The sequence below is a fragment of the Leopardus geoffroyi genome, chromosome B3 (genome assembly GCF_018350155.1).
Source record: "Leopardus geoffroyi isolate Oge1 chromosome B3, O.geoffroyi_Oge1_pat1.0, whole genome shotgun sequence".
Lineage (NCBI taxonomy): Eukaryota > Metazoa > Chordata > Mammalia > Carnivora > Felidae > Leopardus > Leopardus geoffroyi.
Genome location: NC_059337.1, coordinates 85,707,766 through 85,779,854, shown reverse-complemented (window position 1 = coordinate 85,779,854; position 72,089 = coordinate 85,707,766). Strand labels below are relative to the sequence as shown.

Sequence of the window (72,089 nt, the reverse complement as noted above, 5' to 3'; positions counted from 1 at the left end):
TCTCTCTCTCTTTCAAAAATAAATAAACATTAAAATAAAAAAATATATAACATTTTATAAAAATAAGCATTACTTGATATAGTTTTCCTTTTTTCTCTAATTGTGTTCACCTTCTATTTTTGAAATGTTGCACTGTTGTTCTTTTTTATTGATTTGTATGGCCTCTTTATATATTAGGGGAAATTAGTCCCTTAGTATTATATGTCTTACAAATATTTTCCCCTTAATTTGTAATTATTCTTTTTTTTTAAGTTTATTTGTTTGAGAGAGAGAGAGAGACTGGGAGAGGGGCAGAGAGAGGGGGAGAGAATCCCAAGAAGGTTGTACACTGTCAGCGTGGAGCCTGATATGGGACTTGAACCCATAAACTGTGAGATCATGATCTGAGCCAAAATCAAGGCATATGCTAAACTGACTGAGCCACCCAAGTAACCCTGTGATAATTCTTCTGATATTGTCCATGGTAATTTTTTTTAAGTTTATTTATTTTGAGAGAGGGAGCCTGCATGAGTGGAAGAGGGGCAGAGAGAGAGGGAGAGAGAATCCCAAGCAGCCTCCTCACTGTCAGTGCAGAGCTCGAGGCAGGGTTTGAAACCATGAACCATTAGATCATGATCTGAGCCAAAATCAAGAGTCAGACACTCAACTGACAGCCACCCAGGTGTCCCTTTTGCTTTTTATTTTATTTTATTATTTTATTAATATTTATTCATTTTTGAGAGAGAGAGCACAAGTGGGGGAGGTGCAGAGGGAAAAGGAGGTAGAGAATCCAAAACATGCTCCGCGATGACAGCAGTGAGCCCAATGCAGGACTTGAACTCACAAACCTGTGAGATCATGACCTAAGACAAACTCAGACACTCAACTGACTGAGCCACCCAGGCACCTGTGGTTTTTATTTTTGAAAACTGTTTTAGGGGCACCTGGGTGGCTCAGTCAGTTGAGCGTCCGGCTTCGGCTCAGGTCATGATCTCACGGTCAGTGAGTTCGAGCACCACAGTTGGGCTCTATGCTGACAGCTCGGAGCCTGGAGGCTGCTTCTTCTTCTGTGTCTCCCTCTCTTTGCCCCTCCCCTGCTCATGCTCTGCCTCTCTCTCTCTCTCTCTCAAAAATAAATATACATTAAAAAAAATTTCAGAAATTTTCAAACATATATAAAAATAGAATAGATTAACAAATTTCTATGGACTAAATACCCAGCATTATCAATACACAGACAAACCTAATTCATTTATTACCAAGCCTCCCTGTATTACCTCTCTTCCTCTGCCCTGCTGGGTTATATTAAAATAAAATATATCATTTTACATTATTTTTTTAATCTATGATAATTATAGTCCTGCAGTGACTTTAATTTTTGTGTAGTCAAACTTACTAGAATTTCATTTTGTGGTTCTGTTATTTAGATCACCATTAACTCCCTGAGAATAGAGTCACAACAAATTTTTGAGGTGACTAATTTTTAAGATGAGCAAAACAGGGCCACAGAGAAGTCAGGGTACCTTGCCTAAGGGGATATAGTTTCTAAATGGAAGGAGTTGGGACCAAATCCTGGCAACTTAATCCAGGGTTCCGTCTCCTGACCATCACACCATATCCCTGCCCAGTGAGTCTGTAATGGCCATGCTGAACAAGACAGAGACCTCGTGTTGGCATTCCTGTTCATTCATGGCCGAACATACATGACAACCACACATGAGCGGTCTGTTCCACATTGGCTGCTGCCACATGAGCTTTCTAAGGTGCTGCACTTTGGAGGGAAAGTGGGTGTCACAGATTTCTTTTATGAGAATCTCATAAAAGAAAGTTCCAGGACCCTGGTCATAGGAAGCATGCACAGATAGACACAAATACATGTGCATTTGGGCATGCACACATACACACACACAACCACACACCAGCTGTAACAGCAGCCTCCAGGGACTTGCTTATCTTCATTCTGTCATCTCTGCATTAAGCAAGGAAACAGGCTCTTAATTATCATCAATCTGGATTGGATGCTTACCAAGGTTTTTTTTGCCATTCAGTTCCCTGGAGAACAGTACAGTTTGATTATATTTATATTTATAGGCAGGTGAGGATGACCTATTTAATCAATACATCTAAAGGCTAAGAGGTAAGCTATGTTATTCAGACTCAGTAACAAAGCTTATGCTAATTTAACCTGACATATAGTAAGTATGTTAGGTTAATATGATTTGGATTACATGTATCATTTTTAGAAATTGGTGTTTTTGTTGCTGGTTTCTTCTGACATTTTTGAACTATAATATGGAATGCAATACTCCTCCAACAAAGAAGGTAATTCTCACTAGTGAAGGTAATTAATGGTTACTTGATCATATTACAGCATAGAAATGATGTTTTTGTTACACAATATGTTTTCTAATTGGTGATCCAAGGATGACCATGTTCATTTTCTGCCGATAGAGATTTCCTACTGTGCATGGCATTATCTCTTAATACTGTGATAGCGGTAAATGATGGTCATAGCCAGTAAGAAAATTAATTTACAGTGCTTCAACAATCATTATAAAAGACCTAATAATGCTAATTTAGGTGTAGGATGAGTCATCTAATTAGTTAATTAAATAGAACCTTGCTGCCAGTCTCGTACAATGGAGCATACTGTGTTACAGGTGTTTGATAGAGCTGAACAATGCCAAGGGAAGGTAAATGAATACACACTGACCCCACTAATGCATGTGATGTTTATAATTATGAAAGCATGGGAAAATGCATTTGCTTTACTCAGAATCAAAACCAAACAACCAAATTTTAAATATTATTTTGCTCCTTCCTATTTTATGAGGAAAAAACTTTGCCGTCTTATTTCCTAGTTTTACAACTTCCAAAGATGTCTTTAAATCTTGATTTGATTTCTGAAGTTCAAAATGCTCTCACAAGTTTATTTATCCTTTGGATTTTCTTAAAGAAAGTAATAAGATCACTGCCATATGTTGAAAACTACCGATGTCTCCCTCTCTTTACTCTTAGTTGCAGTACTTGTATCTTATTTATAAAACCTGTAGGCCATAAACAAAAATGGGTTGCTAATTTTAATTAGCTTGTCTAGCTGGTGGTCCCACGAAGCTGGGGATTGAGAAGTCCCAGTTACTCCTCTCCTTTCAGCCTTTGTTATTTCACACTAATAGGTTTTTGTATTTTTAGTCTGTCTTCATGTGAGAAGTACCCTGTCCCTTCAGTGAGTTTAGCTGCTTTTTCCCTATAGGCCTTGCCAGATGTCCTGATTCTTTTTTTTTTTTTTTTTTTTGATGGAGGGAGGAGAAGACGAGCAGTGGGACAACCAAAACATCACATATTTCTCATTTGAATGCAACATAATTGCTCAGAAAGAACATCTCTCTTTACCAACAATGGGAAATTTTTCCTTTCTAACTGCCAGACTGGAATAACTGATTTTAAATGTTTTTGTATTATAAAGTAGGAATGGTTTATTTTCTAAAAAAAAAAAAAAAAAAAAAAAAAAAAAAAAAGGTATTGAACATGATTACAATAAAAGCTATCTAATGACTAAATGGAAATTCAACATTTTCTTTGAGTCTGCAAAACCACAATAGATTTTCTGTCTGTCGATTCAGATATTCATAGGTCATCCAGTCTGGCCTTCTGTCACAGTGCACCTATAATTCCTTATTTTAAAATATTAATTAACTTGTAAACATAAGTCTTTTAGCTCTGGATACAGCACTGTCTATATGAAGGAAATAACACACTGAGGTGAAGAATGGTGTTTCTTGGAATAGGTATTGTTTGCCAAGCTGTATCCAAGAGCCCTACAGAAAGTAGAAAAAGACATTATAGAAGAGTGAGCAGACATTTTTACAAGGTCACTTCATTCAGACTGGAAAGTGGCCAGCACAATGTCATTATTTACAACAGGATCTGGGAACACTTGAGGAAATTACAGACCATTTAGTTTTGATTCCATTGTGGGGGGCAAAGTCTTAGGAAGTATTTTAGGAGATTAAATGGGGAACACTGAGAAAAGCACAGCTTGATTAAAGATAGCCAATGCAGTCTCTGGAATGAAAAAGTCATGCTTCGATAATTTTTTGACTTCTCTAAGGAAGTAAATGCCAAGAAAAGCACATGAATGCTTCAAAATTCTGTATTCTAAATTTCTAGGAGTTGGTTAAAGTTTTGCTTGACAAATTAGCACAAAGAAGTGGCTCTTAAAATTGGAGAAATGCAGAGACAAAGATAGATAGTGCATTAAATTGTTTTTAAAGTGAAAAGAAATCAGGCAAATACACCTTAGGACCAAAAGAATTTTACAGGAACAAGGATAATGTAATAGTCCAAGTCAACTCCATTGTATTTACTACCAATGTCAGCATCATATTCTTTTGGCATTTATTATGTAGTTGTGCAGAATTTTTCCATAAGACAGTGGGAAAAAATGAAAACCCCTGATTTTCAGGAATATACAGTCTAACAGAGACAATACTGATTTAGGTAAGTAAACAAAAAACTAGAAAAACATACAATGAAAATTTAATAAGATTGACTCTTAGATTGCTAGTGGTAAGGAAAACATGTTGGTTTTTAAAATTTAAGGCAAGCATTCATAGAAGAGCTTCTCTTTGGGCAGCAGAGGCAAAGCTGCCATGAAAAGATGTTTGGCGAAAGGGCAAATCTTATAACCATCAAGGGTACAAGCACACCAGGACATTTTCTGGATTTAAGAGGGATCCTGCAACCACCTGGGAAGTCATCCAGGTTTCCCAGTCTAAAAAGAAAGTAGGAGGGAGGTGGTTCTAGAAGGGTAATCTGCAACCATACATGAATAGGGAGTTAAGTGAAAATGAATAAGAAATAGACCAAAAAATAAGAAAATGACATTAGGATATTGGACTATACATTCCTAAGTCCTTTCTAAGTGTAAAATACTATGATCTCCTAGGACAGACACTGAAGGTTTAGTAAGGACAGGACTTCAGAGAATCTCTTCTAATTATACAGGAAATATTTCCTGGAAAAAGTGACCTAGGGATGTACAATATCTTCTACAAGGCAAGACTGCTGATATAAATAAAAGTAGAGAAGAGTTCCCTATATAGCCGACATTTATTAAGAGCTATGTCCCAGAGATTATATACTAAGCATTTAACATACATTATCATTTACTTTAATCCTCTCTAAAATTCTAATAATAGTTGTATACTATAATTATTCTCATCTTACATTTGCGGAAACTAAAGATTCACGTAGCCAGTAAGTGAAAGGTGCTAGAGCCAGTTATTTTAAGCCACTATGTGGAAGTGAACCAGTTCACCAGATCATGACATTTAATCTGAGGTGCTTGGTATAAGAACAGACATTCTAGCCCCTCCCCTGAAGCTTTCAGGAAGTAGATTCTAGGATGGAGCCTGAGTATAAATTTTTTAATAAATGCTCTAAGTTAGTTTTATGATCAGCCTTGTTTGAGAAGCAGCGATTCAGTACCATAAAAAAAGAGGAAGCCAGGTTTACTATATCCCAAAACTAGGAAATGCTGGAAGCTGAAAGGCTGTGTGATGGAAGGTACGGAATATCCAGCCTTAAAGCTGGCTGGAAGCCTAGAGCCCCCACAGCAGCATTACTCTATGAGGCTGCAGCAGAGCTTGCTGCAAGCACAAGTATATGTGCTTGCAAGACACAGTCACCTTCCTGGCTCCATCCCATGGAAGCAAACTGTCCTTGGCTTAAAACTCTTATAAACCACAGTTCAGAGAACCAGACTCCAGCGTTCTTTTTGAAATGTTCACATGAAGTAAAAACACAAGAAAAATGTGGAATTATCCATGTGGAATTATCTAGGAAGGGATCCTTTCTGACGAAAAGCAGGGAAAAAGGAATATGAACTAGAACAGAGATCTTAAAATATTTAATTTTAAGGAGAATGGAATTGGTTAATATTTTTAACCTAGTTATTTCTCTTCTTTGTTGTCTTTGTTAACTGTATACTGAAATAGATTTTTTTAAAGAAAGGTCTTTTTTTTGAATGAACAATGAATATATTATAATATTCAATCTATCTTCTTGATACAAGAATTCTGAAAAGATTGTACAATTAATTCAACACATCAAACTTCAAAGAGCTGCTACGGTATCAACATACTCTTCCAGGGATCCATGGGGAAACCACCAATTGCACATTCAAATAAACATACCCATAGCAGACTGGGGCTTATTAGTGTTCATGCTTCAATCAATTCGACAAACATTTATTGAGCCCCTACTGTGTGTCAGGCACTAGGACTATAGTCTATGGGTAATACAAAGATGAATATAATAGTCTCTATCTTAAAGAAATTTATGATCAACTAATGTGCACAAATAACTCTAATATAAACTCTAAACATCACAAAAGACCATAAAAAAGTGTTCAAGGAGTTCAGATTTCTTCTAGGTTCTGAATAGTCCTCAGGGAGGAGAAGACATTTGAGCTAAGACTAGAAGGATGGGGAAAATTTGTAAAGAGAGCTTTTATAATTCTTTTTTTGTACCTTAATGTTCTCATCTTTAAAACAGGCATAATAGTAGTTCTCATGGTTACTCTGCAATAATGATCTCAGGGTCAACCCAACTTCATGGACAGTTCAGAAGCAATAGTCACTTCTCAAAGAATGTATATACTTCCCACTGCCTGTTATTAACTAATTGCTTCTATCTCCAGGGTAACCTTTCAAAACATTTCAGAGTGATAAAGCATAAGCCTTACAGCGGACAGGTTACCTCTGGCAAACCCCATAAAAGTGTACCATAGGGATAAGTGCACTGTGTAGCTGTATACAAATTGCTGGCTATTTGTATTTGGGCTATGTTGAGGTGAACCAGTCAGGTAAACTCTCTTCTATGAGTAAAGGGCAAAGGAAATATCACCCTCTTAATTTGTTCAACAAAATGACTCACATCTGTCCTGACTTTTTTTTTAAATGTTTGTTTGTTTGTTTATTGTGAGAAAGAGGGCACAAGTGAGTGAGGAGCAGAGAGAGGGGGAGAGAGAGAGAGAATCCCACACACTGACAGTGCAGAGACTGAAGCAGGGCTCGAGCTCATCAACCATGGGATCATGACCTGAGCTGAAGGAGGATGCTTAACCGACTGAGCCACCCAGGTGCCCGTCTTGACTTTTCTGGTCCTGCTGCCCTACCTTGATTCAAGCCCTTATTCCTTCACTACTAGAGTACTATATCATTTCTTCCAAATGATCTCTTGGTACCTAAGCCTTCCCACTTCTGTGCTTTTACACAAACCACTGTCAGACTGATTTTCCTAACATAGTATTCTGTTCACATTACTGTTTACAAGTCCATCAGAGGCTCTCTCTTGCTGTCCAGAAAGAATCCAGACTCCATGGCCCACCATTCTTGACTCTTCACAACTTGGACCCAGTGCACTTGTCTCATCTTAAATCCCACAACACTCCTATGTCTGTGCCTTCACTTATGCACCTCTCACTGACTAAAGCACTTAACTCATTTTCATACACCAAAATAGAAACAGAAACCATCCTTCAGTGCCTGCCTACTTTTAACTCCAACCCTCCCCCAGCATTTTGTATATACAGCTTTGAACTGCACATATTTTGGTACATGGCTATATTCACCAGGGTAAGTAACATTACTGCTTACTGTTAATTTACAATATTATTTACAATACTTATTATGGAAATAGCCGAAATGTCCATTGACTGATAAATGGATAAAGAAGATGTGGTGTGTATGTATGTGTATATATATATAATACATATATATATATACATACATACACACATACACATACACAATGGAATATTATTCAGCCATTAAAAAGAATGAAATCTTGCCATTTGCAGTGATGTGGATGGAGCTAGAGAGTACTCTGCTAAGTGAAATAAGTCCGAGAAAGACAAATAACATGATTTCACTCATATGTGGAAGTTGAGAAACGAAACAAGTGAGCATAGGGGAAAAAAGAGAGAGAGGCTAACCAAGAAACAAGACTCTTATCTACAGAGAACAAACTGATGGTTACTAGAGGGGTGGTGGGTGAGGGGGATGGGTAAAATAGGTGGTAGGGATTAAGGAGTGTAATTTTTGTGATGAACACCAGGTGTTCTATGTAAGTGTTGAAATCACTAAATTGTATACCTGAAACTAATACTACACTGTATGTTAACTAACTAGAATTTAAATAAAAACTTTAAAAAAAACATTAGCTGCTTATAATGTAATAGAATAATACAATATTGTTTCCTGTGCAGAGCTTTGCTTATTTTAGGTACTTCAATAATTTGTTTAATTATACAAACATTTAGTAATATTATTATTTAACATTTATCAACTACTATGTTTTAGGTGCTGTTTAAATTCTTTTTTTAAACATTTTTTAATGTTTATTTTTGACAGAGAGAGAGAGAGACAGAGACAGAAACAGAGCTTGAGTGGGGGAGGGTCAAAGAGAGAGGGAGACAGAATCTGAAGCAGGCTCCAGGCTCTGAGCTGTCAGCACAGAGCCTGACGTGGGGCTCGAACTCACAAACCGTGAGATCATGACCTGAGCTGAAGTCGGACGCTCGACTGACTGAGCCACCCCGGCTCCCTGAGGTGCTGTTTAAATTCTTTACATGCATTATCTCATTCTATCTTCTCAAGAACCCTCTGAAGTAGGTATTGTTATTATCCCTTGTAAGGGATGAAGAAACTGAGGCACAAAGAGTAATTTGCCCAAAGTTACACAACTAATAAATTGGACTTAACTGATGCTCTTCATGGATATACTATGCCAGCTCTAATGTTTTTAAGGTGCTTTACGATATAAAAGCACTTTCACGTATGTGATTTTCATTTCAGATGTGGAAACCGATGCTTAGTGGCAGGCCCAGAGTTATCCAGTGAGTCACAGAGTGAGGATTGGAGTACTAGAGGCCATTCCTCCTTCGTGCTGCAAGGAGTCACAGCAGTATACTCACAATAAAAACAAAAACAAGCAGGTGCCAAAAAACTGGAAATACAGACAAGGAGTTTTTCAAGATCAGTGTGTGAAACTGGCGTATTCTTAGTGCCAACTAGCCATTGGGCAATGTGACCCAAGTAACAAAATAGGGATGTCACATCCATTGAGCTTGCCTTTTTAATACCCCTGACATAATCAAACTCATATTGGCTTAGAGAGGAGTATTTGTTCTTCAGTTTCTGGGAAATGTCTCTGTCTTAGTTTGGTTCCCCCCAAATAGGACAAGAATTTGGGTTAAAGTGGTTTACCTTAGAGATGATTCTAGCAAGCATGAGTAAATGAACTGTGAGAGAGGGACAAGGAAGATGGAGATAACAATAAAAGTGTATTACCAAGATGGTTACTGGGTAAAGGTAGCTCCATTAAACCTGGATCATTAAGAAATATACAGAATTTCCCTCCAGAATTGCCTGACACCAAAACAGAAGGCTAGAGCATTTAGCTACAGCCCCAACTGGTTGGGAGTGTCCTGGAGGCATTAACTTCTCTCACTTCTGGACTGCCTTTGACGTAGGTCCAGCAAGTTCTGTAGTTTTGGTTTGGAGAAGAGACTGAGGCAGAAAGATGAACCACACAGTGCATGTTTGAAGTGTGAGTCAATATGAGCCTGAGTCTGAACTTGCATCTATTGTCCACCAAAGCTGTGGTTGTAATCAGAAGTACACTGAGGCGATACAATACAGGGCACTAGGGACCTCTCTTCTACCAACTGAATTTCACCTGAACTTCATGACACTGAGATCAAGAATCGGATGCTCTATCAACTGAACCAGCCAGGTGCCCCACACCTGAAGAACTTTTAAATCTCCACAAGTGGATCCTGAGAAACTTAACAGGAACCCATGCGGGAGGGGAAGAAAAAAAAAAGAGGTTAGAGTGGGAGAGAGCCAAAGCATAAGAGACTCTTAAAAAATGAGAACAAACTGAGGGCTGATGGGGGGGGGGGTGGGAGGGAGGAGAGGGTGGGTGATGGGTATTGAAGAGGGCATCTTTTGGGATGAGCACTGGGTGTTGTATGGAAACCAATTTGACAATAAATTTCATATATTTAAAATCAATCAATCAATCAATCAATCTCCACAAGTGACCTATGGATTACTTTTTGGATCGTAACTCTTTGGCATATCCTGACAAATCTACATAGTCAAAATATATATACTAATCATAATATACCTCCAAAAATATAGATCCTAATCTTTTAAAAATTTCCCACTTAAAAACTGAGACCAACATAGCCTATACTAAGCTCAGAATCAAAGTTTCCAGTTTAGATATATCAAGTTTATTAGATTTTATGATAAATGCCTGAGGTTACTATTAAAAGATGATAGTTTAATAATGTAAATTCGTAATGTAGAAAGCAAAAATAAATTTATCAAGGTACTTTGAAAAGATTTCAGTTAACACTAGTGTTTTTTTCCCCTTGTGAATATAGACGAGTTGTAGTAGTATGAGAAATAAAGAGTGTAAGTTTTAGAATCAGACAAACCAATTAAATAAGTGAATGAATTTGAGCCAGTGGGTCAGTCAGCTATTGCTGCAATAATGTTATGTAATAAATAACCCCCAAATTTCAGTAGCTTATAATAATAACCAAGTCTTTGGGCAGATTGTGATTCTGCTCAGCCAGGATGGGCTTAGATTAGGCTCAGGTCTACTTTATGTTTCTCCTTATTCTCTTCAGAATAGGGGCTATGCAGGCAGGTTCTTTTCGTGGTGAACAGCAGAAGCACATGAAAGAAACCAGTTTACATATGCACATCCTTCTGCCCACATATGCTTGGTCAAAGTAAGTGGTATGACTAACATCAACATCAGTAAGATGAGGAAATATACTCTGTCTATTCTTAAGGGAGCTATTGAAAAGTCACATGGCAGAGGGAAGCAGAGCAGAATTGGGAATGACAATCTAATCCACCTGACCTATAAAATAGGAATAATGATATTTACTTTAGCATGTGTTATAAGGATTAAATTAAGATAATTCATGTGAATTGGATATTATAGTTCTGCCACAGAGTAATTGATCACTAAATATTAATTCCCTCTATTTTATCCCCTTCCTTATCTATTAGGAGAAAGGCAGACAGAAGCAATGCTTCTTTTCTTTAATTAAATAGAAAAATAGTCAATCTTACTAGGCAAAGTGAAGAAAAAACACTTATTAACTAATTTTTATTTCATCCTTGAACTTTTAGTGTTTATTTCCTACCACATTTCCACCTACTTAACTTCAAAATAACCATCAAAATCAGGAACATTGACATACTGCTACTGCATACTAATTCTCAGACCCCATTAAAGTTTTCCAAAGAATTGTCTAAAGAATCCAATTCAGAATCATGCAATGCAGCGGCCCCTGGCTGGTTCAGTCAGTGAAGTATGCAACTCTTGATCTCAGGTTTGTGAGTTTGAGCCCTATGTTGGGTATAGAGATTACTTAGAAAAATAAAATCTAAAAAAACAAAACCAAAAACAAAAATAAAAACAAAAAAACAATCAAACATTTGTCTAACACATTAGTATCCTTTAATCTGAAAGTTTCTTAGTCTTTAATTGACTTTTATAACTATATTAGTTTTCTACACTGTATAACAATTGCTACAAACTTAGTAGTTTAAAACTTTTATAACTATATTAGTTTTCTACACTGTATAACAATTGCTACAAACTTAGTAGTTTAAAATTTAATCAAGAGTCCAGGCCTGGATTAACTAGATTCTATGCTTCAGGGTTTTACCAGGCTGAATTGTATGTGTCAGCCAATGCTGTGGTCTCATCAGAGGCTACAGTGGGTATATATCTGCTTCCAAGTTCCCTCAGGTTGTTAGCTGCTTCAGGTCTCTTGCTGGAAGCCACTTTTAGCTCCTAGAGGCTATCCACAGTTCCCTGCCATGTTAGCTTCTCCAACATTACCATTTATTTTATGGCAGTTTTCCTTAAGGACAGTAAGGGGGAGTTTCTGGCACCTCTGCTAACAAGATGGAGTCTTATATACATCATAGATAATTATGGAATGACATCCCATCACCTCTGCCATATTGTATTGGTTAAAAGCAAGTCATAAGTTTGCTGAAACTGAAGGGAAGGCCATTACACAAAGGCATGGACACCAAAGGACAGGTATCTTTGTGTGTGTGTGTGGGGGGGGGTCACGTTAGGTTCTGTCCACAACAGTAACCTTGACACTTTTGAAGATTACTTTGTAGAATACTCCCCACTTTGGGTTTTTATAAAATGTGCTTCAGTTTGGATTTGTTTGGTATTTCCTTATGATTACATTATGATTAGGTAAAGAATCTTTTTCTAGAATATCACAAAAAGATGTTGAGCTCTTCATATTGCTTGCTGTCTCAGAATTTGTGTGCCCTATTATTAATATTCAAATTGACAATGTGAATTAAGTAACATCTCTTTTCCCTTATGTAATTATTAAGTGTTCTGTGGAAAGATGCTTTAAAACTGTGTAACTATCTCCTTCTTCATATATCAATTTAGTTATTTAATAACTAAATTTAAAATTTTAGTTGTTTAGTCAGTACGGTCTTGTGGTTTATTGTTTAATTCAATGTTATTTTGGTGCTCAAATTATCCCAGATTTAACCAGTAGAAGTTCCAAGTTTGTTTGTGTGTTCTTTTAACATGACACCATCATTCTTTGAGTACTTCCTTACTCTCTGACACAATATGATATCCAGGCTCATGCACTTTCCTTGCTCTAGTGCGTTACTCCAAGAAACCCTTTACCAGTGTTCTGTGTGCAGATTCACATTACTGTCTGGGGTCACTTGCTCTCAGCTTGAAGAACTTCCTTTAGTATTTCTTGTGAGTCTGCTGGCAACAAATTCTCTCAGTTTTGTTTATTTGGGAGTCTTTCTTTTGCCTTCATTGTTGAAAGCACTGCTGGATATAGAATTCTTCGTTGAACTTTTTTTTTTTTTTTTAATCTTTGACTACTTTAAATATTTTAACCCACTGCCTTCTGGCCCCTATGGTTTCTGCTGAAAAGTCAGTTCATAATTTTACTGAGGTTCCTTATAACTGACTAATTTCTTTTATTTTGCTGCTTTCAAGATTTTCTTGTCTTTCATCATTTTTACTATGCTGTGCCTGCAGTTCTCTTTGAATTTACCCTATTGGGATTTTGTTGAGCTTCCTGAGTATGGAGGTTATTATTTTTCAATATATTTGAGAAGTTTGCAGCCATTATTTCTTTGATATTTTTGCTTATTCTCCTTTCCTTCTGATACTCCCATTATTTGTATGCTGGTGTATCTAATGGTGTCCCATATCTCTGAGGCTCTGTTCATTTTTCTTTACTCTTTTCTCTCCCTGTTCTTCAGCTTGTAAAATCTCTATCAGTCTATCTTAAAGTTCACTAATTCTTTATTATGCTAATTCAAATCTGTTGAGATTCTCTAGTCAATATTTTATTCCAGTTATTGTACTTTTCAACTTCAGAATTTCCATTTAGTTCATTTTTATAATTCCTCTTTGTTGACATTTCCTATTTGATGTGACAGTGTCATCATACCTTCCTTTGTTTCTTTAATCATTCTTTAGTTCTGTAGATATGTATATAAAACCTACTTTGAAATATTCTATTAACATTTATTAAAATATTAAAATATTATTATTTTAAATTAATTTGTCATCTGGTTGCTCTCAAAGGTAGTTTATAGAGCTGCTTTTTTCCCTGATGTATGAATCATGTTTTCTTATTTTTCTGTATGCCTCATAAATTTTCATTGGAAACTGGACATTTTGGATACTATATTGTAGCAATTCTGGGTACTGCTACCCCTTGTCCCCTATAGTGAGCTTGTTATTTCATTATTTTTTTACTGACAGGTTGGATTATTTTAGTGAAGTCTATTTTTCTCCCACATTGTTACATTGCTGATGTTGTTCCTCTAGGAGGCACAGTTTTGGGAATGTTCTTAGTCACTCAATCTCAGACCACACGAAGCTGTTCAACTCCACTAATTGCAGGGCTGATTGCTCTACTGTTTTCAATAATGCCCTAAGGAATTAGTTCTTGTACAAACAGATCCAATCAAATGGTGGCTCTTTTGAAGGAATAATTTTAGATGTCAGTGTTTGATGTTTGTTCTAAACCCAGGAGGGATCCTCCTAGCTGTCTTATTTTCCTTTCACTCCTGCAAACTAGCCAGCCTTAGTCTTGGCTATATCAACTGCCTTTTACTGCATATCTACTATTTCTGAGAACACCCTTAGGCTTAAATTTTTCCAGTCTCTGTTGTAAATGAAGACAGTTACTTTGAGAAAAAATTAGGAGGTATTTGGTTCATGGCCTGCCTCTCCCCTAAGACAAACTCTCTGAGTAAGGGCCCAGGAACTGAGAGGAGGGACAATGAGGTCCTCTTAACTTGCTTCTTCTGGTAGGGAGCTACCATGTCAGGAGCTTGGGTAAGGGTTATCAGGGTCCCAACCCTTCTAGGATGCTACTCCCAAGGTAGAGCCTCTCTACTACAAGCAGGATTGGACACAAGAAGGGATCCCTACTCTTCCTGCACTCATTCAGGAATTAGCCTGAGCAACAGGCAGTTGGGGGCAGGGTGAGAAATGCTAGGATCCTGCTAGTCCCAGGAAGAAAGCCCTCCAGCTCAGAGCTGGGGAGTGTATGTGGGGGGTTGGGGGGGGGGAATCTCTGCCTCCCTGATTTGGGAGGGGAGAAAGAGGGAGTGGTCTGATTCAAATACCATACACTTGCCTTTCTTACCTAGTTATTTTTCTTTTTTTTAACTTAGATTTTCCTGAGTGGATGTTTTTTCATTGCTATTTGCATTAGTATCATTTCCAAAGGTTTTAATAATCTGTTTTTGTTTGTTGTTTGTAATTTTGACCAGTTTTTAAAAATAATTTTGACCAGTTTTGACCAGTTTCACTGGGGAGCAAGTCAGAAGAACATCTCATGTTGTCGTGCCAGCAATTAATCTCACAGCATTTTAAACATTTTAAACTGAATTTTTAACTTAACAGTGTTGTTTTTGTGTAGTCATGACCCACGGTCCATATACATTTCAGAGTTTCTACATATCGAGTTCTTTTACATTATCCATCACTGCATTTTTTCCCAGATCTTTGCATTGTCTGTTCTCTCTGCCTAGAACTCCCTTTCTCCAGATATTTGCAAGGCTTACTCCCTCTCTTCCTTCAGATAATTGCTCAAGAATCATCTTTTTAGCAAGGCTTTCTTTCACTATCCTATTTAACATTGAATTCTCCATCCCTTCTTATCCCCCTTTTGTGTGTGTGTTGTTTTGGGGTGTTGTGGTTTTTTTTGGTCATTTTTGGTCAGAGATTTTTTAAAAAATCTCTTTTGTTCACTGCTGAATTCTTAGCACCTTCAAGTATCCTGCACATAGTAGGCACTAAAAAAAAGTTATTAAAATAATATTCTTAAAATCTTATCCATTATTAATTCAACTAATGTAGATCAGTGATTGTAAATTGTGATAATAATTGATAGCTAATAAGGTTTCCTACTCTTCAGACATGGAAATTGAGGTACAGAGAAGTTGAATACCACAAGGCCACAGATGAGAGATAAGAGAAAAAAAATATGGAAAATGAGAACAGACTTAGGGAACTCAGCAACACTATCAAGCATAATAACATTTGCTAAATAGATGTATATATCCAGCAAGGCTATCATTCAGAATAGAAGTAGAGATAGTTTCCCAGACAAACAAAAGTTAAAGGAGTTCATGACCACTAAACCAGCCCTATAAGAAATGTTAAAGGGACATTTGAATGGAAAGGAAAGACCATAAGTAAGAGTATGAAAAGTAGGAAATACAAAAGCAGTAAAAATAAGTGTATCTGTAAAAATAATTCAAGGGACTCAAAAAATAAAAGGGTGTATAGTATGATATCATATACCTAAAACAGGGGGAGGAAAGGAGTAAAGAATGGGTTCAAACTTAAGTGACCATCAACTTAATACAATCTGCTATATACAGAAGATATTATGTACAAACCTAATGGTAACCACGAATCAAAAACCAGTAATAGAGATGCAAAAAATAAAGAGAAAGGAATTCAAGTGTATCACTAAAAAAGCCAACTAATCATGAGAGAAGAGAATAAGAGAAGAAAGGAATGGAGAAAAACTACAAAAACAACCATTAAACAAGTAACAAAATGGCAATAAATACATGCCTATCAGTAATTACTTTGGATGTAAATGGACTAAAAGCTCCAATCAAAAGACAAAGGTTGATAGAATGGATAAAAAAACAAGACCTATCTATATGCTGCCTACAAGAGATTCATTTCAGACCTAAAGACACATGCAGATTGAAAGTGACCAGATGGAGAAGCATTTTTCATGCAAATGGATGTGAAAAGAAAGCCATGGTAATGATACCCATATTGGACAAAATAGAGTTTAAAACGAAGATTGGAAATAATCTAAGTGTACAGCAATAGTAAATTTAAAAAGAAAGTATAGTATATCCATACACTAGAATATTATGTAGAATATTATGTAATCAATAAAAATTGCATTGTGAAAGAACACACAATAGTGTAAAAAGATATTCTTAGTATATCATAAGGTTTATTTCAAAAGATAGTTATAGGTCACCTGGGTGGCTCAGTTGGTTGAGTGTCCAACTCTTGATTCCAACTCAGGCCATGATCTCACCGTTAGTGAGACTGATCCCCTCATCAGGCTCTGTGCTGACAGTGCGTAGCCTGTTTGGGATTCTCTTTCTCTCCCTCTCTATCTGCCCCTTCCCCACTTGTGCTCACTCTCTCTCTCAAAATAAATATAAACCACCTTAAAAGAAGATACATATACATTTTATATGTATATAAATGAAGAATAAAGAGTAAACATGAAAGAAACCAAAATATTAATAATGTTATGAGTCTCTATAGAATTATGGATTATTTTCTTTTCTGTATCTTATATTTGTTTTCTAAACTTTCTGTCATAAACATTACATTTATGTAAGAAGAAATAAGAAATAAAATTTTTATTCACGATTGAGGCTTAAGCATTAAAAACACTTGAACATTATTGAGGATTATAAGGAAACTATTGCCATTAGCAGATTACTTGTTCTCCTTTGTAGTGATTTCTCTGCAACTTGTCATACTATTTCACAATTTTGTCCTGGACCTTATCAAAATCCATGAACATATATGATCTGAACAAAAATTAACAGAAATCTTCAAAACAGCTATGAGGGACATTGTTTTTGTGAACTGATGGTCAGCACTCTAGGGACAATGTGTCTTCTTTTTTACCTTAGATTTTATTTCTGGGCTTAACAGTGCTTTGCTCCTATCAGTGTTCATTCATTTATTGAACTAATGCTAAATGAATATTAAATTACTGAAGGCAATTTCTGCCTAATTGCTGACAGCACCCTACAGAATTTGCTATGAGATGTACATAAACTGTAACCTGCCAAAATTAGAACCCGAAGCTGTTTTGAGAGATATAATTAGGGACAATTCCCTTTGCTTTGTTACCTCTGAATTAGATTTAAAATAAATAGTGTTGATCCCAGAATGGCATGTGTGTAAAAAGTTCACATTTGTCTTATCTCATCGGTATTTTGTAATAAGATTTTAATAGGTCTTCTGTTTTGATCTCACTTGCTGTGATCCAATGTGATTACAATAGGTTAGACAAACCGTAAAACTCCTAAAAGTACGGAGCAGTGTGGAACAATTGTCATGATTTTAAAGAGACATTTGTCTTGCCTACACCATTGTCTAATTGTATTTCAGTTGCAGACATATTTTCTAAATTAAATTTATTTTTTATCTGTGGGATATACACAGGAGCTCTTATCTTCAGGCATGCTTTTGACCTATAACTTTAGTAATTTGAATCACCCACACAAGCTCAAGGAAAGTGCTGTGAACATAACAAGTCCTTATCCAAGTCCAGTGTATTTGTTCACCTAGTTTACTGCCTTACCATCTGCCCTTCACTTCTGGAGGACTTGCAATAAAGCAGGAGCCAAAGTAAAAGCAGATACCCCACTGCTATCTATTTAACTTTCATTAAGTGAGTTGGTGCAGTGCTCAGGCGCCTTCTCAAAACCAACCCATCATCTAAGAGTATTTACATAAGACTCTTTGCATTATATTCCGACCTCTGCAACATTAGTATTAACTACTGACATCTGTCAAGTCTGACTGGTAAGTGCTTTACAGTATCAATTCATCCCAAGCAAAAAGCATTTCTGAGTGCTGCAGTGCTCTTGTTAATGCCAATAAGAAGTATCAAGGCTCATATGACACCTAGCAGAAATTAGTACCCACATTCAAAGAAAAGTCTTTGTTATTTCCCGAGTATTATGTGGACTTTATTGAGATGACTGCATCTGACACCTGCTGTAATATAAAATGCAGCTATAATTAGCCAACTGATGCTCACTGCAGTTTAGGTCGAATCCCTTCTGTGGGAATTATGCTTTAAAATATTCAGAACTCCAAGTGGCTCTCATTACATTTAATTTTAACTTAGAATTAGGTGGTCTAGAAAAAAAATTTAGGATTGTAATAGCCCCCTGCTGAATGCCACACAGCAACATGAAAACCCATAGGGTTTTTCCCCCCTTCTAAATTAAAAAAAAAAAAGGAGAACAGCAGACTACACTAGAGCCTTCAATTGAAGTCTGGCTTTGCTTAATTGTACTTTTTGCACTCATCAGTCTCTCCTCTTCAGAGCAAGCTACAAAAATTGCCTGAATAGCCAAAGAAAAGTTTCCCACAGTCACTGGCCACAGAAAAACACTATTGTCCTTCCTCACAGTTTGATGGACAACATTTCTATAAATGGGTAGCCAGCCTGTCAATGGTACCCTTGCTGAAAAGGCAAAAGAAGAGAACAGATTCTGCCAATATCTGACAAAGCATGTTAACACATAATCAGGCATTCAGTAGTCAGGCAGCTGCCCCTGGGACCTTCATCACACAGGTGCCTTTAAGCCATTTCCTATTCACAGATAAAGGAAACAAGCAGGAGATACCTGGGAAAGGAGCAGTCTATTATGGCTTGCCAAACGTCCATCTTCTAGGCTGTGTGTATAAAAGTAGAAAGAAGAAAAAGGAAACTGTGGTTTCAATTGAAAAACTGTAAAATAGCAGAACATTTACAAAACCTATCATTTAAGCTGTGGTGTTTTTTCCCTTTCCTTTTCTATTTATTTATTTTTAGGAGGGATGAATTTGTTTGTTTGCAAGACAGAGCACTCATGTCTAATAACAAAGGTCTATTTTCCTCAGTGGCTTGTCAAATGCATTTGTCCAAAAGTCCCTTCACATACAGGCCAAAATACTTACCTGGTCTAATTGAATTTACTTTGTCACCTTAAGTGATATTTTTTCTATACACACACATACATACACACTCCATTTTAAGTGATGTCAAAGTGGTAATGGGGTAGATGATTCTCCAGTAAGGCAGAACCTCTGGACTATCTCTTGAGGAACCACCAAAATAAATACTTGAGAACGATTACCATTGTTCATTTTTTTGTAACTGCTTAGACTAAGGACACTAGTACCATACTGCACTGCTCTACCCAGTTAGAGGAAGTATCAGACCTTAATACTCAATTAAGCCAAAGGCCCCATTAGCATATGCATGCGTATGTGTGTGAGTGTGAGTGTGTGTGTGTGTGTGTGTGTGTGTGTGTATAATATTTTCAAATTAAAATTTAGTAATTTTAATTTAAGACCATTTCAAATCAAAATTTCATGATTACTACCTCAAGGCTGTTAAATATGAATTTCTATTTTATTTCTTTGTTTTCATTTTACTTATCACCATACTCTCAGATCTTCTATACTCAGTATATGCAGCAGATATGGGAAAGAACCAGGAGTACAATTTTGGGAAGTGATCAAATCCTTAGATTGGCTAAATGTGGTCCTTGGGGTACAGTTTGAAGACTGACACTCATAACCATAACTTTTCCTCTAAAAGGCAAGGTACTATAAAACTACAGAGGAACAACAAAGTCAACACAGTGATATAAATCAAATGCCATGAGTTAAAGTACTGCTTTTTCAACTAACTTCTTGAGTTCTACTTATTTTGTATAGCTTCCTCATCTGAAAAATAGGATTGTACTACTCACCACAAACAGTTTTAGGGAGTAGTCACTGATGAAAGTTTCTGCCTTTGGGGTGGCCATCTGTTAAGTGGAATAAAACCTATCAGGGATCATGAACACTTAAGAAATAGAACACTGAATTCTCTGACTTAACATTTATTTTCTTCTTTACTTCTTCTTTTTACTTATTTCTAGAATATAAGTAAAATTATGAAATAAATTTTAGTGAATATATCATTAATAATTAGGATTTACTAATTTTATAATCTTTACAAATATAAAGACGGGAAATTTTCATTAAATTCAACTCAACTCAATTCAATAATATTAAGTAATTGCTTCTATATAATCATTGCCATTACTGCTACCATACCTATTATATCTAGCTACTTTATATATGTTTCATCATTTATTGACAACTCTGAGGCAGATCCAATTACTATTGACATTTTATTTGCTTATTTATTAAAAAAAAAACCACACATGGGGCTCAAACTCACGACCCCAAGATCAAGAGTCATATGCTGTAGCAGCTGAGCCAGCTAGGTACCCCTATTATTGCCATTTTATAGGTGAGGAATTCGAGGCTCTAGAAGCTAGAGTAGTTTAGCCTTCTCTACTTCTCTGTCAAGCTCACCTTGGATGTGAACCCAGATATGTCTCCTTCTAAAAACCATGCTTTTCCTATGAAACTATGGTTCATGCTTTAATTAATAGGACACAATGAATTTTTATTTTTTCATGACTTGAAAACACAGTATGCTCTTTTACGAGGTAGCACATGGGTACAGGGTATTAGGTAGCATATTTATATTTTATGATATATGTATGGGTCTTTTTAATAATTGTAACGTAAGTTAAATCAACCTTTTATCTCCAGGTGGAATAACCAAAACTTTTTTGGATAGCTGAATTAATTTTTCTTAACTATTTCTAGAGAGTTTCCATCAGTGACCAAATTTATACTTGAAAATTTTAACCAAAGACTACTTTTATCTCAAAGGCATGGTCTATCTCACCAACCAGATTGAAACACTTAAAGTCTAACAGGAAGCCAGTCTTCAGCTTTCTCAAAACATTTTTGTAACAAAATATAACTTCCTTGGAATTTTTTCTTCATGTGTATCCTTAAAACTCCTACAATTTAAAACACTTTTTTATTCTGGCTTTAGCTGAATCCAGTTTCTTACTACTTCCCATTAGGTCAAATATAAAGGTTATAGCCTCATGTTCAAGTTCACAGAAAACTAATCCTAACGTACTATTTCAACTTTTAATCTCACCCTTTACTCCAGTTGAGCAAATCTCATCTCTCCTTCTTCCTTGCTCATTCTCATTTCTGGCTTCTTACTTGCTGTGTTTCTTATTAGAAATAACTTCTTTCCTTCTTTTGATTAAACTAAACCTAATATTTCATGTCCATCTAATGATATATCTTCTTCAAGGAAATTTTCTTAACTCACTTAACACTTATCTTTTCCTTAATTTCACCTACCTTTTTGATTTTATTTTGTGGCCTATAAACCATTCACTGGAATGATATGATAGTCTGCCTCATCCTCCAGTCGTTTCATGGAGCCCAGACCTATGTTTCCTGACAAATTATAGCCTCCTTGGGGGCTAAAGAAGAAATAAGCCCATAAAGAAATGAGTGAAGAATAAAAGTTTATCCTAATGCTCCATATAATATTCTCTTACATTTCTTCCTTTGAAGAAAGTTATCATCCATCAATATCCTTCTCGTCCTACAACTAGAAAAGGAAGCAACACTCAAATCTGGCTTGAACAGAGAATGAATTAAAAGAGTTGCCATCTCCAGTCCTTTCTAGATGAGTATAGAACTCATTAGTATACTAAGTAAGTCTGGCCTTTCTCCTTCTGAGCACATGAGGGGACTATCATTCTTGATCCCATTTGAAGTTAGCATGGCCATATCCTTTGCATTAGTCAAGTAATGTGATCAGAAGTAACAAAACATCACTTTTAGGGAGAAGCTTTAATATTTTGTGCTTATTTTCCATTTTACTTTTTCTTTTCCACAGTAATTGTGAAACAGTGTAGGTAGACCCCCTCTTCAGCCAGAGTCTCTAAATGAGGATAATGTACAGGAGAGTCCCCAGCCAACTAATGATGTACATGTAACAGGAGCAAGAAACAAAAACTTGTCATGTTTTAAGGCACTAAGGTTTACTACATCAGACTATGCCTGATGTAGTAGCTTACTTAGGTCAATATGGGAATCAATGTCAAGATACGAGAAGACTGAAAAACAGAATGACTAAATTAAAGCATCTTAAAATATAATACATAAATATATAAAATTAGGCATTTCACTTTTTAATCTGCTGGGTAAAAAATCAAGCTAAACAGATCCTTCAAACGTCTTCTTACTGAATTGTCTACAATTTCTTTTCTTTCTCATCTTTGGTATCCATCATACTTTCAAACTCTATACATTATTTTAAAATTTTATACTGACCACAGACTCTACTAAAATGTTAACCACCACAAAATTTAGTGTTAGATTTCCATAACTTTTATATATGTAATATTTCTCATTGAATATTAAAATATCATTTGTATCCTTGTAGATACAGCTACAAAAGGATACGCATATTTTGGGCATTATTTTGCTGTTGGTATTATCCAGGGAGTCAAAATAAGAAATCATAGATCTAGCTTTATTCACCTACTTACAAGTTTCTTTTATTTAGTTATAGCATAAGTACACACTTTAAAATTTTTATTTATTGTTTTATTATCCTTGTTTCAAAAAAGAATATATAGCTCAAGTTTCAAATATGACATAACTTACTGAGTATGCTTATTGTGTTTTTACTTCTATTCTTTTTTATATACTAAGATTCTGACAGATGCATTCCCCTCTGACTACATTCTTCACCATACATAAGTACTATATAGTTATGAATAATGAAATTTAAAAAGCACAATGAAAGAACAGCACAACTGTTTTTTATTTCTCACTCTTGAGGACTCATCGCAATATTTCCTGCTCCATATTAAGTTTGAGAGCTTCTGAGTAGTATTCTCAGAATTCTGATCTTTTGGAAAGAATAATGATTCAATTAGGGTTTTTTTTTTTAATCATGATGATTACTTTATGATAATGATCTTATATAGCTAAGATGTTGCACTTATATTGCACTTAGATGCAGCATTTCATTTTAGCAAATTCCAAGAATCATCCATGACTTTATTATTGTACCTGATTTTTATAAGTTCTTTATCCAAGAACCTCTTCATTCTCAATTGAAATGGGGATGCTATTTGATAAAGTGCAGTGATAACCAGTAGCAGCTGAAAAACATGACAAAATGAAGAATATCAGAACTATTTGAAAGCAAACCAAAAATTCCCATTTGTAGTCTTCAGAATCCACCTTGGAACTGGTTCAGAAACCTGTCATTCAGAGGTGCCTCACAATTCCCTTTAAGTTTCATTGGAGAAATCTAGACTTTAACAACATATTTCATATAAAGCATTAGTTTCCTCCAACAATAAACACAGGGAACTATGGCTATACCACTATCACCATTTCTAATAACATCCTGCTAGCTTAAAACTGAAGCTGGCCAAATTGCTGACAATTTCATCTTCATTCACTGGAGTGGCGAGACATGGATAGAAATAGCATTTAAAATGAATTGTTTATTAGAGTGATTAAAGAAAAAAGTTTATTTTGTAAAAAGATTAACTATTTTTTCTTTTGCCATCCCCATGTAAGGTATTCAATTTATCGATGTTCATTCAACCAATGTTTATTGAACCCTATGTTATAGAAATGAAACCCATGGCATTGCACAGAAGTAAAAGGCAGGTTAAGATATTTATCATAGGAGCAGCACAGACAATGCTGGTTCTCTCAAGAGAGTTTCCAGTTACAGGGGCCAGAGAATGTTTGGTGTGAGAGATGAGTCTTAAAAAATAGGTGAGATTGGGGCGCCTGGGTGGCGCAGTCGGTTGAGCGTCCGACTTCAGCCAGGTCACGATCTCGCGGTCTGTGAGTTCGAGCCCCGCGTCGGGCTCTGGGCTGATGGCTCAGAGTCTGGAGCCTGTTTCCAATTCTGTGTCTCCCTCTCTCTCTGCCCCTCCCCCGTTCATGCTGTGTCTCTCTCTGTCCCAAAAATAAATAAACGTTGAAAAAAAAAATTAAAAAAAAAAAAATAGGTGAGATTAAAAAAAAAAAAAAAAAGTAGGCGAGATTTTAGTTGGCATAAATGGGAATAATAAAATGACAAAATACGGGGCGCCTGGGTGGCTCTGTCGGTTAAGCATCCGACTTCAGCTCAGGTCATAACCTCATGGTTTGTGGGTTTGAGCCCCACATCAGGCTTTGTGTTGACAACTCAGAGCCTGGAGCCTGCTTCAGATTCTGTTTGTGTCCCCCTCTCTCTGTCCCTCCTCTGCTCACACTCTGTCTCTGTGTCTCAAAAATGAATAAACATTAAAAAAAAACAGACAAAATGAATTCAAGAGGACAATATGGGTGACAAGGAAATAAGTATACTATAGTAATTGCAGAGCACTTATACAAAAGGTAAGTATGAAAATGGGATGGTTATAGTCAGTAGGGTCAGAATTTTAGTTGTTGATGATGGTGATGGGTTTCAGAGAGGTGTGTTTAGATATAATGAAGTTGTCCTTCTTTGAGAGAGCTGAATCACTTTCAAAGAGGAAGAAGAAAGGAATGGTAAGAAGAGTTTAGCCCTGGAAATAAAAAAACAAAACCAAAAACAAAACTCTTCTTTCTTTGCAATAGGAAACCATCCTTCTTTACTAAGAACATCCAAGGTCAAAATTACCTATTGTGCCCTTCCATTCTGTACTCCTCCTCTATGTAAAGTATCTCAGCCCCTAGACCTATCTTTTCATCAACACATAGATTCATTTCAACAGTTATTGAGCACCTACTATGTGCCAGGAACAAGCATAGAGCCCGGCACATGGTTGATAATAAAAGTTTGCTGCTTGAAGGTAGAGATAAGGAAAAATTAAACAGCACTAGTTACCTGTAAATTTCTCAGTAAAGTTGGATGGATATTATCTGGTGAGAATGGAAAGGGTAAGTAGTGAATCAGATGTGTGAGCAGAAAGATCTGAAGCACCTTCTAAGGGAAGTGTGCTGGGGAATAAATGGGAGATCAATATCAAGATTGTCAAGCAGCAATGAGAACCCAGTTGGAGTAGGTTAGATTGATTTTGCAGTGGGCCAGGGGTACACATAGTGTTATGACGTTCTCCAAGAATACTATTTGAACAAAATTCTCTATTGGACAGGAAAAGGATCAGGGAAACACATAGGGTAGGGTAGGGTAGTGACTAAAGATGAGGGCATGGCAGAAAGATAGGGGTTTAATAAATGCAAAATGCAGCTTCTCATTTCCCTATAAGCAAGCCCTGTCTCCTCCAAATAACATGGTGTTACATGATATTTCTCTCATATTCTTAATCCATAAAAAATGATTAGAATTATATTGTAAACTGTCCTATTCTAAAATCACATTTTAACATGACTTCTGAAATAGCTGATTAGTAAACTAGTCTTAGAACTGTTTTATTTATATATGAATGTCCACAGAAGTGTCCTCTTATGATAAACTTCTATACTAAATTTTCATAAAAATATACAAGTATTAAATGCAAGATGTAATAAAATTAATATTAAATAAATAACATTTACTTTACCATTGTGAGATTTTGGCAATCCCATACTATAAGCCTTAGAAATCATTTTTTAAAAATAAATTGGAGATCCTTCCAGAGGACATTAAATCTACACAAAGTAAAGAACAGCCTCTACTGGTTTAGCTATTAGCACATTCATTTATGCTGCTCATTGTCTAGTCAGAATTTATATATCCCATGTGTCTGCATATCTGAAATGACCATAAGAAAATATGGCAAAACTGCATTAGATTATTAAAAAGTGATAGGATTGAATACATCACAATTCTAAAACTCGATGGCAGAATTAGTATCTTTTATTTTAAATCAATTTTCTGACACCTGGATTTTCTTCAGTGTAGAGGGGTTCCTAGTCTAAGATGGACAGAAGCTGACTGATTCTGGCTATTTTCAATTCCTCTCGTTCAGAAGCCAGGTAGGTAGTCCAAAGAAGCTATTATGCAGTGGTCAGAAAAATATCATTCAAGAACTAAAAGGCTCTTCAGTATATGGAGTATTTTTCCTTTGGGAACCCTGAAATTCTCAGGATAGAGCTAGGTACACACCAGACACTCAAATACTTGTGTGACTAGACTCCATAAAACCCAAGGATGGATCTGTATCTCCTGTTCATAACTGGATCTCCATTGCCTACCAAAGCGTCAGATACAAAATTGGTACTGAGGAGGAAGGAAGCCATGAGGTCCAGAAGTAGTTCAATTGTAAGTAATAACATTCTCCTGGGCAATATCTTGAAAGGGTCAGGCACTGAAGAAAACATCTGCACTTTAACAAGTGTGTTAATAATAGCACATGTTATTAAATACCAAAAGACTTTGAAACCACTCACATTAAAAAAATTTAGAAAACTGCATTCAAATTATAGATAATCTACATATGAAATCCCTTGCAGTTAATGTGTTGCTTAATAAACACACGTTTGTGGGGTGCCTGGGTGGCTCAGTCGGTTCAGCGACCAATTTCAGCTCAGGTCATGATCTCACGGTGTGTGAGTTCGAGCCCCGCGTCGGACTCTGTGCTGACAGCTCAGAGCCTGGAGCCTACTTCAGATTCTGTCTCCCTCTCTCTCTGCCCCTCCCCCACTCATGCTCTCTCTCTGTCTCAGAAATAAATAAAAACATTAAAAAAAAATAAACACACGTTTGTTCTTGTAAATTTGGTATTTTCTTCCCCCGTGATTTAACTAACTCACCTTTTAGAGAAAGTTGTAAAACTGTATTTTAAATCTCAATAGTTTTATCTTTTTTTTTTTTTTTTGAAGGGGATACTGCTGTTGCCTGGGTACAAGAGCAGGAGGTAAAACCAGCTTAAGGGGCTTTGTTTATTATCATCATGGTAAGAGTTCAAAGCAATAACAAAAAAGGTAATATAGTCTATTATCCTCAGGGAGATTTTTGAAGTGTTCTGCTACCCCATTTGTATTGACAAAAATAAATTAGATGAAATTGACCGAAAAGAGAGCTCTCTATAGGAAGAGTTCAAAAGATGAATTATATTACCCTTCAGTTATTGCTAATAACAATAATTTAGCTTACTACTTCATTTTATAGTTTACAACATGCTTTCACTTACTCTGTCTCAATTGATTTGAACAACTTGTAAGTTAAGTCATGCAGCAAATACTAGACCATTGATTTTTTTCCCCCTATTTCCTTGATTTTTCAAGCAATTCAGTCATCACAGAAAATTATAGGAAAAATTGTCAGGAAAGTATACAAAAAAAACCTACTCTAAACCAATCACAGTTAATATTTTGGTGAATTTCCTTTCAGTCTTTTTTCTATGCATTATTCCAGTATTTGAGTTAACAATCTATATAGTTTATTATCCTATCTTTTTCTTTTGACATTATAACAACCATGTTCCCATTTTGTTTGAGTCTTTAAGTATCATTTGACTAAATGCACAAGATACTTCTAGTTTTTAAACATGTATAAATAGAAGGGTATTTGGGTATCTTTATGCTCAAAACTTTTTTATTTTTTTTTAAATATATTTATTTATTTTGAAAGAGAGAGCACAAGCAAGGGAGGGGCAGAGAGAGGGAGACAGGGAGAGGGGAGAGAGAGAATCCCAAGCAGCCTCTGCATTGCTAGGATAGAGCCCGACACAGAGCTTGAACTCACAAGTGGCAAGATTATCACCTGAGCCAAAACCAAGAGTTAGATGCTTAACCAAGAGTTGGAGACACTCAGGCACCCCAAAACTCTGTGTGTTTTAGAATAATTTCTTAGAATAGATGGCAAGATTACATTCACCAAATACTAGAAGCAGCCACAGGATTAGAAGGGATTTGATTTTATGTAGTCAATGTTCTTGCCTTTGAGAACAATCCTATTTTTACAATCCTAAAAAAATCTATAAAAAGTTTTCCTTGCATCCCCCTCAAATGTTAAAGACAGAAGCCCTCAAATGTGTTTTTATTTTCTCATCTCACTACGTTCTCTGGTGAAGAAAGAAAACAGCTAGTTGCTATCTTAGTACAATAAGATATTAAATGAATATATTTAATATGTTCAAAGAGATAAAAGAGATCAACAAACAAATAAAAACAGATGATAAAACACACAATTACTTAGTAGTTAAGAAAAATAACCAGACATTTTAGAAATAAAAACTATATTTTATATTAAAAAAACTCAGAAGATGGGCTAAGTAGCAGACCAAATATAAATGAAAAGTAAATTAATGAGGGAAGATGGAACTAAGGAAAGCCCCTATCACCAAGATATAAGAAAAAATATAAAAGATGGGGTGCCTGGGTGGTTCAGACGGTTAAGTGTCCGACTTCAGCTCAGGTCATGATCTCCCAGTTCGTGAGTCTGAGCCCTGTGTCGGGCTCTGTGCTGACAGCTCAGAGCCTGGAGCCTGCTTCAAATTCTGTGTCTCCCTCTCTCTCTGCCCCTCCCCTGCTTGCTCTCTGTCTCTTTCTCTCAAAAATAAATAAACATTAAAAATTTTTTTAATTAAAAAAATTTAAAAAAGAAAAACAAAATATAAAAAAAGTGACATTCATATTACATATTTTCAGGAGGAAAAAATAGAATGGTAGTTGGGCAATACGTTAAAGTAAAATGAGTAGCAATTTGGCAGAATTTTAAAATTTTGTCAAATGCTGATCAAAATTAAGTTAAAAAAAACTCATATCTGAACTCATGGTGAAGCTTGTGAAAAGTAAAGGATATTGACGAGCTTCCACAGTGAAAACACAGAATACTGTAAAAAATGAGAAAATACTGTCATTAGATTTCTCATTAGTAACCCTGGTACTAGGAAAACAAACAAATACAAGACCAGAAAAATACTTTCAAGGTATTGAGGAAAAAGAAAACAAAACTTGGAACCTAGAAACCTTTGACAAGTCAAACTATCACTCAAGAATGATGACAAAATAAAGACTTTTCAGGCATACAGAAAGTTTAACGCTCACAGATCTTTGCTTTAAGATGTTTGGAGAAGTGGACTTGTAATTGTAGTTCTTGAAGCAAACTTAGTAGCAGAACCACTCTTTTAAGTGGTGTTAAATCAGAGTCAGAGAATGAACTTCTAAGAACAGTAGAATATTAGAGGTCAAGTCATTGTCAGGGACATCTGGGAATTATCTGTGCTTTGACCAACACCTTCTCCCTCCCTTATGAAAATGTAGCCCTGATAGTACTAATGGCTTAGCATAAATTTGGCTTTCCCAGTTCTGGAGGATGTTACCTGTGCCGAGTGTCACAACCACTGCATGAACTATAAGGGAATCAAAAGGCCTAATTAAAGCAGTGGCAGACCGCTACATCTGACCAAGGGGCAAGATTTATCCTCCCACTTAAATGACTAGGTGGGGGGTGGGGGGTGGGAAGCAAAAACACAAAAAAGAAGCAACCGTTTTTTGGATATTGGATAATAGAAAGTATAGAACTGTCATCCATGAGGGAAAGGAAACAAACAAGTTGAGCCCAGTAATTGTACAGGTTTGCTGCCTATAGACAGTTTCCAGTCTGCAGGTCAGGGAGATGGAATGCAGGTAAAGTCTTTGTCTCACTGGGTTGAAGAGACAGCAATCAGTTTGCAGAGTCAAGGCAGTTAAGAGTCTGTGGGACAGAGTATCAGAGAAAAGGGAGCTCTGCAGAGAGAGTTCTGGAGATCTATAGAGGGGTATCCTAGAATCTTTGAGTATTTTTTTTTATTTTTTTAAAAAAAATTTTTTTTTTTTCAACATTTATTTATTTTTGGGACAGAGAGAGACAGAGCATGAACGGGGGAGGGGCAGAGAGAGAGGGAGACACAGAATCGGAAACAGGCTCCAGGCTCTGAGCCATCAGCCCAGAGCCTGACGCGGGGCTCGAACTCACGGACCGCGAGATCGTGACCTGGCTGAAGTCGGACGCTTAACCGACTGCGCCACCCAGGCGCCCCTAGAATCTTTGAGTATTGATCCAGGTACATGTGAGAGGAAAGCACTCAAGACTTGAAACTAATAGGCAGAACAATTCCCAGTGCTCATTAGAGGGCTGGGGATAAGAATAGTTTGTTTTCACCAACAAGAGTGAAAAGAAGCTCTTGCAATGCAAGGAACATTAACTAGAACACTCAGAATAGGTATTACCTTCGTTGTGGGGCTAAATTAGCCCTGACCTACGGCTATTCTAAACTTGCCAAGACAAAACTTAAAACCAAACCTCAAAAGCAGCTTATTACATGTAATTTAGCTGCATTTCAAAATAAAACACTATTTAAGTGAATGCTTCAAATTCCATAAACCAACAATGTAAAATTTATGTAATATTTATGTAAAATGTCTGGTAACCAAAAAATCAGGAAAATATGACTGATAACCATAAGAAAATCAGTAGAAACAGACACAAAATTAAGAGATGATGTAACTAACAATGATATGTGACATAGCTAATATAAATATACTCTGTATATTTAAGAAAATATGAGGAAACATGACATGATGAGGAGAGATATGGAGGATATAACAGTGACTCAAATGGAACTTCTAGAGAAGTACAATATAAGAAATGAAAAATACAATGGATGGGATTTAGAACAAATTAAACACTTCAGAGATAATGCCAGTGAACTTGAAGACACAACAACAGAAATTATCCAAACTGAAGCACCAAGAGAAAAAGACTGGAAAAGAAATGAATAGACTTCTGAGATAATACTAGGTGGCCTAACAGATACATAGCTAGAATCCCAAAAGGAAAATAGAGAGAAGAGTTAATAGAAAAAAAATATTTGAAGAAATAAAATTTAAAATTTCCCCAATTGATGAAAACTACAAACCCACAGACCCAGGAAGTTCAATGAACTCCAAGTAGAATAAAAACAAGGCACAGCATAAACAAAGTTGCTGAAAACCAGCTATAAAAAGAAAAATGTTAAAAGTAGCCAAAGGAAGAAAGAGATATATACAGCAAACTTCTCAATAAACCATGCAAGCCAAAAAATAATGGAGACACATCTTTAAGTACTGAAAGACAAAAATACTCAAGATTTTTTTGTCTAGCAAATATATTAAAAGCTGAAAGCTCAATAATAATTTTTTGTGTGTGTAGATTTTACTGACTATTCTTTTCTGTTTATTTTTCCACATTAAGTTTACTTTTTTAAAGATTTTTTTTATGTTTATTTATTTTGAGAGAGAGAGCTAGCAAGCAGGGGAGGGGCAGAGAGAGAGGGAGGAGAATCCCAAGTAGTCTCTGCACTGCCAGAAAAGCGCTCCATGAGGGCCATTCAAACTCATGAACTGCAGGATCATGACCTGAACCAAAATCAAGAATTGGATGCTTAAGTGACTGAGCCACCCCAGTGCCCACATATTGACTTTAAAATGAACCTTCCAGGTCCAGAAAAATTTTTGTTCGATATTTGTATTGGGATTGTATTAACTTTATACATTCATATGGAAAGAACTGTCAAGCTCATAATGTTTAATACTTAGCCAAGAATGTAGGTCTTTTAATTTGTTCAAGTCTATTCAGTGTTTCTCATAAGTGTTTTACAATTTTCTTTATATAGATTTTGTACATTTACTGAGAAACAAAAATCTTAAACATTTGGAACTACTGACTTGTAAAAATGAATTAGAAATGAAGACTAACTACCTCTGAAATTAAATTACAAGTCAAAGGGGGAGAAAGTGGGATTGAATTTGTAAAGCTTGATTTATATGACTTTTTCAAAGAAAAAAATATTTTTAATGTAAAGTATTTATAAAAAATAAGGTGATTCATAACTATAATAAAATAAAAGAAGAAATGTTAAATGTGTCTTTCCTCTCTTGAATGAGTCATTTTCTTTTACTTAGTGTATCTCTACCAAATGTACCAACCCACATACTGGTTTTTTATTTTATTTTTTTTACCAATTATTAAGAGAAGAGTGTTGAAGACTCCAAACATAATTGTGGATTTATATCTTTCTCCTTTCAGTTCTATTAGTTTTTTCTGATAATATGAAACACTTTTGAAGAACTGTTGTTGCTGCACAAACAATATTGTTAAAGCTTCTTGGTAAATTGACCCTCTAACATTACATATTGCTCTTAGGATACCTACATTGTCTGATATTAAAACAGTCATTTTAATATCAAGATTTATTTTTATGGATACTTGCATGGTATTTTTTTTCATCTTTTAACCTTTAAGCTATCTCTGTCTTTATATTTAAAGTGAGTTTCTTTCAGTCAGAATATAATTAGAACTTAGTTTTTAATTAGCCTGTAAATTTGAGTTTATATCATTTACATTTAATGTAACTATTAATATGGTTGAATTAAAAACTATTACCATGTTAGTTATTTTCTATTTGCTCCATCTTTTTTGTTTCTTTTTTTCTGACATTTTAAAATAAATTATTTTATAATTCCTTCATATTTCCATTATTAGCTTATTAATTATATTTCTTTTAAAAATATTTTAGTGGTTACCTTAGGGCTTAAAATTTACATCTTTATCACAGTCTACTTTCATATAATATTATATTGCACCATGTACAATGGAGAAACCTTACAAGTGTACACTTACAATTGCTCCCTCCCGATTTGTGTTATACATTCCTCTTATATATGCTATATCCACAATAAATTTGCCATTATTTTTGTTTTGGATAGTTATCTTTATAACAAATAAAAATAAGGAAAAGATGTCTTTTATATGTTACTTTATTTTAACTATTGGTTAAGGTCTTCACTTAATTGTGTAGACACAAATTTCTTTCTGGTATTGTGGTATTTTTGCCTTAAAGAGTTTTTTTAACATTTCTTATAATGTAGGTCTGCTGTACTATAGGAACTATATTTTGTTTACATAAAAACAATCTTTATTTACCCTTCATATTTTTTTTAGTGTTTATTTTTGAGAGAAAGAGAGACGGAGCACAACCAGGGGAGGGGCAGAGAGAGAGGGAGACACAGAATCTGAAGCAGGCGCCAGGCTCTGAGCTGTCGGCACAGAGCCCAGCACGGGGCTTGAACTCACAGATAGAGAGATCATGACCTGAGTCAAAGTCAGACGCTTAACCGACTGAACCACCCAGGTGCCCCTCCTTCATATTTGAAATAAAGATGTGGAACCTAATTTCTCTCCTCTTGAGTATGGGCCAAACATCATAACTTGCTATAACAAATAGAATCAGATGGAAGTGGCACTGTGTGATTTGAGAGACTAGGTCCTAAAAGGCACTATGACTTCTGCTTTCTCCCCCATGAGTGAAAGAACCACCAAAGCCACTCCTGAATTTCTGACCCAAAGAAACTAGGAGACAAGAATTTTTTGTTGTTGTAAGCCACTAAATTTTGGGGTAATTTGTTATATAGCAGTATACAATCAATACTGGAGTTGCCTGGTTTCTTGGATCTGTCGTTTGATGCTTTCATTATTTTTTGGAACTTTCTCAGTCATTATCTCTTGAAATGTTTCTTTGGCCCCAATCTCTCTCCATTCTCCTTTAGGGATCCCAATTACATGTATATTAGACTGCAAGGTGCTGTACTACAGTGCTTTGATGCTCTGTTTGCAGTTTTAAACACTTGCCAAATCAGCCTAATCACATCCCTGCCTCTTAAGACACCAGTCCCAGCTGAGCACCATCTCCTTCTCTGAGGAACTCCACAGGAATGCTCCCCTAAGCTCTAAATCTTAATAATTCCAAACTCTTCACTTTGTTTCCCCAGCCCTAGAGGGGTTAGTTGCTTCCTGAATTTGCTAATTGTGATATATTATTGTTTCTTGGTATCTTTTGAGTTAACAATGTACCCTAATAACATTTTTACTAACATTTTCTCTGTTCAAGTAACAGGTATGGTTTCTATTTTCTAACTAAATCTTGACTGATTCAGAAATTGTTATGGAGAGTCCCAGGAAACAAATCCTCAAAGGTAGGATTCTGGAATTTGTTTAGTTGTGCCTCGACTTGATCGTAGTGTGAACTCCTTGCTAATAGGAAGTGGAATACTGTGACCCATTTCATGACATGGCAACACAATTAGTCAACATTACTCCAACTTGTTTGGCCATGGAAACTTCTGTTGAAAGAAGCATCTTACAGAACTAGTATTCAGCAGAACAAACTCTGGGAAATGCTGGCTTAGCCATCCTTCTCTATTCTCTATTCATCCTTCTCCTTCAGTATATCCTCCCGAAACACACCAAGCATGTTCAAGTTGCTGCTTATGCTTTATCTAAATTGAGAATTTATACTCATCATTTGAGCCTCAATCCACGTTCTATATCAGTTTAGAGCTTCTCCTGACACTGAACCCAAACATTTCCTCAAAGGAATTAACTGGTTGTATTATCTTATACATACTTCTAAAATGATCATTGTCACACTATATCATAGTTGTTTGCCTACATGTATACCTAGCCCACTAAAATTGGAGCTCTTTGAGAGTCTTTGCCTGATTCATCTTTATATTGCCTATGCTGATCATAGTGTCTGGCACATAGAATGTACAATTAACTGGTATGGCTAACATTCATGAGAATGTTTATGGAGGCTAGCTATATTTATTCATTAAGAAAAATTTGAGCACTTTGAAATTGGCATTATTCTAGAAGAGGATAAATAGACATGCTTTGTTATTTGAAATGAATTTGTATATCATTCTTACTATGAGTTACAATTTCCCCTCAAGTATAGAAGCTTGTGGGTTTTTTTTTTCCATTTACATATCTGTTCACTCTAGCTAGGCAAATAAATTCAGCTTAACAAGCATATACTGATTAATTAGTATAGTACCTGACATCCAGGTACTATACTGAACCTTAAATACACAAACATGATAAATGGTCATGGCTCAATGGGGAGACAGGCTCATAGTCAAGGAAATTTCAATATCAATATGATAAATACAATAATCAAAAGTATATACAAGTTGCAGGAGCAGTTTAGCAGAAAAGATAAACTCTTCATGAGAATTGAGGGAAGACTTATCAGAGATTTCTGAGCCATAGTTTGAAAGAGGAATAGGAGTTTTATAAACTGAGGCAGGGGCATAAATAAAAAACATGGAGACAAAAATAGTAAAGTTCTAAAGAACTAAAAGCAGTTTCAGGAGCATTAGCACCAGATGGTTTGTGACAGAAAATGAGGCTGCGAATTTAGGCAAAGGCCAGATCATGAGAAGAGACTAAGATGCCATTCTAAGGAACTTGCACTTATCCATCAGGTGATGGGGAAGCAGAGAAGATAAATAACGTTTATTTTTCTTTTGCTGCATTAGTTAAAATTTGTACTATGTACATTGAACAAACATCTGTTGAGCATGTATAATACTACAGGCATTTTGCTGTGCATTGGATTATTTAATGGAGTTGTGCCTTTAAGGCTCTTCATAAAGCATATTTTTGTTGAGAAGATGGATAGTCCAGATTTCATTTATACTTTCTATCCTCTCAACTGATTCTTAGCATAAACTTGCAGGACAGTATTTCTAATTCTGTTGGTAACACAAAGACCAACACTTTGAATCATTTCTGTCAGGCAGCAGATTTTGCAGCATCCCACTTTATAAACTATAATTAGCCTTCTATAATGAGAAAATTATTTTCTTTATTCCCTTTCTAAATGTCATAGCTTTCATCATATTTTTTGTTATACATCACTATCTACATATTTCTATTTAAAGTTAGCCCAAGGAAATCCACATCTTTTCAGCCTATTTAAAATAAATAGAAGAAAATAAGAAATTTCCAAACTGAAGGTAATAAGCATCAGGAAGGAGTAAGAAAGATCCCTGGAAAGTAGGAATGATGCAAAAAAGAGTTAAATTCCAACTATTATCTCATTAGGCAGTACTAAGATATAAGTGTAAGTTTGGATATTGAAACAGAGTTAAATAGACAACTTACATAAAAATCAAATGGCTATAAATTCTATAATAGAGGAATAAGGGAACAAGTGAAACTTGAAATTTCAAAATCAGTGATGGCATGGACAGGAATGAGCAGTACCTAATTAAAGATGCTATTCTTATAATATACAAAGCGTGGTCCCAACTGTGTTTCCTACCAGTGTCCTGAATATTGGGGAAAAAACAAAAACAAAACAACAACAAAATGTTCACACCTAGATGAAAAGAAATGATCTGAAACTGGTTGTTAATTTGTTACAAAACAAAAATTTCTAGTTACCCTCTTATATTCTCCTTGAAAAGAGACCAAAGGCAAAAAATGCTAGCATTGCAAAGAATCGTGAATTTAGGTTAGGTATGGAGATGAGTGCCTTGAATGGGAAGGTTGCTCAATTTGGGATTACACATTGTGAAATCTTTCTCTGGATGTTTCTAGACATAGGCTGGATTATAAATTGTATATCTTGCTGTGAACAAGGAAACAGACAGGATTTCTCAAGATCCTGTCAAGCCTCATGATCTTTGGAAATGAAAGCCTAATTAAGAGGCTCCCAAGGGACAGGTCAAAGGCGTTCTTTTATCCCCACTGCCCCTATTCCACTTTCTTGATGCCTATTCTGCTCTTTTCATTCAGCCTACTCTAAAACTGAAGAATACATATTGTGCAAGTTCCCACCTTTGCTTTCTCTACTGTAGATGCATTAGACTATTAGAATTAAGAATTTTAAATCCCTCATCCCTTATCTCTACACTGATGTGTTTTGTTTTTGAATAGAGCTTAACATTAAAAATTCTTCTAAAATTTGTGTTCTTCAACTGGACAACAAAACTTTTTAATGTTAGACTCTGACTATAAGATTGAAAGTCCTTCAAATATGTTTTAATAAATCTGATGAATAATACTCTGTCAAATTTCAATTTGGATTTATGCCTTCCTTCTAATTCCAAAGATTGTGTTGCAGGCAATTACTTGGGTTAAAGGGTTAGAATTGTATTGACAGTGTCTCACTTTGAAAGTTTTAGGGTGAGCGTCTCTACAGTATCACCCAGAGAATAGCAGCTGATGCGCGTTTTAAAACTTGACATAATTATTTTGCAGATTTAAAGTAATTAACGTCATTCCCTTGATAGTAAATGAGGCATAGTAAAGCATCTTACTGTTCTTTTCTATCCTCCGCTCCCTCGCATGAAATATTAGTGATGTTAATTTGTCTAAGTTTTAAACAACCCTGTAGATTCTACAAGGTTGTAATGTTCTAAGTATGACAATTCTATGTGAAACAGTTTTCCAATGTTTAGAAGCAGGTGTGGGCACTGCTGTATCCCCGACCTTTCTGCAGACCATTTCACAGCGCCATGTTAAAATTTTAACTTTTGATTTAAAAATTTAACTTCTAAAACTAACATTTAACTATGTTTCCTCTTACCATCACTGATAAGCAACATCTAAGAACCAAGACAGTCTTCAGATGCTAACACTCAGTGGACCACAGTTCCAATCACCAACCCAAATACCTTCTGCAACCTCGTTCAGGTCTACAATTCCCCGCTCCCAGTCCTCGGTGTGACGCTATAGCTGCACCCGATTGGTGCATGGGCTTGTCAGTCACAACGAGAGAGTGGGTCCTCGAAAGCCGAGTCTAAATGAGACGCTGTGTTTTTACGTCATCTCCCAGAGACGAAAGCGGGAGGGGGTGGGTTTGTGAGCACAACTCGGTGGTGGCGGGGGTAGCCTGTGAAGGTGTCATGGCTGCTGTCGCTGAGCTTAGTCGCTCCAGCAGTGGTGACAGGAGTTTGGAACGGAGCTGCAGCCCTAATCTCTCCCAAGAGGTGCTCTGCGAAATCTTTCGCTCTCTGCATAGCCTGGTGGGACAAGTGAGTGGTGGTCTGTGGGAGTAGGGGTATGGGAACTATTCGGCCCCTCCCCCCTTTTTTCCTCTAGCGGAGGCGGGGGGCCGAGGATGCCGGCCGGGATCCGAACTGAGTAACTGAGGCCGGAGGAGGAGCCCGAGCCCAGCAGCCTACGGTCGGAGCGAGGATGGCCGTACGGACTTAGTTCAGGATGGGTTGCAGACTAGATTTCCTTGCAACTCTTCTCCCCAAGAGTGAGAGAGGAGAGTGTAAGTGGAAAACCCGGCTCCGAGAACATGTTTGGAGAGAATGAATGTGTAAAAAGCTGTGTAGGTTGGGAAGGCGCCTGGCGCGTAGGACTCTCTTTCCTTCAGTCCATTCATTACTGAAATTGATAGGCTAGTGCGGCCTGAGAGTTTTGGAAAAGAGCTCTCAGCCTTTTTTGAGTGATTTGCTCTAATGAGTCACTTGGTTTTCTTTCTTTTTTTCCTTCTGGTCGTTGTGTGCATCTCTTACCCTTTCATACAAGGAGGAAAATAAAAGGAATTAATCTAAATACTTCTTGCATAAAGTTGGATGAGTTAGCCACGGTTGACAACAGTTTGCATCGGGAACTGTTGTTTAATCGTCATTTAATTATTAACTAATTTAACTGGCTAATAAATAACCTCTGCAGATATATCATAATAAATTGGGCTTAAATAAAAGTACTCCCTACACTCTTACAATTAAGTGACTATTTCGTTTCATGAAGTAAAATGCAAAGCATATTTTAAATGAGAAACAACTTGAAAATACGTTTGTTTGCTTTTAAAAAGGAAATCTTTTCTCATATTTTAGATGGAATATTTTCTAGCTCTAAATGTTTGTTGTGGGGTTGGTACTAGTGCGGGTAGCAGACTTTTGTGTCGAAGATAATGTTATCTTCCTTTATAAAAATGGATCATTTGTCTGATTGGTAAAACATTATTTTAAAAAGCCGTGGGTAGATAGAGAATACATTTTTTTAAAAGTTATTTCAGTATTTAAAAGAAATTCTAACATGTCGCGACTTGCAAAAAGTACTACTCCAAGTAGAACATTAGTTTGGTGTAATGGAACAGTTATTAATAGAATCTGATAAAAGTTATAACTTTTGAACTCAATTGTTTGCCACGGACTTACTAAAAAAATTTTAAAGACTGGGGGACAAAAATATTTTAGTCTTATCACCGAAGACCTGTACTGATTTAACAGGTTAAGAATGTTTTATGACATTGGAATTGTAAGGTTTATTTATATTTAAATGTCAGGATGAAAAAAGTTTTTGCTCATCTATAATTTACATAAGGTTTTTTTTTAGTGATGAGATATTTTTTAAAGTAACATTAAGGAATAATTTAAACATTTCTTTTGAAATATTTTGCATACTGAATTTTTACAACTCATTTAAAAAATTTAAACATTCAGATATTCTGAAGGTACAAATAGAGATGTGGTTAAAGTTTACTTATGTCACTTGTCAAAAATGTTAAGAGTAAATATTTGGCGAGTTTACATGACACAGTGAAGGGACCATCTATACAAGTGTCAAAAATTAAATCCTTGTCTCATCAATTAAATGCTAACCATTTTTTACAATGCTAACCATTTTGATATTACTCTTTATATTTTGAGATGTATTCTTTAAAGATAAGCATGAAAGCCACAATACTTATCAAATTGCTCCTGGAGGAAATCACTATTTACTTTTGCAACAAGTTTGTAGGCTGTATTTTTAATTATAAGTTTCAAAAAAAATGTCAATATGCCTAATTTCATTCTGCATAGTATCATTATATTGTTGGCTCTCCTCAGTAAGAAACAAAATTGAATGTTAAAAAGTATTTTCTATCCCAGATTTCAGATTTACTGATTTTAACCTTCTTGCTTACCTCTCCATGGCCCATTTTACCAAGCTGAAGCATTATTTATTGTTAGCTTGGAGTTTCATATTAATTTAAGTTTTTACTGAAAATGCATATTTGTATAGGCCATATTAATATTGAACTAATACATTTTTGAGTGAATGGTTTACAATAACAAGTTCTGTAGGGTAAAAATGCATAGAACTCGTATTACTAATAGGGAATTTGTTAAGTAAATAGTTGGATATATTGGGATAATTTTATTTATTTATTTATTTTTATTGGGATAATTTTAAAGTTAATTTGTATCATGTGGTTTTCTTGAAAGACCAAATATTTTTAATTGTGCTTGGTTGGAAGGCTTACATAATCATGCTGAATTGAAAGGAGAATATGATCCCAACATTAAGATTTATTTTCTATAAGTTATTTTCTCTAGAAAATTTGATGCTTTGCTTTGGTTGAGGATTTATCTGTGTTATCCCTAAACTCTATTATAACTAGTGTTTAGGGATAACTCTCTTATGAATAACACATAAATTTATTATCAACTATAGATCTCTTACAGGACTGTAGAAGTACAGTAATAGTTTACTTCCATACGTAAGTTGTTGTCTAATGACATTTTTACAGGCATTAAATAATATAAACTAAGATTAATGCAGTAATCTTAATGTAAAACCTTAGTTAACATAAACTAACCTTTGCAAATGCAGTCTATACAAAACTTCTATTTCTTTATACGTATCTAATATGGACCTTAAATGTTTCTTGTCTCATGCAAAGGGTGGGGGTGGTAAATTTTTGTCATATAGTATTCATTGAGTATAGTGCCTTTTTGGTAACTTTGGGTCTCTGGTTCTTTATTCAGTGATTCATCTTTTTGTTTTATTATAATCACAACTCATAACATCTGTATTTGAACTAATGTAACACTTGCCTTTATTTTGTACAAAATAGGACTTTTAATAAATGATTTCTGAAAAAATAATTCTACGATGCGGCATATCTTTATAGTATGCTATAAACACATGTCCCTAGAAAAGTTTATTATGGTTCACTTTTATTTACTTAAGAGCCTAAATATGGAAGCTTTCCTTCTAAAATTTTCACTAATTTTGATACTAATTTTATATTCGGGTTCTTGGTAGTTTTCTGTATATAATTTTATTCTAACAGGTCACACATAGCCAACTCATAAGAAGTTTTATATGATAAGCTCTCACACAATACTAGAAAATACTATTTAACCAAAGATTTGGCCAGTGTTGTGGAAAAGTTTTTGTTTTTCACTTCAGATTCCACAGCTAAGTAATTGTTTTTTTATTTGAAGTAAATAAACATGCTGCAGTTTATCCCTAGATTTTATAATATGTATGAATAATCTTGAGTTTTAAATTATTTTAAAAATTGGTTAAAGTTGAAAATGATAAAAATGTGATTCAGAAAACATCAGAGTAATGATGTATGCCAGTTATGTTTTTATGTACATATTTAACAAAAAGAAATGTTTATATCAGAACTTGCATAAATGTACCTGCCCCTTCTGTTTAATGCTCTGAGCTAGAAGTATTGACTGAAAAGGGCAAGTCTTTCTTGCCTCTCATCCAAAGGTTTTAGATAATGAAGTATCAAAAAAAGCCTTATCTTTCCATCTTTCCTGGACAGTTTCACCTGTGAGATGGTCCCATTACACAGACCCAAGAATAAAATTAGAATGAGATGTCATTGTGATTTTTTTCTATAAAAATTGCACCTTTCTTGGCCTTTTAAAATGGTAACTAGGTAGAGCATTTTAATGTATCATTAAAAACCTGATAACTTTGAGCTAAATAGGCATGTTACTCTAAAGAAATATTATTTTTGTGACATCCCATATATTCAGCTTAATCGTGTAATTTTTGTGATGTCGCTGGTTTGCCCCTTTGAAGCTTAACCTCAGAGATGATGTGGTGAAAATTACAATCGATTGGAACAAGCTCCAGAGCCTCTCGGCATTCCAGCCCACTTTGCTCTTTAGTGCACTTGAACAACATGTTTTATATTTACAGGTAAATTTCTTGTTAAAAATGTTAATTCAGTATTGAGAATAGAAATTAATTGCAGTTAAATTATAAGCTAGAGTATTTGTCAGGTCCGTCTTAACACTGTATTAATAGTGTTATCAATAAAAGGTTACTTCAGCCAGATTAGATCTAAATCTGTTCATTTCCATAGTGATCTGGACAGTCTCAGGAATATAGTCCAATAGGCCAATGTGGCTATGAAGACTGAATGAATGCAATTCTATTCAATTCTAGACTTGTGCCGAAAATTCAATACAGTAGCATCTATGGTGGGTTATAATTAAGCAATAAGACACGGCAGGTGTGTGTCATGCTATGATAATGATTCCATGCCTTGGGTGAGTTTGGAGGCTCATGGAGTGCTTTCAGTGGTTCAAGAAGTGGCATTATCCCAGCATGACACATCCTGGAGTGTCTATTGCAATTAAACAGTTTCAGCATACTTTTTAAAAAGAAAGTAATTTCTGTGACATTAATGTCTCATCTTAGTAAGTAGCCAGTCACTATTTTATCTTTTCTTTTTCTTAACAGTTTGAAATAATTCATCCCTTATATTAGAAGTCAACATTGAATTATTTATAATAGTATTGCTATATTTTATAATATTTCAGTTTAATAACTGAACTAGTTATTTGCTAGTTTCCAGCTGAACATCTCTGCAATTATAACTGATGTTAAGTTTGCAGTTTATCTCTAATCAAAGTATATAATATGAAGTGTCAAAAGGTAAGTGGAAGAACTGTTTGGATTGGTCATTTTATTGCTATTAGGATGTTATAAGGTTTCAGAAGAATAGTTGGTATATAGTAAACAACAGAAGCAAAATTATAGGTATGAAAAAATAACTGGAACATTGACCAGTACTGGTGTGTTTTGATTAATGGAGTAAACATTAATTCTCAACCCTCTGTTCAGTGACTTTATGGGAAATTTTAACTCTGTTTCATATTGAAATAGTTAACCCTAAGATTAAAGGACAGAAATAATGAGTTGTAGAACTCAATTGAGGCCTGATTGTTGGGGGGGTGGAGGGTGGAATTAGTGGTATAATTTACATTATACAATAGGGTTTTTTTGTTTTGTTTTTAATTCCCTCCAGTATAGTGAATGATAGGCATATATCTCTTTTCAGCTATGGAACTTGGGAGTTTTTATTTTCTTTTTAAAAATTTAATTTCGTGACCCAAGAAGGTATCTTGCCATGTCAGGAAAAGCCTGAGTGTTCACTCAGCATAACACCTATATATTTCATATCTATGCTGTCTCATTCACTTTGGCCAACTGCAGTTTCAAGTGGAGAATCTCCAGTGATACAGTGATAATGCAGGGCTTTGCTGAGTGAGAGCACTGGCTCTCATGTTAAGGAGGAAAAATACTAAGCCTTAGTGTTCTGAGGAGGCATTTGAATGACATGTTAATTAAGTGGCATTGGTGCCAGAGGCTGAGGCTTTGATTTGGCACAAAATAAAAGATGAGTGACAGAATGATTCCCTCAAAGAAAATTTTAAATTTCCTCAGGTTTTCTTTCTTTCTTTCAAACAGATTTATAGCAAATGATAATGGTCACAATAGCAGAGAACAGCAAACACATGTGATCAGATCTATGTATCCTGATATGCCAACTTTTTATATTTTGTTTGATATTAAATATTGCATTTACTTAGCAGAAATTTATATAAATATATTAAATGTGTAATTAATTTTGATTAGTTTGAACCTCTGCAGATGGAATTGTGTTTTTCTCAGCCTTTTTTAGCAAAACTTCAGCCTCTGATTAAAGAGGAGAATACAACTGTTGTTGGAGGGACAGAAAAAACAGAAATGGGGAATAAGAATGAAGTAAATGCCAAATTTCCCATTAGTGACCTACAAGAGGAAGAAAAGCACAAAGATTGTGATTTAGGAGATGTGAAAAAGACACAGATCCATGTTGATCCAGAAGTAGTTCAAATAAAGGCTGGAAAAGCAGAAGTAAGAAGTTTTGTTTTTTTTGGGGGGGGGTATTATTTTTTAAAATCTTATGCTTGAATTGTTAAAACATGCGTACTTATTGTTTGTAGATTGACAGACGAATATCTGCATTTATTGAAAGAAAGCAAGCTGAAATCAATGAAAACAACGTGAGGGAATTTTGCAATGTTATTGATTGTAATCAAGGTAACTACCTCGAAGAAGTTAATTTTCATAGGATTTTAAGCACAGTTTTTACAGTTGCTCTGATTTTTCATTTGTTTTTAAAAATGAATAACATTAAACCAGTTTATTTCACAGGTTTATTTAGAAGCTAAGGCAGCAGAATTTCTTTCTGTTTAATAATACACTACATTGCAAAAACAGGTTTCATTTTAGTTATGCAAAGATCAAATGCTACACACAAGGGCTACCACAGGTGAAGACTCTTTTAAATTTCCTTTAGAAATGAAGATAAAGTGTGGGTGGCAGTGTTGCTTAGTCTCCCAAGAAGGAACTAAGCTATATAAATTTCAAGCCTGTAAATGTACTTTTGAAATTATGATATTAATACATAAAGTGAACTTAGTAAAGTTAATACTCCTCAAGAGGGAGCAGTTTTCTCACTACTCATGAGCTGTTTGAAATGTTTTCTGTCACGATAAAAAAAATTGTCATGAAGACTGTGGTGTCTTATGCTTTCTTCCTTTCTCTCACAGTGCATGCATTTGCTGTTCTTTTTATCAGATTCTCCTTTTCCTTTCCACTTGGTGCTATAGTATATTTACAAATCTGCAGGTATGCTGCAGTATACACAATATTGCAAAGCACTGGCATAGATCTTACTCAGGCATCATAGTAATAATCAGAACAAGTAGTTCTTAGAAAAAATTATGGAGAAGAGTTCCTAATTGGAATGAACATTTTTCTTGTTGCTTCTACCATCTCTTAGCTAATTATTATGAATACAGAATTGTGAGATGAACCTAGAATTGACACTTACATTGGTATACTGATTCTCTTAATAATGAAATAATACAGGCTCAAGTGGGTCCTGAATTCAGCCTTTTCTGCTATTAACATTATACATGCATATCTCTAGACTTAGTAAATTTTCCTGTTAGCTTTTCAGAACAGGTGCAATAATGGCAAAATCTCAGGTATTGCAATCCATCCAACTGCAAGCAACCCATGAGAAAGGGTTTGTTGAGGGAACAAGCACATGTGTCACTAATGTTATTCCTCTGTTCTCCCTGCTAACTCTATTATTATAAACCACCAGGGGATAGAAATTGACAAGAATTGAAATGCTCAGCAGGGTTCCTTGGCCCATTCAATCCCTTGCTGGCTCAAAACAGTGCTAGCAAGAATTGCTGTGGAGAGTGGCTAGCACTCATACATTCACTATCTTCACACCATGCTGAATTTCTCACTGATGGGTCAGTTAATCTATATACATGGAATATAACTCTGGAATGGATGATAGCTTCTTTTTTTAACCCTTAGCCCCATGAAATGTTAGAAAAAGAATGGAGAAGTGATGGCCCTTTGAACGTATATTGAGGTATCTCAAAAAAAAAAAAAAAAAAGGAAAGAAAAGAAAAAATGATTCTGTTTACTATCTATATAAAAGATAAATTTAGAATATTCACATAATTTAATTTGTCAGCAGAACTGTTAAGGAAACTCAGACTGAAAAAATATGAATGTATTATAATGTGTTCGTGTATTCCTTTGATACCTGTCAATCTGACTGAAACAAAAAATATTTTTTTTTGAAAATCAGTTTCCATAGGGAAAAAAAGAATTTTCCCTCAGTATCTCTTTTACCATCTATTTTTTATTATAAAATAAGGGGAAATTTTCAGGAAATTTACTGCAGTGCATGGCTTAATGTCATTTTAAGTGTAATTTCATAATATTTGACACATTTATGCTTCAAATTTATTCATGTTAGGTTAACATTATTCCAGTTTTCCCCTGGGTTTGTAATTAATTTTTTGATACCTAATTTGAGAAAAAAAAAAAAAAAAAAAGCTATGCTTTCAGCTTAGAAAAAAATTGGAACAAATTTTTACAACTTATTTTTCCTAAAATTGTACCTTTAGACAGGAACAGTCGTGAAAGCGATAGATAGCTTTTGGGATTCTGAAATTAAAATGTGTTAAATGTATAATTAATCCTTTTTATTAGATGATTGCTAATTTGACCAATAAGTAATATCAAAATGCTGTATTTTTTTTAAAGGCATTTCGGTAAAAATAATGAATTCTATTTATTTCTGTGATGAAATAAAGGGAATAAAGACTCTTTGGCTTAAAATTAAAATGCTTTCTATAATATATAAAGTATTTTCTCCAAAGGTCCAGATGGTTTGGGTGGATATTGGTATTTGTTAAAAAATTATATTAAATTATGCCACTGAATGCTGAGGACTTTTCTTTCTGTAAATGTAAAAATTAGGTACGATTAAAGCTTATAAATTTTAGAGGGTAAAGGTCACTAAATTTTATCCTGAATAAGATGGTAATTTAATTACTGTTATTTGAAATGATAATTCTTTTATTAGTAGCATGTTAATATGAATTATTGGAAGTTTATCAAAATCTCATATAGTTGAAGTTAAGAATATATTTAAACTTTTTTTTTTCAATATATGAAATTTACTGTCAACTTGGTTTCCATACAACACCCAGTGCTCATCCCAAAAGGTGCCCTCCTCAATACCCATCACCCACCCTCTCCTCCCTCCCACCCCCCATCAACCCTCAGTTTGTTCTCAGTTTTTAAGAGTCTCTTATGCTTTGGCTCTCTCCCACTCTAACCTCTTTTTTTTTTTTTTTTCCTTCCCCTCCCCCATGGGTTTCTGTTAAGTTTCTCAGTATCCACATAAGGGTGAAAACATATGGTATCTGTCTTTCTCTGTATGGCTTATTTCACTTAGCAAGGAATATATTTAAACTTATACTCATCTAAATTCTCCTTAGAAAACAGTTGTGCAAGAACTGATGCCATTTTTACTCCTTACCCAGGATTTAAAAGTCATGTAAAAGGTAAGTATCCACTACATATCTTCATCACTGACAGAAGTTTATTCTCAATTATAAACAAAATGGAATAGAAATCACCTTCCTATCTAAATTTTGTTTATTTTAAAACACAAAAAAAGTCTTGCCTTCATACTTGGGTTGGTTAGATGGTCTTTATAAAGTACTGTTAGGGAGATAGAATTTCTGACTTTGGAGCGTATTAAATTTACATTTCAAAGTTTCTTAATTTAGTTTCTAGAGTTGTGAATACATATGGACCACAGACTAGACCTGAAGGAATTCAAGGGTCAGGTCATAAACCTAACAGCATGCTCCGAGATTGTGGTAATCAGGCTGTAGAAGAACGACTACAAAATATTGAGGCTCACTTGCGATTGCAGACGGGTAAGCAGAGTGCTGGGCAGTGCCCTAACAAGGTACCTTTGCAAGTAGTTAAACTACACAATTTATTGAGTCACAGAATTTTCATTGAGCACTTGCCACGTACAAAACATGCTTCTGGTTGGTATGAAAATGAACAAAGCATACTCTCTACTCTCAAGGAATCTACAGTTCATGTGTTCAGGTTCTTCCTCCTCTTGCACTTCTCACCAATTTGAGACTGTTAGTAGAAAGGGAACAGATTCCAAATAGATCCTGACACTCTCAGTTTATTAAAGTCATGGCTGAAAATTAATGTAGTCTTTTTCCTGCCACCAGTGTCATAACTTAACCACGACTATCACCCACTGTGCTAGGTACCAAGTATGGATAAATGTGATCCTAGTCCCCAAAGATCTTTCAGTGAGGAGAAGCATATAACTAAGTAAATACCATAGGGGAAATGAACTAACATTTATTGAATAATACTAAGTGCCAGTCACTCAAAGTATTATACATGTCAACTCACCTAATATTTAACAGTACCTTTGTGAGGTGTTGGTGCTGTTATTGTCAGATGAAGAAACTGAGTTCAGAGAGCTCAAGCAACAGGCCCAAGGTAGTAATGACAACTCGACATCAAACCTCAGTCTTAACTGGCTGTAAAGCCAGTGTCCCTTCTCATTTAGTCACCAGATAACTGTTGATTCTGTCTTCTAAATATCTCTCAAACCTACCCACTTCTGTCTACTTCCACAGCTGCTTCTCTAGTTGAAGTCACTGTTCTCTGCCTCAGACTGATGGAAGGATATTTGCTGGTTGCTTTGCCACTAGTCTTCTTTCTCTTCTTCCTCAAGACCAAATCTGTACCAATGGCCAAACTGCTTTTTCTGAAGCTCAAATCTGATCTTGCTGCTCCCCAGTTAAAAATTCTTTAATGGTTTCCTATTGCCCTTACATGCATACCAAACTTAGTACTTATATATATTCATTCCACAAATAGGTATTAAGTTCCTACTGTAAGCCAGGTACTGTTCTAGGCACTGAGAATGCATGTAAACAAAAATTCTAGTAATAAATTATATACTACACAAGAAGAGCTACAGAGAAAAGCAGGTTGACCAAGAGAAGAGAAAGGAGCTTAGGATGGGAGGGGATTATAATTTTAAATAGCACGATGTACTCCTACAGTTCCAGCCCCCTCTGGGCTTCCCAGCTCCTACTCATTTTGCTGTCCTTAGGGCCTTTACCAAGGCTTTTTCTTATGCCCATGCTTTCCCCTCCTGATCCCAGACTGTTGTGGATTGCCCTTTCATGTAGTCTCAGTAGCACGTGGTACTCCCTGCCCTCCTTTACAGCAGTTAGCACAGTTGTGTTTGTTTAATATCTGTGTCCCTTGCTAGATAGTAAGGTCTGTGAGAGCAAACTGTCTGCCATGTTCATTACTTTGTGCTTAGTGCAGCGTCTGGCAAAAAACGGGTATTCAAGAGGTTTTTAAATGAACGATTGCTCACTTCCCTTTTCAGATGTATGCAAAGTACAGTGGGCACAAAGTTAGTGTTCAGAACTCTCAGGAGAAATCAAGAGATGGTATCCCTGGTGAAGTGTTATTTGCATCCTTGAAGGATTAGTAGGAATTTGTCAGCAGGCAGGAGCAAATTACTCCAAAAAGAGGGAACACCGTGTGCAAAAAGTACTGAGGCACAAAAATATGGTTAGGGAATTTCTGAGTCCAGTCTAGCTGGAGTATTTGCCGGATAGAAGTAGAAGACAGAAGATGAGAAGGAGTAAATCTTTGAGGGTAATAAGAGATTAGCATTAAATGTTAACCCCTCTCCCAGAAGTAAATTCATTTAAAAAAACAACTAGATAAAAGGATTGATTGGCTTATTAAGTCTAATAGTATCAAGTAGTTAATTATGAAAAGTATCTGTTGAATGCCTACTATGTGCCAAGTACTATTTTAGACACAAGGGGGACTGAAATGATACAGCTGCGGTCCTTAGCTTCAAGAACTTCACAGTCTGGGAGAAAGAATAATGCTGAAGTGGAATGTTACGGGGGCTATGAAGGAAGGACATGGTGGGGCACAAGGAGCCTCCACATGAAGAGATTCAGGCAGTGCTTTGCTTCACTGATTCAGTGAAGTTTGAACTGACTCTTGAAAGATACAGAGGTGAGGCAGAGGACATTCTAGGTAAAGGGGACAGCAAGAGCAAAGTCAGTTGAATAAGTTATTCATTTTGCTGTACTCAAGAGCAAGAACAACCAAGATCCTAAGATAAAAAAATTCTGAAAAAAGAAACCCATTTCTAGAGTTTTCATACTTAACATCAACAAAAGTTGATACTTTTGATAGAAAATTTGCCTGTATGCTTTAATTGCATAATGATTATCTAATTATATATTTGTTCAGTCTGTAAATACTGAGCACCTGTTTGTGAACTGATGATTCCTAGGTTTGTGCAGTGCACAAGCTGCACAGCCATACCAATGAACACAGCAAAATTTTGCCCTCCTGGACCTCACATAAAAGTGGAGAAACAGTAAATAAAACAAAATATATGGACTCGTAGTAGTAATATATGGAGGTGGTAGTAATGGTTTGGAATAAAATAAGGGAAAGAATAGGGAGTGTGTCTGTGGGGAGGTTTAGCGTTGGTATTTTTAAAGGGTGGTCAGAGAAGTCCTTCCTGATAAGGTAACTTTTGAGCCCAGACCTAAAGTTGGTGAAAGAAAGCTTTGTGTAGGGAACCACAGGTGCTAAAGCTGTGAGAGTATTTGGCCTACTCAAATAACAGAAAAAAAAGGAACCAAATGGCTAGAATGATAAAGGTGTGGGGAGAATGTCCAAATTGTTTAGGACCTTATATACTACTGTAGAGGCTCTGGTTTTTAGTCTGAGTGAGATGCAAAGGTTTTGGAAGGTTTTGAGCAGAGAAATGACACTATCTGACTTACATTTTAAAAAGGTCATTGCTGTGTTGAGAACAGACTGAGAGCAAGGCAGAAACAAGAAGTCCAGTTTGGAGGTTGTGGTAATCCAGACAGAGATGGTGGGGGTCTAGACAAAATGGTCACATTGATGTACTGAGAAATAAAAGGATTTGGGATATAATCATAACATTGAAATTTGAGTAACTTTAACTTATCTTCCCCCTCCACAGAAAGTTTGTTAGGAATTATGATGAAGCTCCTAAACATTCTTTTAGGTTAAAGGGGAAAATGTGGCATGTAGGGAGAAATATAACTTGAAAGTGATAAAGACATTGCAATCACCAAATTGAACTGCCTGTGGTCCCCATGCATTTTTCTCCTCACAAGTAACTATCAAAATCTATCAGAAGTACAAATTGTCCGATACAGGAACTATTCAGTAGCATGTAATAAATTTAACATATAACAAATCTTCTAGAAATATAGGAAGCATAAATGGGGCTTGGGGAGAGGTGTAATATAATATATCCCACAGTGTATAACATAAAAATATGAGCTAAGGATTTTATTTTACTCTTGTTCATTATCTTCTGAGGCTTAAATATTTCCCATTCCTCTGCACAAGTTTCTCTGCATAGTATTTTAAGAATAAATATTGTAAGAAGAATTATTCAATAGAATCTCAGAATTTTTTTAAATGTATTTAGGTGGTCCAGTGCCAAGAGACATTTATCAGAGAATTAAAAAACTTGAGGATAAAATCCTTGAATTGGAAGGCATCTCTCCTGAATATTTTCATTCTGTAGTAAGTATAAGTGTCTTTAAAAAAATAAATATTTTATTTTATGATGCTTCATCATATAACAAACAATTCACTCATTTATCTGCTATATGTGAAACACTGGTGGGTTTTTTTTTTTTTTAATGTTGAGAGAGAGAAAGAGAGAGAGCACATGCGAGCGCGTGAGAGGGGAGGGGCAGAGAGCAGGGGTGACACCAAATCCAAAGCAGGCTTCACATTGTCAGCACAGAGCCCGACGCAGAGCTCGAGCTCATGAACCGTGATCATGACCTGAGCCGAAGTCTGACACTTAACCAGCTGGGCCACCCAGGTGCCCCATGTGAAACACTGTTTTAGTAATTCAAAGATAGAGGTGCCTGGGTGTCTCAGTCAGTTAAGTGTCCGACTTCGGCTCAGGTCATGATCTCACAGTTTGTGACTTTGAGCCCCACATCGGGCTCTGTGCTGACAGCTCGGAGCCTGGAGCCTGCTTCAGATTCTGTGTCTCCTTCTCTCTCTGCCCCTCCCCAACTTGTGCTCTGTCTCTCTGTGTCTCTCAAAAAATAAATAAACGTAAAAAAAAATAATAATAGTTTAAAGATAAACATAGTCATATGTAGGGAATTACCTACTTTTTAAAAAATTATGATTCTGAATTTTGTATTTAGACTCATAATTTTTTTTAAAGGGGTAGTTTTATTAAACATTACCCAAATTCTCAAACTTCAGCCATTTTCATGGCATAATATATCAGCCTAGGTAGTTGTCAATCCTGTCACTTACGAAAATGCTATCTTATAGAACAAAGGCTTCCTCTGGGACCCTGCTCTGTCAGTTATCCTTTCTGTCTGTTTAATCCCTCACTGTCCAGACTCCTTCCCTCAGCTCATACATGTTTACATTTCTCCTCCATACTAAACAAACAAACACCTCAATCTGCCACCCTTTTTCTTTAGCTTAACCACCAAACTTTTTGAAAGACTAGTCAATGCTTGTCTAATTCCTCAACTCTGGCACTTATTTATTCATTCATTCATTTTTACCCTTTTTTCCAAGGACTTTAAGAAACGGTGTTGTACTGATAAGTCTCTTTTTGTCACATCAGCAGGTTTCAGACAAGTGACCCTGAGTTCACTGTGTTATTTTTCTCAGTCTTCTGGGGTGATTATACATACACCTGCCTTTTCTGAGATTTTATTTTGTTTTTGTTTTTTTCTTTTTTTCTTTTTTAAAGCAGTGTCATATTAGAACTTTTCACCTAAAAGTGAACAAAATGTCATTTAAAAGTGAACAAAATGTTTTAATTTACTAAATTTTTAGTGAAAATTTTACTAAAACTCCTGGGTCAGAAAAACTATGTAAAATAACTCATATTAGCATGAATCATTTATAAGTCACTGGTGAAAATATATTTAAAATTATTTTAGGTAAACCAGCCATTTTTCCAAAGTGGTGAATTAGGTATTCGAGTAAGGTAAAGAAGTATTTCCAGATGAAGAAGGCAGGTTTATATAACAAAAGTGAGCAATGAAGCTTAAAGATCAAGAATTTAGAGAAAGAGTTTTAGTGATTTATTTCCCTCAAATGTAAAATAAGGTTTATTGAAGTTCTAAAGGCTGAAGCAAGGATTAAATGAAGTAATACCAGTCAAGCACTTAGCACACTGTCTAGCAAGTGGTAAAAACCTCAGTAACTCTGCATTTACTTAGTTTCAGAAACTAGCTATGAATACACTGTGTCATATGTAAAATGTGGATAAGTCATACAATTCCTTTAGCCTTCAGTTGTCTAATTTAGAAAATTTCTTGGTTATACTACATAATTGCAAAGGTTTTTCTACTTTTAGGGTTGTTCTTTGAATGTATCTTCCTAGAAAATTTGATAAAGATTTTATGCTTTTTCCTAAAACAGTCTGCCATAAGTTTTTTTTCTCCATTCAAGTTGCCTTCATTAAGTAATTCCTAGGCAGATTATTTTTCTAGTTCAATTTCATACTTTGTTAATATAGCTCTTGTTAACAACAGAACTGATCTTAACAGAGAATATCGTAGTATTGGATGCCTCCAGAGAGACCTTGCTCCATCATTATTCTCTTTGTTTTTGATTTATAAAGCTTAACATCTACCTGTTACTGAACTTGATTAACAAAAGAACAAGCCCTTCAAATCATCATCTTGTTTTGGGGATGTCTTATACATAAGATAGAATGTTTAGACTGTTTTGGTTAAAGAGGTAGACTAGTCAGATCATAGAGGACCTTAAATACCATACCCAGAAGTTTAAAGCATTTAAAGTTTAAATGCTATTGAAAGCATTTGAGCAGGGAAGAGACTTGTGCAAGTTACTCAGAAGATTTATCTAATACTCTGCGAGATAAATGAAAAGGGAGAGACCAAGAATAAGGAGACATTATTATACTAGCTTAGATATGAAGTGAGATTCTGAACTAAGGACAAGAGAGTGAGAATAGAAAAGATTAATGCAAGAGGCATAGAGCAAGGGTGAGTCCATTTTCTGGTTGGAAAAATTATACTATCATTGACAGAAATAAGAAAATCTGGAGGGGGAGATATTTTGGGAGGAAATGTGAATTTAAAGTCATATCAGGATATGCAGATAGAAACATCAGGTAAACTTTTCAAGAGTAGGACTTATACTTCAAATAATTGGGAAAGTCTGTAGAGGTGATAATTAAAACACAGAATGGGTAAAAGAACACTGGGATTGTCAGAGGCCTGAAGTCTGAAACTTGGTGACAACTTTAGGAGCAGGAAGCATTATACATGCAAACAGGATTGGCCTGTATGTGTTAGGTTGCCATACTTGTGATAAAACTAGTACTCTAAAAACATATTTCCAGATATGTTAAACAATATATATTTAATTAGAAGGATCACTTCTGGATTAGTATTACAAATGACAAGTCCAAATTAATAGTGAGCTACAAGGAAGGAGAAAACACTGAAAAGGTTTAAACATTCAGATTAACTCTATCCTTAAGGCCTATAAATAAACATGGCACAGGCCCAATGGCACAGGCACTCACCCCTCCTAAACAGAATGAATGTGCCATCTCTGGGAGCCACACTCTTCGCTTAAAGTAGGTCCGGCTCTAGGAACATCTGTGGACATGGGCAGAGTTAAAACACATACCCTGTAGAGGACATATATACTCATCACTCTCACCATCCTCATGCTGGGAGTACACGTATGGAAATCTCGTATTTCTACCTATCTTTCAAAAGTGTATAGAAAAGAGTACATACGCTGTCCAGTCTTCTAGCTTCTAAAGTTAGTAATGGAGGGGTGCCTGTGGCTTAGTCAGTTGAGTGACTGACTTCTGCTTGGGTCATGTTCTCATAGTTCGTGAGTCTGAGCCCCATGTAGGTCTCTGCACTGACAGCGAGGAGCCTGCTTTGGAATCTGTCTCCCTGTCTCTTTCTTCCCCTCTTCTGCTCATGTGCATTCTCTCTCAAAAATAAATAAACATAAAATAAACTTAGTAAGGGAAAATTGAGCCCATTATATTTCTTATGGATTGAATTTTTATAGAAACTGAATTCTGAACTGTGAGAATATTTATCTGTGTTTATTCCAGATTTACATGTAGATGAATTCTAAACACAGGGAAGACTCATAGTTGAACAGAGATTGGTTATCATGGGTAACATTGAAGCACAGCATATGAAAAGGGAAAAGCTAACGGAAAAAAGATATAAATTGCATTTGGTTCAGGAACAAAAGTAAGTTACGTAAAGTTCTTTTCAGTTATGAAACAGACATAAAACTCCAAAACAATGTATATAAAGCAGGAATTACAACAAAGATTAGTGTTTTGTTGTACCTTTTAAAGTAATAGTTCTAAAGGTCTTCATTCTTCACATTCAACATGATAAGATTTGAATGGGATAATGTTTTAAAATTTTTAAGGGCATCCCTTAATAGACATTTAAAAGATAAAATCCTTATTAGTATTTCCAAAGAATTATTACTGATTTTAAATTTTGACCCTTGAAACCGCAAATATAACATGCTTCACAAATATATTTTTATAGCATTGTTCATTTTACAGCACTTACCGCTTACATGTTTACACATCTGTTTTTTACACTATATTTTGAACCTCTGAAGGGCAGGAACTGTGTCTTGTTCATCTTTGAACACATAGACCATAGTAGGCATTGAATAAATGTGTGAATGGATAGGGTTTGGCTGCTAGTTCATTACTGGACTTTTGAAGGTGTGTTACCTTTGTTCCAAAGCACTGACTAGGTGGATCCTTAACCTTGTCTGTAATGGTAACTCCTGGTTCTGAAGGTAAGTATAGGAAGAAGGGAGTCAACTTCGTGTGCACAGGCCACGTACGTGTGAAAGTGTGTCATGGGCCTGAAGCGTGAGGTAGTAACTGGATCTGGCTAGAAAATAAAACTGCAAACACATTTTGGAGGGCGTTGAAGGTCACACTAACCAGTTTGCAATTCTGGTGTCACTGGTGCACAATTAAGTTTTTGAGAAAGAGAAACTTGTTCCTATCTGGTGGCATTATGAAGTTTGAGTTAGAGATTAGAGTCCAGAAAGATAGTTTAAGAAATAGATCATTGTCCACACCAAGAAGAAATCTGAATCACGGTAGTGGGATGGGACCACAATGGAAGAAATACTTAAGACCCTACACCTAAACTAAGCCCCCCAAAACCGCATTTTACTATTTTTAAGTTACTGAATCTGATGTCCTTATTCTCCTCATTCTGATACTTCTCACTTTGGTTTTGTGATATAATAATAATCTGATTGCTCAATGACATGGAAACTGTCAATATTTTAATAGACTAAACTGTTAGGAAAACAAGGGGAAGTATATTTTAATCAGGTGTGTAAAAAGGTACCCCTTGGGAAGGTGGAAGACTGAGGAGTCATCTGACCAAAATTAAACCTTAAGCCCTTACCTGTCTATGGGCCCCATCACAGGTATCCAGCTTAGTTTGGCAAAGGAAGGAACCTGTGTATATAAACACCTTTCCCCCCATATTTAATAATTATAGTACTTCGGGGCACTTGGATAGCTTAGTTGGTTAAGTGTCCGACTTTAGCTCAGGTCTTGATCTCACAGTTCATGGGTTTGAGCCCCAAGTCGGGCTCTGTGCTGACAGCTTCAGATTCTGTGTCTCCTTCTCTCTATGCCCCTCTCCTGCTCATACTCTGTATCTCACTGAAAAATAAATAAACATTAAAAAAAAAACAATTACAACACTTCATGATTTCCCACTTACTGTAACTACTGATAAAGAAGCATACCTCAGTATTCTTTGAAACAGCTTTTGACACAAAGGAAAATGAAAGTTTTTACCTTTTATTCTAAATCTTAGTGGTCAGAAATATTCATGAGAAATTTTTGCCACCTACATTGACAATTTCTTTGTCAAATATACCGATATACTAATTTGCCATTCAGAAGCTTATGGTTCTGTGAAACTAAGAAAATCTAGAAATTCATTTGGTCAAGGTTTAAAAGGCTCAGCAGCATGTCAGTGAGAATGTTGTCAGCTTAAGTAATAGAGATTTAAACTTAAATTGGCTTGAACAGCATGGAAATTATCTTACAAAGTAGGAAGTTCAATGGTAGTACACTCTTCAGGGTTAATTGGTTCTTGGGCTAAATCATGGTTGTCAAAGAATTGGGCTCTCTCCCCCTCAGCTCTGCTTGGTATTGGCTTTTCCCCCAGTGGCAGATTGCAAGACAGCTACTTTCAGGTGTCCTATTCAGACACAGCAGTGTCCAGAGGAACTGCCTCTTTTGAAGGCTTTCTCTTAGAAGTGAGAAAGCTTTTTCCAGAAGCTCTCTCCCGAGTCTCCAGCAAACCTCTTCTTACTCATTGGCCAGAACTGGGCCCATGTCCATTCTAGTCGCTGACAAGACCAGTGGGATACGATCAGCATTCCCGAGTCCTATAGAGGAGCCGTGGGTAGCTGCTTGTACAGACAACCACAGTGATCATCAGAGTCAACCAAGGATGTGTGTGCATGTGTGTGTTTTCACCTGGTACTCCAAATTCTGTTTTCCTCTATTGCTTCACTTGTTCAGTATCCTGAAAGGCTATAAGAAAGGAAACTAAGTAGAGAAAGTCCCCACAGCATCTCCTTCCATAATTATTCCCCCTCATTAGAAGCTGGGAATTAATGGGAATGTGTGTGTAGCCAGGGAGGAGCATGTTGCTTTGATGTTACTACTATATAGTTTTGTTTTTTTTTTTAAGTTTATTTACTTATTTTGAGAACAGAGAGAGTGCTAGCAGAGGAGGAGTAGAAAGAGAGAGGGAGAGAGAGAATCCCAGGCAGGCTCCTTGCTGTCAGCACAGAGCCCAACTCGGGGCTTGATCTGAGCATTGAGATCATGACCTGAGCAGAAATCAAGAGTCAGATGCTTAACCGACTGAACCACCCAGGCACCCTATTACTATATACTTTTAAGATCATCTTTTAGAGAGTATCTTCCAAGATACAAGGATGCAGATATCAGTGGCAGATAGTGCTTGATGAGTTCTGTGGGCTTTGTTTCTGCCAGGGTTCTCTGTGTTATGTTCAGTATTCTATAAAGGAAAATTGTTTATATTTTCTAAGCATTGATTACTTACTTTCTTTTTATCTAGAGCTTTTCTGGAAAAAGAAGAAAAGTACAACCACCTCAAGTAAGTTACTGAATTCTCATTGTGGCTTCTGAAATAGTTGGATAAATTTTATGCCTCTCATCAATAAAAGTTTCTACACTGGTTGTTTTTAGATCATACCCTGGGATTCAAGATTGAAAAAAAAAAAAGGGGGGGCAGCATAAATTAATGAACTTGAATTAAATAATTTTATTTCAAGGGTAAGGAATGATTCATATGAGTCATATAAATGTAAAAGTATCTAGCTGTTAATTGTGGCAGAATGTATCAATTACCAAATGCAGAAAAATAATAAATGCTAGGTAATTTAAATCCCCCCCATCTCAGGAACCCCAAGATTAAGAGCCCTATGCTCTACAGACTGAGACAGCCAGGCACCCCACCCGCCCCTCCCCCTTTTGCTGACCCTACTAATTAGCAGCATCTAAATCCAAAAAGGATGTTTGGCAGAGGTTGACTTCAGCCTACCACTGTCCACAGTCCTACTATATTAATTAGTTGAATCTTAATTAGTGAGGTTCTCATAGCTGTTAATGGTAGTAATGTAAATTTAAAGTTGGAGAAAACTTAAAAAATTTTTTTGGTTTATTTTTGAAGAATAGTTTTCTACTTATTTTTTTTTTGTAAAATTTTGAATAAATTTCTGAGAGCATCCGTGTTTTCCAGGAGAGGTAGTTGCTTGCAGTTGATCCATCAAAAGAGAATTTCTAGCAGTTAGGCTAATCCTAAAGTTTAATTTTTTTACTGTGAGAATAGTCAATTAAAGCAAAAGTTTTTACAATCCTTTCAAAGTGAGAGTAGTCAGTTAAAGAAAAGTTTTTACAATCCTTTAGAAGTATCCAGGAGAGCTTCCTCGTTAGGAAAGAGAAAAAAAGTATGAAATATTTTAAGCCTTGTTATTTTCTGCCTGTGTGATATAGCCAACATAAATAGTTCAATTTAAGAATTATTCTTATGGGGGTACCTGGGTCGTGCAGTCGGTTAAGCATCCGACTCTTGGTTTTGAGTGAGGTCATGATCTCACGGTTCAAGAATTCGAGGCCCTTGTCAGGCTTTGCTCTGATAGCACAGAGCTTGCTCCTCCTGTCTCTGCCCTCACTCATGTGTCTGCGCTCTCTTTCTCTCTCTCTCTCTCAAAGTAATAATAATAAAAACATTTAAAAATTACTCTTATGAAGGAAAAAAAAGACATTTACTGTATTGTCAGTATTTCTAGTTCATTTAGCCCTTTATCTGCATTAAGATACTTCAGAGTCTTATTCAGCAATTTCTATTCTTGTTTACAGCAGAATTATTCACTGGCTGAACTTGATGAAAAAATTAGTGCCCTCAGACAAGCCCTGCTCAGAAAATCAAGAGAAGCAGACTCCATGGCTACCCACCACCTTCCATGAAAAACTCCTCTCATTCTTGTCATTTTACTTTTTTTATATACATGTAACTTACAGTGCAGTTAATTAAGTGGATATGTGTTTATCAATGTAACTTTCCTTCTCTGAAATCAAGGTTCTTTTCATGAGAGTCTGGCCTGCAGCAGGTCATCTGCAGATATTCCAGTGAAGTTTGAAATGGTTATAAGGTGTGGAAAACAGCATTGTCGGAACGTGTCCCCTTCTGTTCTAAAGGAGGTATTTTGGAAACCGAAAAACTTAATTTCAAAGCACATCTTTTTGTGTGTGTGTACATGCCACAGAAAGGACGATTTATTTTGAATAGTGATATTTAAAAGGACTTTATATTTGTAACATCAGTGTTAACCAGTTTTTTTGTTTAAATCAGTACTTTGTACGTAATAGGCAAGAAGAATTTACCAACTGAAATGAATTTTAAATGAATGCATACTTTTTTTCCCAAATGCCAACTTTAATGTAAATAAACAGTAGACTCTACCTTTATCCCCTTACTGTGTGACCTTTAGCAAATTAATCTCTCTTTGTATCTTAATTTCTTTATCTGTAAAATGGCATTGATAATAATAAAACCTACGGTTGTCATGAATAGGTAAGATCATGCATATACAGCTTTTGAAACTGGCCCAAGGGCAGTGCTCAGTAAATGTTAGCTATTATTCCAGTATAAAACCAAGTCTGTCTTTGAAAGTGTTTAGATGTTACAAATTGTCCCTCTCTCTTGACAGCCTCACTTTTTTACAGTGTCCCAGTTATGTTAGGCAGCATATGTATTTCTATAGTTGCAAATTAATCATTGAAAAGATGCAGCTACAGTCAAGGAGCAGATGTCTAGGTCAAGAATTGTTTTGGTTGCAAGAATCAAATCTACCTAAAATAGCTTGTGAATAGGAAATTGTTGAATCAAAAAATCTGGAATTTAATTATAAGAAGTATAGCTGGACACTGTGGTACCTAGGAGGTCACCAACAGTTCATCTCTCTCTGTCTCTAGCTGCCTCTGACTGTGTCTATGTCTAGTTCTCTGTGCCCTACCTTCCTTCTTTTCTGCTCTCCCTCTTCCTCTCTTTCCCTCTGTCTCTCTTCTTCGTTCTTTTTCTCTTACCCCTAATCATCTATGTGACTGCCTTATTCTCTGTGAACTGATTTCTCTGAAGGCCTCTTCATTACTACTTGATAGTAACTTCATTACTCCATACAGGGTGACATGTTAGCCCTGTCTCCATAGCCTTGGCATTCATGCTTTTGAGTTGACATGGTGCAAACTCGAACCCAACTCTGCAGAACCTCACAACTCTTCTTAGATCTTACTCAGTGTGATCAGGGGTCTCTATCAGTTGTGGCCAGGATGATGGGGCAGGACCTCACAGAAATATACAGTATGCACACAACCTTGCACAACCATTTGTGGAAGCTTTGAGAATGGGGGCACCAGGTAAAAAATAGGGGCTTTGAAATCATTCCCAAGAAGTAGCTGTGGACTAGGTCGATTCTACTAACATTTTAACCACTATATTTCTTCTCTGTGGAGCAACTCATCCTTCAAGATTGTCTTGCCCAGCGTAATCCAGTATTACAGGCACAGCTGCAGATGACTGCTCCTCAGTCTCCATTACAGTCTGGTCATTGTAATCATCCTGCCAGAATGACCTCCTCTGGGTTTACTGGCACATATACTACCATCATGCCAATAACAACAGGAAAAAAGTCAATAAAAGTAAAAATGATGTTGACTTAGAGGTAGAGAAGAAACCTAGAAAACAGGATCACATACTGGTCACTAGTCTGCCCCGAAATAAATGTCTTGAGTCTGTTTCTTGACCCTCTTGACAGTAGAATAAGTTCCCAAATCATGCCTAACAGTCCTAGGATCTGTCCACTAGAAGGATTTCCTTTTACCATTGTCCCCTTCAGGCCTCCTCTCTCCACTTTAGTAAGTGTTGTCTGGTGCCAGCATCCTTTCTACTTGAGTTCAAGCCTCCAAAAGAGACCAGGACTAAACACCATGTTGATTTGAGTTGGCATAGGTACTTACTCAAGACTAAGGTTCTGATGATAACTACCCCAGAATTTTAGAGAGTTTTCAATCACCGTCTTTCTTGAGTACATCCTTGACTGAAAGTCAATGCTAGGAATTTCTGTGTGGGTAAGTTTGCTTCTTTAATTACCAGGCTACCTAATGACCATTTCCTCAGGATTTTTGTTAGTTTGGCTCCTCTTAGACCCATTGTTCTTAATGGCCCGGTCCTCAAGAGAATAAAGGAGGAAAAGTGGAAAAGGTTTTGCAAAACAGGAAGCACTTCCACCTTAGTCTACCCCTAAAAATCCCTCCCCTCCAGTCTAAGGAAGTGATTTACTAAGGGGTGGGAGCTAGCAGGGGTGATAGTAATCAATATGTTTATCCTGAGGAAAAGGGCTGGGTTTCCAGCTACTACTGGATAGCCTTTCAATTGCTAGGCTCCTGAGCCCTGAGCTTTTCCAAATTCATGAATGGTACCTGGACCTCGTCTTCAACAATCTCATTAGAAAAGACTTACCTTTATGAAACAGATACGTAATTTCTGCTTTTCCCTATCTGCTTTTAGCCAACTGGGTATAGAAAACTTTTTGCCACTGCATTTTAATCATGTCCATAGGGAATTAATCCTACATTTTGACATTTGACAACTTTTAAATCTAAGCTTGGCCTTTAGTGACATGTGGTTTGGGTCCCAAGAAATTTTAGACAATTGTTTAGCTATTTTGCCAACTCTTACCTCCATACTACCCAGTTTTCCATGGCATAAGGAATCCTTTCTGTCACTCCTGCCTTTATCCCTCTGCCTTGACTCCATAGCTAGTTCTTCATTTTCACTCAGAGTCTGTGACTTGCAATCCCATTGCTGGCACTAATTTCTGTTTTAGGGATTTGTTGTTTTCAAGAAACAGAAACCCAACTCTAACTTACATAAAGGTTGTTATAAAGAATATAATTCAGGGGTGCCTGATGGCTCAGTTGGTTAAGCACCCGACTCTTGATTTCTGCTCAGGTCATGATCTCATAGTTCATGAGTTTGAGCCCCTTTATAGGGCTCCACGTGGAGCCTTCCTGGGATTCTCTCTCTGCCCCATACCCCCCCCCCCCCAAATAAATAAAATTTTCAAAAAAGAAAATAAAAGAATGTAATTCAGGGCACCTGGGTGGCTCAGTCGGTTGAGCATCCGACTTCGGGCTCAGGTCATGATCTCACAGTTTATGAGTTCGAGCCCCGCGTCAGGCTCTGTGCTGACAGCTCAGGGCCTGGAGCCTGCTTTGGATTCTGTGTCTCCCTCTCTCTCTGCCCCTAACCCACTCACATTCTGTCTCTGTCTCTCTCAAAAATAAATAAACATTAAAAAAAATAATGTAATTCAAATTGCAGGAAGTTCAGCCAGGTTTTGTCACTCTGTCACACTGAGCCATGTCGTCTGGATTCTGAATATATGCCCCATTCTGCTTATAGCTTGACTTCTCTGAAAATGTCTTCTTTTCTCCTTCTTTGCAATTTAGTTTTGTGTAAGACTTTGGGGTCTGTGTGCTGCTAGCTCTCACCTATCTCTTTGGCTCCAGTGTCCCGTGTTTATTACAATTCAAAATATGAAAAAGGAGTAATTTGTATTCAAAACTGTCTACCCCTGGACCAATTATCTGTGGCCTGAGAGGATATTCAAGAACAAAAAAAGCCACATGACCTAGCCCTTTGGGGGAATAAGTGGCACTTCCACCAAAGAAAGCATAGGCCAAAACTCTGCCCCTGTGATCAGATTGATGGAACAGTTGGCCTTTACAAAGTTTTTAGTTTGTATCTAAGTAAGTATCTAAGAAATACTTTTCTCCCCCATGACTTTATCTGAAAATGTTTTATGATCTTTTAACCCTAGAGATATCACATGAGTCCATTAAACAAAATTTTAGCTTTGGGTTTCTTTTTTGAGCAGTGCTAACTTTATAAAGATTGATATTTCATGACTTTTAGTCTCTTAATATTCTCCAAGAGATAAAAAGAAAATTTACTTTTTAAAAATAGAATAAAACTCATATTTTTCAATTCCCATAGAGGTCCACTGGACCCTTCTATAACTCTAAGATACATTACGGGATCTCTGATTTAATTTTTCCTACATCTTTTGAAATATTTTATTTCATCATCCCAGCAACTATTTAATTATTACTAATCAACTATTTGCAACTGTGCTTTAAAAGACTAAAATAGTAAGGAAATGGAATGATGATGGAAACACCTAGAAGAATGTAATAGTATATATAACAGTAAAATAAGTGAGGATCCTTCTGTTTTCACATAACATTGCCCAAAGTATTGCATTATCTTTTAAGAAGATACAAGGGTCTAGAGAGGCACCATCTTTAGAGTTTTTTTTTTTTAAGGCTTTCAATGATGATTACAGTTAATAGTTTAGATTTCTTTGTTTTTACTATAATGACAAGTAGAAGGAAATTAACAGAATTTCCACAATTATTAAAGGAATCAGAAGGTAAATGCAAAGAGACAGAGGGCAGTGCTCTGGATCCTAATGATGTTGATGAAATTGAAAACATAAGCAAAATCTCAGATCATGAGTCTTCAGACTGTGTAATTCAAAGTCTGTTTTCTCAAATTCAAGAATGAATGAGTGAACCATATATTTCTAAGCACAATTAGAATATCAGGTATTTTCATCCACTTATTCAATAGTCATCATGCAAATTTTATAAGGACCTGGACCATCTAATTTTGCTAAATGGGTGGTGTGGTTGTATTTTTTCACTTTTTATGTTTATTCACCAAAATTTACTTGATATAGTTCCTAAGTTGTAAAGTGCTGAAGACAGCATTTTTGTATATACAAAGGTAATTGAAAGGATATAAACGATGTGGAAATGAAAAAATTACTGGACTGTTCATTCTAATTGATGCTTATAAATCTAAAAAAATTTTAATTTTCCAATTAATTTTCCAATAATTGCCATCCTTCAATAAAATCATATCATCAAAGTTTTTTTTTTAAGTTTTGTATTTTCACGATACAAGTGCAAAAGAACCATAAGTAATGATAAACTAGAACCTAATAGAACTGTATTTGAAATCTAGAGTTACTATTTACAAGATGGATATGTTCCAGGTTCGTGCCTGGCAAGTGATGAGCAGGTGGTCACATTCAACTGACATAGATCTATCTACCTTTAAAATATGTGTGTGTGTGTGTGTGTGTGTGTGTGTGTGTACATCTTCAAAGCCAAAATATATGGAATAAAAATTGTGTTTATCATGCTTAAATTCTTATTAAAGTTTCTAATTGAACTACCCCTTTACACTTCATAAATTATTAATAAAATGACTTAAATACATATTATAATTATTTTATTTTAAAGATTCACTGGACCCAGATGGTAAATGGCAATGACTATTTTTCCTGGTATATTAAAAGTTAAGATGCAGTTTTAAAATCTGAAGATCTTTGTAAAATTCACATATGCCTAATATTAATTTTTTATAACAATACCAAAGTAAAAAAAAATCATACATAAGCAAGCTAAAATTACTTTCAAATATTTAATTTTTAAAAATGGTTCTAAGAAATTTAAAGACATGTGAGGTCATCTCCCTACACACTTCCTCTAGGAAACTTTAGTCAAAAGGAATGAATAAAAATGTGAGAAAAATCCCTGGATTACAAAATGTTCACATGCTTCTGCTTTTTAAGAAAGTAAAAATTTAAGTAGCTGGCAAACTGCTTTCCCTGTGTAAAAAGTTGGGATCGTTTCAAAAACAAACCATCCTTGTAGGACAAAATGCTTCAAATGTTCTTACTTGCCTCTTATAACTTGCAGCTCTTGGTAAGCACAAAACTGTCTGAGGAATTTATTACCATGACTACTATTTTCTTTAGTCCATTTAGACTATTTTCATCGTCTTTAAATGGCCTTTCTAGGATGACCTTTTTCTATACTACTATGAAATAGAATACAAATTTTTTCCAAGTTATCTCAAAATTAAAAGCTTGAATACTGATATAACTTTAGATTATCAAACAGGGTTAATAATAGATTTTGCCATGTGAAATTAGTTTCTTAAAAGTATGAACTATTAGGACACCTGGGTGCCTCAATCGGTTGAGCTCAGGTCATGATTTCATGGCAGATGTGGGATTGGGCCCTGAGTCGGGCTCTGCGCTGGGTGTGGAGCCCGCTTGAGATTCTCAATCTCTCTCTCTCTGCCCCTCTCCTGCTTGCTCTCTTTAAAAATAAATAAATAAAAATAAAAGTATGAACTATTTCAAACATATAAGAGTACAGACAATAATATATCAGACAACTGTTAATAGATGTTAACACTTGCCATACATATTTCAAGTTTTTATTTTTAAAGGAAAAGACCAAGTACAGATATAGCAAAACCCAGTTGCTCCTCCCTCCCTTTCCTCCTCCCTCTCCACCCCTCTCTGTCTCTCTCCTCAGAGGGAACCTATATCCTAAAGTTCCTATGAATCATTCCTTTGCATTTTTTTACTATTTTTTTAATATATTAACATTAATCGTATCATGCTTGGTACTCGCTACTTTTCACTGAACATTGTTTTTGAGTTTTACCACATTGATCTTTATAGCTATGCTTTATCTATTTTAACTGCTATTTAACATTTCAAATGTATAAATAAACTAAATCATGTCCTTCATTTGAGGGACCTCATGAGGGACACCTAAAATTGTTTCTACTCTTTTTATTTCTTGCATGGTACCCTGAACTATGCGAGGCAGACTCTGGATTGGTAGGTTTTCCATGCACATAGCTTCCAACCTTGGAAAACAAGCCACCCCAGAGATTTACTAGAATGTTATTTTGAAAAAGGGATGTTGTGGGAGGGGGTGGGATAGGCTAAATGGGTAAGGGGCATTAAGGAATCTACTCCTGAAATCATTGTTTCACTATATGCTAACTAATTTGGATGTAAATTTTTAAAAAATAAAAAATAAAATTTTTAAAAAAAGGATGCAAATTACTTATAAATAAAAATCTTACTGACAGAGCTAGATATATACCTAGTGGTAGGTGGAAAAGTATAACCAAGCATAAAACGTATGTTCATTTTTAACTGTGACAATTCTGTTTCTTTCCTGTATCTCAGCTGATTTAAACATTTAGGGCTTAATAGCATGGGAAGTATGCTTTGAAATTCACTATTGCTAAAGAACTTTAGCCTTCATGTGGCAGCCTATTAAATAGCTGCTATTCACTGCCTTTTTCTTTTTTCCTTGCTCTTGGAATTCTGATCTCAATAGAAAGACAAGCATAGATGAACTCTCATGCCAATTAACAAATCTGGAGAAAAAAATATGACTGATGCTTGAAAAGTTCTGGTCTCTGACCTTTATTTGCCTTTATAAGGTAAAGTTAGAAAAAGGGAATTGAAAGGGCATTCTGTTAACCTTAGTCTGTTGCCTGAAACTATCAGTCCAATGTACCATCATGGTAAAAACCACAACAAAAAAAGAATTATGGAAAATTTATTTATTCATTTAAAATCTATTGAATAACAAGTACTATAATGGGGCTGGGTATATGTTGATACATAAAACAGATGGAATCTGCCCTCAAGCCTTAACCAGTGTATGCCCTTATCCACAGCAGTGACAACAGCCCCAGTCGCTCCTTTTCAACAAAACCAGGAACAACTGGAAATGCCCAAGAAGCACAACTAACATAATCAAGAGAATGTATGAATGAAAATAACCAGAAAAGCTAATAAACAAGCTATTAGAGTTTGTGTATCCACTATGCTACTTTTTGTATACAAATTACAGAAAACTTCTACTTAACTGGCTTGAACAATAAGAGGGTTTATTATCACACATAAAAAAAAGTCCCAGGCTGGTTAATTCACTAGTTCAGTAACTGTCACTGAAGACCCAGATTTTTCCCATCTTTCTGTTATCACCTCCAAGCTTTCATGATGGCAAGATGGCTGCCACACTTCCAAGTGACACATCTTCTGCTATAGGACAGCAGAAGCAGCAATGTGGGACAATGTCAGCATTTCTTCCAGGTGTCTCTTTTCTTATGAGACATCCTCTTACATCTCATTGGCCAGAACTGTATTACATGTGCCTTCTTAAACCAATCACTGGCAAGGGGAATTACATTTCCACACCTGGCTTAGACTACCTTAGTTCAATTAAAAATATTGAGCACCCACATGCCAAATGTTTTCTCCTTTTAACTGAAAAAACAAATACAAACAAACCAAATAGAGGACAAGTATTGTGCATAGCTCAGGAATATGCAGACAGTGAAACAGATGTGAAATTTAAATCTCTGTGTTAATAAATTGATCGACTAATTTGTTTCTAATGTTTCCATCTGACCACACTAGCTATCTGCTACTGGGAGACAAAATCAATGTTGGGAGGTGCCTATTCCCCCAATAAAAGTCTTCTGATGATTCCTGGCTCTCAGCAAAATAACTACAAATCTGAAATTTCAAATGGGAAATATAATAGAAATTAGTCATCACTCAATATTCAAACTCGTGCTCATTTCAATGAAATACCATTACTGAAAGAACACTATCTTCTTTCAAGAAACACAAGTACATCCCTGACTGTTTCATATTTTGCCAATAGTCAAATTTAATGTTTTGTGTTGATGATTAGGAGGAATTCTTCTTGGATTAAATAATACTGGTGACAATAGGGAAATAATCCCTTGAATTTGTAGAGTACTTTATGCTTTCAAAGTGCTTTCTCATATGTTAATCTGAATTATATCTCATTCTTACTCTAGGAAGGGGTAAACAGCTGCACTGAATCCTCATTTTTTAAATGTGAGAACTGGGACATGTCAAAAGTTAAAAGATTTGCCCAAAGACTTCACAGCTAAGTAGTTAAATAATCAGGATTAAAACCAAATTACTTCATTCCTAATTCAATGCTTTTGGAGCTATTTAACAAACTCTCAGGTAACTTAAAATTATTTGATGCTGTAAAAACCTATTTTAAAAACTGTTTAAAAAGTTAGAATCTCTCTTGTGAGTACATTATAACATCTTTTAGATCTTATCTTCTCCAACCCAGACCCAGTTGTTAGATCCCTGAAATCTAAGGCTCTTAGATGTATGTTCCTTTTTTCAAATGTTCCTATCACCTCTCCTATTAGAAACTGCCACATATTTCATATAAACTGAAAATCCAACAAACCTGGACACTTGTGTGACTTTAAATTCTATTTATACCCTGATTCTGAAAGAGCCAAAGTCAAACTTAAAACGAATGAGTTTACAAAGAAAAAAAAAAAAAAAGACAGAAAGAAAGAACAAGATTACCCAGAATGAGACCCTCAATGACAAACTTGAGAAAAATCTCACTAGAAGGGACCTTAAAAGGGAACTTGTGTAGGAAAAATAATTCTTCTTACTTTCCTGAATTTCAGGAGAATTAAAAAACGAAGAAATATTTTAAATCTGTCACTCTTACCTCAATCTTTGAAAAGTGACAGGTGATAGGGAACCAAACAAAGCAACAGGCTTAAAGAAAGGTATTTTCTCACTAAAACTAGAAGGAGCAAAAATTTCCCAAAAAGGACTGTGACAAGCCATTTCTCTTTGGGAATGTTGATCTAAATGGAGATTGTGGAGTGCACAAAATATTTATCTCCTCTCCTGACCACATTTCTATATCCAGTGGTCCACTTGAAGTCACTGCTCAGATGTCTTGAGTTTTATCAAACTTACCACTTCCTAAATAGACTCCTGATACTGTCCTCTGGCCTGCTCTACTTCTATCTTTCCAATCTCAGTGGATAGCAGCTCCCTTCTTTTCAGGCCCTCAGACTGAAACCTACCTTTCTGGGGTGCCTGGGTGGCTCAGGTCATGATCTCACAGGTGGTGAGTCCCAGCCCTGCATCTGGCCCTGTGCTGACAGCTCAGAGCCTGGAGCCTGCTTGGGATTGTGTCTCCTCTCCGCTCCTCCCCTACCACTGTCTCTCAAAAATAAATAAATGTTAAAAAAAATTAAAATAAAAGAAAACTACCTTCCATCCTTTAACTCCTATCTTTCAAATATTCGGTTTGTTAGGAAACTCTGTTGTCTCTTCAAAATATATTCAAAATCCAATGATTTCTCTTTACTACTTCCTATCCCCTCAGTTTGAGCCACCATTGTAGTATTCTCCTAGATTACTGCAAAATCCTCCTGGGGTCTCCCTGCTTCTGCCCTTGTCCCTCTGTTCTCTATTTTCAACACAGCAGCCAGAGTAATCCTTTAAAATAATAAGTCATAAGTCAGGGTGCCTGGGGGGCTCAGTTGGCTAAGCGTCATACTCTTGATTTTGGCTAATGTCATGATCTCACAGTTCGTGGGTTTGAGTCCCACATGGGCTCTGTGTTGATGGCGTAGAGCCTGCTTGGGATTCTCTCTCTACCCCTCCCACGCTCACACTCTCTGTCTCTCAAAATAAATAAACATCTAAAAACGAGAGAGAGGAGAGAGAGAGAAATAACAAGTCAGTTCATGTCCCTTCTTTGCTGACGTGGATCTTTACATAGTTCACTCAAGAAAGGTAACAAAATCTGTCCAAAGGCCTACAAGCCCTCCATGTTCTGCCTGGCCCCTTCTTTCTCATCTCCTCATTACTCCTCAGCCTCTTGCTGCTGGGAATGCACCTGCCATACTCCCACCTCTCGGCATGGTACACTCTTCCCCTAGACTGCTGTCTCACATCCCCTTCAGATCTTTGCTCAAATCTCACTCTTAATGTGGGGGTAGGACTGGAGGGGATATGTGTGCCAGAAAAACTATAAGGTACAAGTAAAATTTGAATTTCAGATAAGCAATGAATAGCATCTTAGTTTAAGTCTGTCCCAAATACTGAATGGGACACATGTATATTTTAAAAATTATTCATCGTTTATCTCAAATTTGCATTTAATTGGACATCCTGCTTTTTGTTTTTGTTTTTGTTTTCTAAAACTGGCAATCCTACCATGGGTTCTACCCTGACCTAAATATATCATGTCTTCCCTCTACCCCCAGACTTCAGATACCATCTCACCTGCTTTATTTTTTTTCTTTCTTCACAGCACTCAGTTTCCTCTAACCAAGCACATAATTTAGTTAAATAGCACATTTACTGTCTGTATCCCTCCTCTGGAAAACTTTTCCATGTAAGAAATTCAAAGATAAAAGGAAAATTTAACTTGTGGTTAAAGAATTTCATTTTTCAGCCTATTTCTTTTCCACTGTTTTGAAGAGTTGAAAGTTTTTCATGAAAACAGGGAAACTAGGCACTTCTCTCTCTCCACTCTTACTATTCTTACATATCTAATACATATGCACATGTTAATGTAACTGATTTCCATTTAAAACTAACCATTTGCTACAACTGAAGAACTTTGCCCTCCAAAAAATACGCGAGATACATAACACGAGACAAAATAAAAAATTACCATGTTGGGGGTGGGGGGAATTACCTTTAACAGAAGACCATCTGTTGAATTCTATAGTTCGACAAAAGGTATAGAATATGTAACCACTTTGTTGATCCATTCATTTATGTATTCATTCAACACACTGTCCTTGTTTAGCCACCTTGTGCGGAGCACTGTGTCTGGCATGGGGCGGGGGGAGAGTGGGAGTGATATCCTTGAGAGGGAAGAAGCACCCAAGTCCAAAGGGCCTGGTAAATCAGCTTAAAGAGCCAGTGGGAGGAGCAGGGGGATGGCCCCATCAGACGTGCACATTAGAAAAATTATTCCAGCTTCTGGCTGCACTGTGGAGAAGAGATTACTATGCTTAGGTACATTACATTTGATTAAGAACTTATTATTATAAACAGGGTCTTAACCTTAACCTCTGGGCCTCAAAGTAAAAATTTCAGAAAAGGGCCCCCTTTGAAGAAACCACAGATCTGTTTTAAGTATCTTATTATGTTCTGTTTAAATGTAGTTTTTAAAATTACTATATGTATAGCAAACATATGCAATTTCATTCAATTCTGTGAATTTCTACTAATGAATGGAGAAAAAGGAAGAGCTGGTATGAACTAACAATTGTGAGTACTTCCTCAAAACACACAAAGGATGAAGGCCTTCTCGTGCATTATTTCATTTAATCTTTACAATATGCTGAGAGGTTATTGTGTTATTATCCCTATTTGCAGATAAGGGATTTGAGACTCAAAAAGGTGAGTCCTGCCCTCTGTAAAAGGCAGGGTTGGTTAACCTGCCCTCATGCTTTCTCAAGCCCACATTCTTGCCCCTAACAAGAGTGCAAATTTATTTACAGTACAGCTAAGTTAGGCAGCAGATGGGTAGGGTAAAGGCTGAGGCAACCTTAAATAAAAATAGAATAAAGACAGAAAATGGTCAGCTAGAGCAAAGGCAAAAAAATAACTGAAAAAATAAAATTATGAGTAATTACCCTTTTTTGGTAAGAGCAAAAAAAGGCAATTTGCTTCTCAAATGAAGAGATATAGAGCTATAAAGATTATCAACTTTGCATAGTTTGGAATACCACAAGTACAACCACAAACACACTTTCTACTGAACTACAAAATTCAAGAGATGGCCTTTTTGCTGAGGTGCCAATATTAAAGATAAAATGCTATAGAAAAGAAATCCACTTATTAACTTATGTAATTTAACCGCTCTCATCGGGCCTGGTATTTGTCATTGGCCGAGCAGGCTTGATCAGCATGCAGACCCATGAAAGCCAGCTACTTTCAGTAGATTTGGTCCTCTGGCAGAGTAACATTCCTTGCTGAAGGGAACAGGGGGTCTCCTGTCCCCCAAAAAACTTTCATCCAGGTCTGTGCCAAAAATTCTAGAATACAAACTGTTTTTGGAGAGAGATCCAGTCACTCTGAAGCATCGCTTCATGCCTTTTCAAAGACACAGGGCTATCCAGGGCCAGTTGGACAGTCAATGGTCACTCACATAGTGAGATTTGAGGGA

General features: G+C 35.9%; 1 protein-coding gene and 1 long non-coding RNA gene across 11 annotated transcripts; one reads left to right on the top strand and one right to left on the bottom strand.

The window, feature by feature from the left end:
- Positions 1-16,994: 16,994 nt before the first annotated feature.
- On the bottom strand, positions 16,995-37,718 carry LOC123583572. The gene is made up of 3 exons (XR_006704952.1): positions 37,599-37,718; positions 23,338-23,429; positions 16,995-19,071 (listed from the first exon to the last, which is right to left on the bottom strand). It is a non-coding gene; the product is annotated as an uncharacterized LOC123583572 (long non-coding RNA).
- A 115-nt stretch (positions 37,719-37,833) lies between these two features.
- On the top strand, positions 37,834-59,715 carry LOC123583570 (MAP3K12 binding inhibitory protein 1). Of its 10 annotated transcripts, none has more exons than XR_006704951.1 (10): positions 37,863-38,046; positions 41,840-41,959; positions 43,721-43,945; positions 44,035-44,131; positions 46,912-46,977; positions 47,206-47,358; positions 50,979-51,076; positions 54,651-54,795; positions 57,700-57,738; positions 59,007-59,064. XR_006704951.1 is itself a non-coding variant. In XM_045450721.1 (9 exons), the coding sequence occupies exons 1-9, from the start codon at positions 37,918-37,920 to the stop codon at positions 59,109-59,111; spliced, it is 1,035 nt and encodes a 344-aa protein (XP_045306677.1). In that variant the 5' UTR covers positions 37,834-37,917; the 3' UTR covers positions 59,112-59,715. The 10 variants fall into 10 exon arrangements, 8 of the variants coding, with proteins under 8 accessions (XP_045306677.1, XP_045306678.1, XP_045306680.1 ...); XR_006704950.1 differs by having other exon boundaries at positions 59,004-59,064; XM_045450721.1 differs by lacking the exon at positions 54,651-54,795 and having other exon boundaries at positions 37,834-38,046; positions 59,004-59,715.
- The last annotated feature ends 12,374 nt before the right edge of the window (positions 59,716-72,089 follow it).

Bases quoted from the DNA above. Each gene is read 5' to 3' on its own strand.
- LOC123583570 (XM_045450721.1), top strand. From the start codon at position 37,918: ATGGCTGCTGTCGCTGAGCTTAGTCGCTCCAGCAGTGGTGACAGGAGT. The intron at 41,960-43,720 runs GTAAATTTCTTG...TGTTTTTCTCAG, and splicing joins AACATGTTTTATATTTACAG to CCTTTTTTAGCAAAACTTCA. The intron at 46,978-47,205 runs GTAAGTATCCAC...TTCTTAATTTAG, and splicing joins ATTTAAAAGTCATGTAAAAG to TTTCTAGAGTTGTGAATACA.